Raw genomic sequence first — 72,089 nt, forward strand, 5'->3', positions numbered from 1 at the left:
AATGAAAACACCACAATCCAAAGCCTATGGGATGCAGCAAAAGCAGTTCTAAGAGGGAAGTTTATAGCTATACAAGCCTACCTCAAGAAACAAGAAAAATCTCAAATAAATAATCTAACCTTACACCTAAAGGAACTAGAGAAAGAAGAACAAACAAAACCCAAAGTTAGCAGAAGGAAAGAAATCATAAAGATCAGAGCAGAAATAAATGAAATAGAAACAAAGAAAACAATAGCAAAGATCAATAAAACTGAAAGCTAGTTCTTTGAGAAGATAAACAAAATTGATAAACCATTAGCCAAACTCATCAAGAAAAAGAGGGGGAGGACTCAAATGAATAGAATTAGAAATGAAAAAGGAGAAGTTATAACAGACACCACAGAGATCAAAGCATCCTAAGAGACTACTATAAGCAACTCTATGCCAATAAAATGGACAACCTGAAAGAAATGGACAAATTCTTAGAAAGGTAAAACCTTCCAAGACTGAACCAGGAAGAAATAGAAAATATGAACAGACCAGTCACAAGTAATGAAATTGAAACTGTGATTAAAAATCATGCAACAAACAAAAGTCCAGGACCAGATGGCTTCACAGGTGAATTCTATCAAATATTTAGAGAAGAGCTAACACCATCCTTCTCAAAGTCTTCCAAAAAACTGTGGAGGAAGGAACACTCCCAAACTCATTCTATGAGGCCACCATCACCCTGATACCAAAACCAGACAAAGATAGTACAAAAAAAGAAAATTACAGACCAATATCACTGATGAATATAGAAGCAAAAATTCTCAACAAAATACTAGCAAACAGAATCCAACAGCACATTAAAAGGATCATACACCATGATCAAGTGGGATTTATCCCAGGGATGCAAGGATTCTTTAATACACACAAATCAATGTGATACACCATATTAAGAAATTGAAGAATAAAAACCATATGATCATCTCAATAGATGCAGCAAAAACTTTTGACAAAATTCAAAACCCATTTATGATAAAAACTCTCCAGAAAGTGGGCATAGAGGGAACCTACCTCAGTGTAATAAAGGTCATATATGACAAACCCACAGCAAACATCATTCTCAATGGTGAAAAACTGAAAGCATATTCTCTAAGATCAGGAACAAGACAAGGATGTCCACTCTCACCACTATTATTCAACATAGTTTTGGAAGTCCTAGCCTTGGCAATCAGAGAAGAAAAAGAAATAAAAGGAATCCAAATCGGAAAAGAAGAAGTAAAACTGTCACTGTTTACAGATGACACGATACTATACATAGAGAATCCTAAAGATGCTACCAGAAAACTACTAGAGCTAATCAATGGATTTGGTAAAGTAGCAGGATACAAAATTAATGCACAGAAATCTCTTGTATTCCTATACACTAATGATGAAAAATCTGAAAGAGAAATTAAGAAAACACTCCCATTTACCATTGCAACAAAAGAATAAAATACCTAGGAATAAACCTACCTAGGGAGACAAAATACCTGTATGCAGAAAACTATAAGACACTGATGAAAGAAATTAAAGACAATACAAACAGATGGAGAGATATACCATGTTCTTGGATTGGAAGAATCAATATTGTGAAAATGACTATACTACCCAAAGCAATCTACAGATTCAATGCAATCCCTATCAAATTACCAATGACATTTTTTACGGAACTAGAACAAAAAAACCTTAAAATTTTTATGGAGACACAAAAGACCCCGAGTAGCCAAAGCAGTCTTGAGGGAAAAAAAACAGAGCTGGAGGAATCAGACTCCCTGACTTCAGACTATACTACAAAGCTACAGTAATAATGACAATATGGTACTGGCACAAAAACAGAAACATAGATCAATGGAACAAGATACAAAGGCCAGAGATAAACCCACACACCTATTGTCAACTAATCTATGCCAAAGAAGGCAAGGGTATACAATGGAGAAAAGACAGTCTCTTCAATAAGTGGTGCTGGGAAAACTGGACAGCTACATGTAAAAGAATGAAATTAGAACACTCCCTAACACCATACACAAAAATAAACTCAAAATGGATTAGAGACCTAAGTGTAAGACAGGACACTATAAAACTCTTAGAGGAAAACATAGGAAGAACACTCTTTGACATAAATCACAGCAAAATCTTTTTTGACCCACCTCCTAGAGAAATGGAAATAAAAACAAAAGTAAACAAATGGGACCTAATGAAACTTAAAAGCTTTTGCACAGCAAAGGAAACCATAAACAAGACGAAAAGACAACCCTCAGAATGGGAGAAAATAGTTGCAAACGAATCAATGGACAAAGGATTAATCTCCAAAATATATAAACAGCTCATGCAGCTCGATATTAAAAAAAACAAACAACCCAATCGAAAAATGGGCAGAAGACCTAAATAGACATTACTCCAAAGAAGACATACAGATGGCCAAGAAGCACGTGTTTCACTGCTCAACATCACTAATTATTAGAGAAATGCACATCAAAACTACCATGAGGCATCACCTCACACCAGTTAGAATGGGCATCATCAGAAAATCTACAAACGACAAATGCTGGAGAGGGTGTGGAGAAAAGGGAGCCCTCTTGCACTGTTGGTGGGAATGTAAACTGATACAGCCACTATGGAGAACAGTGTCGAGGTTCCTTAAAAAACTAAAAATAGAATTACCCAGCAATCCTACTACTGGGCATATACCCAGAGAAGACCACAATTCAAAAAGACACATGCACCCCAATGTTCATTGCAGCACTATTTACAATAGCCAGGTCATGGAAGCAACCTAAATGCCCATCGACAGACGAATGGATAAAGAAGATGTGGTACATATATACAATGGAATATTACTCAGCCATAAAAAGGAACAAAATTGGGTCATTTGTTGAGACGTGGATGGATCTAGAGACTGTCATACAGAGTGAAGTAAGTCAGAAAGAGAAAAACAAATATCGTATATTAACGCATATATGTGGAACCTAGAAAAATGGTACAGGTGAACCGGTTTGCAGGGCAGAAATTGAGACACAGATGCAGAGAACAAACGTATGGACACCAAGGTGGGAAAGTGGCGGGGGGGTGGGGGTGGTGGTGGGATGAATTGGGAGATTGGGATTGACACGTATACACTGATGTGTATAAAATTGATGACTAATAAGAACCTGCTGTATAAAAAATATAATAAGATACAAGGATATATTGTACAGCACAGGGAATACAGCCAATGTTCTATAAAAAAAAAAAAAGATTAAGTAAAAAACAAAAGAAATCATCGGACATATAGTAAGGACTATATGTGCTTACATAAATAATCTAGTTAATTTATTCATGACTAATCTAATTAATTAATTTTACCAGTGCCATATTTCTTCATCCATTTATTTATCTATTTCTCAGTGATGGACAGTTAGGGATTTCCAATATTTAGAATTATAAATAAGGCTGTAATAAATAACTGTATATCCCTGCCTTAAAAAAAAATCTATTTGGCATCTCCCCCAGAACTTAAGAGGCCAGTATGTTTTCTGATTCTAACTTTGATAAGAATGGGAAAGAAGCCCCAGAACAGAGCAAGTCCTCACATCTTTGGAATTCAAGGGCAGTCATTAAAGCCTAGGGCTTTTAAGGATGGAACTTCAGAGCAGTTGGGAGGAGGGGAATCACTAACGTATAGTGTTAAATATTTCGCCTCCGTTTTCTCATTGGTATAGGCGGCAAATATTATTATCTCCATTTTTCAGGCTTGGATAGTTAAAGAACACGGTTAAGATCTCACAGCTGTAAGGAGAGGAGCTGGCATTTGAAAGGACTAATAGAAAATGGAAGGAATAAAGGTCAGGAAAAAATGGGTTAACAGTTTACCTCAGAAGGGGGAATAAAAAAGGATAATCGGATGCACACGAAAGGCCTATATCTTATAAAAATCCTATTACACTTCGGTCGAGGCCCAGGCAGAATTTTACCCTCCAGATGACCATGCGCCTTGTTCAGCATCTTTGCCTCACTCTGCCCTTCGCAAAGGCCCAAATGGTGCTGGGAGCTTTGAAGGTGGTGGCAAGGGGGGAAGAACTGGGGTGGGAGAGTAGAAAAGGATATGCTACAGAGATGATTATTGAAAGTTGACAGCTGCCAAACACACTGTGTCCCTGGCAACACCTGTTGAGCCGGCCGCTGTGGTGGAGAGTCAGATGAAGAAAGACAGCTGTATACATGCCAGCAGCAGCAGGATGCTGTGCTGGGCTCGTGCTCTGCCAGCAGAAGATGTGCCAAACTTGCTGGCCCAGATTCAGATAGCTGGGTGTCCACTCGGTTTGCCAGCAAATAAGCCCGGGGGATACATTTGCATTAACACGGCTCTGCCACCTCCCCGTGCTCCCACTTCCCCAGTGCCTCCCCACCACACAGAACATAGTTCCTCTTTCCAGAATGTCATCTTCAGGCTGCTTTTCAGAACCTGTATTTCAGTGGAACATGAGGTAAGCCAGATGCTGTCCTGAATTGCCTCGAAGGAAGCCAGCATCAGCCGTCAAGAGCAAGACAAAAACAACTCCATTTCAGGTTTTTGGCAGTTGGCTAGAAAAATACCCTGGGTAATTTTAATTTTTTTTTCTGAGAAAAAAGAATAGATGGGGTTTTACATTTTATCTCATGCAAACATTATGCTCACCCAGACCCTTCCTTTATTTGAGCACCTTGAAATTAGGGGGGTTCTCAGCTAAGCTGAAAGAGTTTCACAACTGCAGTGGGATGTTATAGCAAAGTTTGGTTCTGCCCACAAAATTGCCTCCTAAGATGGAGAAGTGTCAGATATGTCTAATTTCTTATCTTTTCTCAAGACTCCAGGGATACACTTGAGGAATAAGTCTCAGATCTGGATGAGGGAGTTTTTCTCTGCACAGACCACTGCTTGTGATTTGGAGATCTATCTATCTATCTATCTATCTATTATAGCACATATCATTTCAGCCACTTCACGCCAGCATGCAGCAGAGGTGGTGAGAGAGATAAAGCCTTAAGGAAGGGAGAAGCTTTGTGGATTACTGTTTCGGATAGCCTTTCTCCCAGAGGTCTTAATGAGTAACTAGACCTCGAATGATAGAAATTACCCCGTTCTTGTTTCTGACCTTCTAACATTGCGCGCGTGCGCGCGCGCACACACGCACACACACACACACACACACACACACACCACTCCTTAATAAAAACTTTCACTTCATTTCAATGTAGGGTTTGTAAAGGAAGAGCATTAACAGTCTTGAGATTGTTAACATTCCTTTCCCTCTTAATGATGATATATCTTTCTTGAGTAGCTTTCTGTTAAAATCATTAAGTAATGTCAGAAATTCCCAGTTAAGTAACAGGTTTTGAGTCAAAAATTTATCTTATGAATTTATCTCTAACATACACTTATATATGTACATAAAGTGTATTGAATACAGAATTGTTTCAAATAATAGCAAAAGACGGAAAACTCTAAAGGCCCATCTGTAGGGCACATCTCATGGATAGTACATCCTTAAAAACAGCATTATGCAACTGTTCAGAAGCGTGAATTAGCTCCGTATGTGTAGACATGGGCTAACCTTTGAGGCAAACCACAAGGGCAAAAAATGAGGTGTAGAATAATGTGTATATTTTTCCTTCATTTGTGTAAAAACAGAAAAGAAATATACACACATGCATATATATGTTTATCTATACATAGACTATGTCTGGAGGATAAACAAGAAGCACTTAACAGTGGTTACCTCTGGGAATGGGAGACAAGTGATCTGACATTCAGATTTTACTGTGTATTGTTTTGTACTGTTTGAAGTTTTCCTATTATTTTGTACCTATGCCACGTCTTCAAAAGTATAAAAAAGTAAATTAATAAAATAAACTTATTTCTCACCAAGCTCTTAAGTTGAGTACTAGATATTTAATTTCTAGGCTCTTTTTGTTTTAAGTGTGTGAGTTTGCTGTCACACACAAGTACTTTGACCATTACTACAGATTAGTAACTTGATTAGTTGAATTCAACTTTCTAGTGACTAATTAGAAAATATGAGTCAATGTAGTCGAAAGATCTATTATGAGTTTAAATTGAGACGAGGTTCTTTTTCTTCCTCAGTCACATAAATCAGCTCAGATGAATTGTTGCTCACCACGAATGAAATAAGATTGCTTTTAAGGACTTAATTGCCATAATTCTGCAATAGCACTTGTGCCCCCAGTCTTTTGTATTGCATTTTGAAAGCATTTTGATGCCTTCAGTGTTATTATTGTATATTCATAGTCACATGACTCTATTTATAATAAATAATGGGAAAAACTAGTGAAAATTTTCATGGATCCAAGAACATACTTGAAATGTTCACCTACCTTCACATCAAAATGCTCTCTCTCTCTTTCTTCTGTAGACAATATGTGAAAGAAATACATTGAAAGAGAGGGAACTTTTGCCTATAGAGTTCATAACATATCAAAATTCTGATCCTGCCCTTGAATCAAAGAATGTCGAACTTTAAATCAGAGGTGAGTTTGTTCCCTTTGGGGAATTTGGATTCTGAAAAATCTGAGTTTCTGTCAAATGAGTCTCCTGCTTCTCCTAGTCTCAATACAATATAAAATGAGTGAAATGGTGCTCATCTTGTAGGACTGTTCAGAGAACCAAATGAGCTAGTGGGTAATGAAAGAGCACTTTGAAATTGTGATGCTCTAGTAGTTATTTTTATTGGATATCACATTCATTTTGGATAAGAATAAAGTGGATTTTGTTTCAAAGTTCTTTGCTGAATCTGATTCTGTACAGTGATTGGCATGAACATTGTCAGTATTTTCAAGTTGATTTATGCCTGCCATTTCCAAGGGCAGCTTTCCCTAAGAGGACTGATGCTGTGGCAGCATCCAAACAGAGTGAACCTAAAATGAAACCCGAGGCACACATTTAAGGCAGATAACTCTGAGACCACTGGACTCAGCCCATTCTTGTGGGTTTATGTGTGTACAAGGGCAGAACCCTGGAAAGTGCAGACACATTTTATGAGCTGACTATTTTACACTTATATAATCTTAAATTCATGCAAAGAATTTTATTTAGTGCTTCCCTGGTGGCCCAGAGCTTGAGAGTCCGCCTGCCGATGCAGGGGACACGGGTTCATGCCCTGGTCCGGGAAGATCCCACATGCCGCGGAGCAGCTGGGCCCGTGAGCCATGGCCACTGAGCCTGCGCGTCCGGAGCCTGTACTCCGCAACGGGAGAGGCCACAACAGTGAGAGGCCCGCATACCGCAAAAAAAAAGAATTTTATTTAGACACTCTGAGTAAGATTTAAGTGGGGTTCCTTGATCATGTTTCTCAGAAATGAGAAATAAAGAGTTTTGAAAGACTAAGTACTGCCCTTTAATTTCACTTATTTTGAATGCATTTTATTTGATGAACTAATTCCTTCTATGTATTTCTCTTCGTTGATAGACAGTATTTCCTATTGAGAATTTGACTCTAAAGGTAGTGGTTTTAAGTTGGAAGACAGCACTAAGGCATTATATCTCATCTTTCAGAACAGTGGTTTTAGAACATATGTGTTTTTAAAGTGACAGAACATTTTGTTCAAAAGAAGTAGTAGGCAGATTTCCAGTATGATTCAAAAAAAAAAAAAAGGGGCGGGGGGTGGGCAAAGTGGAGCTGAAGTGAAAGAAAGTGTGTGTGTGTGTGTGTGTGTGTGCGTGTTAAAGGATATGGAGCCCAACTTACTGAACTGCCTCTTCTCCAATGCTCTCGTGACAATTTCCATTAGTGGCCAGTGAAATCGAATGAGTATTCCCACCATGTGGGATCCTTATGCTGAGGCTGAATTGTAATAATGAGTTAGATCATGTTCAGCTCTGTATCTTGTACAGATACAAAAAAGAGCTGAGTGGAAGTTCAGGGACAGAAATGGTTCCCCTGGGATTTCTTTTACAGGTATCTGGTCATTATGAGTCATGCCAAGATTACAGAGTTTGGGATTTGAAGACATTTATAATAGAAAATATAAGAGAACTTGTAATGACAGGCTTGAGAGACATGCTCACAGCAAAAAAGCAAGTTGTCTGGAAAAATAGTTAATTTCTGAACTTCTGTGTACAAAGGTGAAGTGAAAGTCACTCTGTATTGAAAAGCACCAGGATATGTTCAGTTTCTTCTGGAGCTAAAATAATCTCTTTTATAGCATATATTTCAATTTTATCTCTGTGGGATTGTATAGTGACATTTTCCTTATTGGCTACGAGTCATCTAACTCCTCACCTTGGCATAGTATAATAGAATTAATAGCTATATATCCTAAAATGTATATTAAATCAAGACTTTTATGTCCATGCTCCTCTGCTCAAATAAATTCAAACGTGTATGGAATGAAAGGCAATTTATATGTGGCATTGTTAGCCTCCAATATCTAGGAAAAACATTGAAATTTTTATTTCACAAAGAGAAACCAAAAGAACTATTGACAGTCTTCTTGTTAAAGGAAAAGCAGAGTTCACTTCTTAACTCTACTGATAGAGGACCACGTATGTCTCTTGGCATATTTGACATGAAAAAAAAAAAAAACAGCAACCTTTATTTAATTTAGACTAGGTGTTGGGGATTATCTTTCATAAGCTTTTCATCCTCGGAAGGCTTCATGTAAACTCAGTTCAAAAATCGTCACTTACTAGTTATATCTTTGTTCTAATCATTTTATTCTTTGCATATCCTTAGAACGTTTGTATTTAATTATAATTTACTTCTTATCTTGTTTTTTTTGCTTTTGTTAACATGTTGCTTCAAAAATTTAAGGTGTCTTATATGTGTACATTTTATCTCTACAACGAGACCATAAATTCCATGAGGGCAGGGATTTCTTCAATGTCCTCAAAGAATAACAAGTCCAGTCTTCTGCACTAGATGATCTGTGCACTATGCACCCGCTTACTTCTCCTTAACGTGTGAACACTCCCCAACTTACTCACTTGGTTTATGCTCAGGGAAAACAAACTGATTTACTAGTCTGAATAAGCAACATTCAATAGGCAGGTAAATCTGTTGCTGCACAAATAATATAAATTGCAAATCAAAGCAAAATATAAGTGGCTTTTGTATTATCCACTCTCTGTAGTCCTTACACAGAAACCATTATCATTTGATTAACATTACGTTCATTATAAAGAAGTAATATTTTCGATAGATTCTAAACACCCATGACTTTAGAACTGTTACATGGTCTTGTCTCAGGACAAATTGGCTGGTTTGGTATACCTTTATGCATTTCTGTAAAGTGCATTCATCACTCTTTTATTTGTATTCTGATAAATCCAGAGGGTTTTTCAGTGGCTAAGTGTGATTTTCGAACAGACATTATTTGTACTGTTATTTTCAATTTATGTTTTCGTATTGTTACATTTGGCCATAATATATAAAAGTTGTACTGGGGTTTAAAATCAAGAGGAAGAATTCCACCTTCCTGTGTTGAAGTTTATCAGATCTGTGACTACCACAAGTCTTATGTAGCCTCCCTCTTTGCAGCAGGTATCAACAAGGACACACAATGGACGGCACAGTCGATCTTAGTTTGGATCCTGTGCTACCCAGCTATGTGACCATGTAAACTTGGGTAAGTTTCTTAACTTCTCTGATCCTCAATTTCCTCATCTATAAAATGAAGATAATAGAGATCATCAGGGTTAAATAAGATACTTAGTATTTTATTATGTCAAATACTTAGTAGAGTTGCGGGTCCACCTTAAGCATTTGATAAATATTAGCTGTTCTGATTAGCAGATGCTCCTCTAAGTTGTAATTTGATTCCCAGAAAGATTAGCTCTGCTCTTCAATTCCAGCCCATCTCTCTGGACACAGTCATGGAAAGGGTGCTTCACAGTCATATTGGTCATATTGGGTCAAGTCCCCAGTTCTCTCTCCCTTCATTTAGGTGGGATAACCCACACAGATCTGCAAATGAATGTAAGCCATTGTCAAAGTAGAATCTTTGGAAGTACTTGTAAATCTTACAGTAGATTGTGTTTGAATAGCAACAGCATTGTTCCAAGCCATGAGACTTTCTTAGAAGTCAGAACATTTTACACAGAGGGGTGTCAATGCCTATACCTCATAGGTGGTACCTGAAGTAGATTTTCTTCTCTGAACCCTACTTTCTACTCAGATTTCTCTACTAAGATCTACATGATATTTTCAGCTTGTCCCACACCTTGCTCACTTCCCAGTTTCAGAGAGGCTTTCATTCATTTGGCTGGGGGAATCTTTCCAGTCCTTTCCCAGGGCATCAAATGAAACCATGTAAACTGAAGCACTCACAAATATTCCTTCAAATCAACAGGGTTAAGAAACTCTATCACTGCATCTTTCGTTGAAAACCCAGATCTTTGAGATGGTGGTCACACTGTCAACTGGTTAGTGTGCAGATCTGACTACTAAGAAATGAAAATATATTAACTGATTTAGAGTAGTGCAGAGAAAGAACCTAAAAATGGAGCACAGTGTTTCTGGATCCTCCTGTCCGCCTGAGGTGTTGTTTTTTATCTTGCCTTAATTTCAAGGATAAATTTCAGATATTGGAAAAGTCTTCCTTAGTGTCTCAGGTCGCTGCTCATCTTTTATTTATTAAGTAAAATATTATTTATTTCTAAAATTTAAAAAATATTAAAGCACAAAGAAAAAAGTTTTTAATACATCCACCACCTAGAAATAACAACTGTTGACTTATTTTCTAATAATTTTCTGTGGCATATTTTATATCCATAATTTTAAGTAAGAAAAAAGTTTCACTACTTTAATAAAAATGAAACATACACATAGAAAAGAATCAGACATTGACAAATAATGCTGAATATTTTAAAATCACCTCAAATTCAATTACCCAGAAATGATATTGTAATCATTACATTAGATGAACATATTTTCAGATATCTTTCTGTGTGTACACCTACAAATACAGAGAGCAAGAGAGGGAGAGAGGGAAAGGGAGAGAGAGAAATGCTTTTATAAAATGGAGACCATACTCTAGAAATTATTTTTAATAAAACAAAAAATACATATAATTTAATGGGAAAAATGAAACTTCAGGAACTGTGGAACTTAAACTAAGTGTGTTTTCATGGTAAGAATTAACATATTCCACATGATATCTCTAAATTTTTTTTTTTTTTTTTTGCGGTACGTGGGCCTCTCACTGTTGTGGCCTCTCCCGTTGCGGAGCGCAGGCTCCAGACGCGCAAGGCTCAGCGGCCACGGCTCACGGGCCCAGCCGCTCCGCGGCATGTGGGATCTTCCCAGACCGGGGCACGAACCCGTGTTCCCTGCATCGGCAGGAGGACTCACAACCACTACGCCACCAGGGAAGCCCGGTATATCTAAATTAAAAAAAAAAAGATTATAACAAGTTTGAACTGCAGTTATGTATGTTTCAATATTAGATATCACCAAGCTGGTTCCCTTTGTTATAAAGCAGAAACTAACACACCATTGTAAAGCAATTATACTCCAATAAAGATGTTAAAAAAACAAGTAGATATTACCAATTAAGCTTTTCTGTGAAATAAGAGAATCTTTGTACTCTTACATACTCTCTCATCTCCTGTGCTCTCACTTCCCAGTTTTTATGTTATTATTTGTACAACGCCCATGTTTGTAATATTGAGATTCTGATCTTTAAAAATGTATTGTATTAATTCATTTAATACATTTAAATGACTATAATGCTCATTTCCAGTCCTTTTACAACAGCTTCCACTCTAAGTTATGAATTTTGATTAATCTCAGAATAAGATGAATTTAATTGTCAAGTAGTTTTTTCTAAAGAAGGATATATGCATGCTTTATTTCTAAGGGTTTTTTTCCCCTAGTTTGAGAATATCTACCTGTAGCTTTCATACAAGAATAACATTTGCCTCACTGGATAAGAGTTTCTTGGATCACATTTCCTTTTCTTCAGAACTCTGATCTGCATGTGTACATTTGTATAACCTAACCACCACTAGAATCAATATGTAGAACTATTCCATGACTTTATAGTCATACCTACTTTTCTTCTCCACCACCATTCTTTTTTTTTTTTTTTTTTTGGAAGTATAGTTGATTTACAATATTGTGTTAGTTTCTGGTGTGCAGCAAAGTAATTCAGTTATATATAAGTGTGTGTGTGTATATATATATATATATATATAGAGAGAGAGAGAGAGAGAGAGAGAGAGTATATATATATAGTATATATATATATATGTTCTTTTTCATGTTCTTTTCCATTATGGTTTATTACAGAATATTGACTATAGTTCCTTGTGCATATAGTAGGACCTTGTTGTTTATTTTATATATAGTAGTTTTATCTGCTAATCCCAAACCCCTAATTTATCCCTACCCCACCCCCTTTCCCCTTTGGTAACCATAAGTTTGTTTTCTATGTTTGTGAGTCTGTTTCTGTTTTGTAAGTAAGTTCATTTGTATCATATTTTAGATTCCACATATAAGTGAAATCGTATGATATTTGTCTTTGACTTACTTCACTTAGTATGATAATCTTTAGAACCATTCATGTTGCTGCAAATGGCATTATTTCATTCTTGTTTTGTGGCTAATATTCCATTATATATACATACCACATCTTTATCAATTCATCTGTCGATGGACATTTAGGTTGCTTCCATGTCTTGGCTATTGTAAATAGTGCTGCTACAAACATAGGGGTGCATGTATCTTTTCAATTAGAGTTTTCTCTGGATATATGCCCAGGAGATATATTCTCTGGATATATAACCCTTAGATATATTCCACCACCATTCTTACCCCCTAACAACCATTAATTTCTTCTCCATCTCTATAATTTTGTCATGCTGAGAATGTTATATAAATGGAATCATATGTGAGCCTTTAGACTGACTTTTTTCCTTTGAAATGCCTTTGAGATCCAGTTGGGATGTTCTCTTTATTGTACAGTGGCCATTCATTGATCGTCTTCCTCCTTCTTCTAATGAGAGCATGCTAATTTTCCTTTGGAGGATCACTCCTCCTCCATTTTTAGTACATTCACCCCCGTGCTCCCAACGGAGGTCACATAACCAAAACTTGTCCTCAAATTGCTCTCAGTGTGAGGGGGAAGGGGCAGAAATGGAGACAGGTATTATACTCTCTACAATACACTATGCTAAGTCTTTTAGTAGTGATGGTACAGAGAAACAGGTGAAAATAATAAAATTCTGGCATAAAATTTGGAAAGTCTTTTCAGAGGAGGAGATTTTGGGATTGAGTCCTGAAGGCTGAGTAATATTTTTCTAGCAGAGAAAGTAGAGAGAGTGATAAAACATCATCATTGCCAGTGAAAGATTAAGAACAGATACACACACCCATATATTAAAAGACACATAAAAAATATGAAGATTATGTGTACCATTATCTGAAAATACCGCTGCAAGGGAGAACTCAGAAAAAATTTATGAACTAAGCATATATGCTGTTATTTAATTTAGAAAGGTAATTATTTAGCTAAGATTACCTGTTATGATTAAAGGCTATTAACAAATAAAATTGTGTTTGAATTTGAAAAGAGTATTCAAATTTCATGAAACACACGTATAAAGAAGTTAAAACTATTTTAAAATAGATATCTCATTAAAACTTTTAAAAGATTTATTTGAACAAGCTGAAGTATAAAGAGAAGGATAATTGATGAATTTACCAACTCTTTTTTTCTGACCTGTTTGGTTTTTAGTCATATTCCATCCACCACACTTCTTTCCTTCCATCAGCCTTGGTATATGAATAGAAACTCTGCAGAAAAGGTTTATAACAATCACTTGGCAAACTAATAATAGAAATCTCTCCACATATTAACTGACATTCTTCTACTCAATTGCTGAAGCATATACTTTTGATTGGCCCACTCACCATTCAACCTCTTTTTTGTGTGCTTTCCTATGCTGCAGAAGCTAAAAATCTGAAAACTACAATTCCTGGACTCCCGTGCAGACTAGATGTAGACTCAAATGTAATTTGATTTCACCAGTCAGATATGTTTACCAAAGACTGAGTTAAGAAGAATTAACAGATCTACTGCTTCAGGCAGTTCCTAGAAACTCAGCCTAGAATCTGTTTCTTTGGCCATCCCACCCATAGCATAGGCCATGATGTACAGTGTAATAAATCCATTTCTACCTCAGTGAACCAGAGTAGATTCTGTTCTCTGTAACTGAACCTGCACTAATAGTGCCACCTTTGGTCAAAGTTTCTAGATTTGATGTTTTGAAAACAAAAAATAATAATCACTTAAGTATGAATTTATGTATTAAAGTAGAATTTGGTGCTGAGCACTCAAAAAAGTTTTTATTTTAAAATCAAATGGATTGCTTCTTTCTTTGTTCATAATGGAAACAGTTTTCTAGCTTTAGTTCTGATTGTAAAATGAACTTGTGCACATATTAAGTATGTTAAGCAACAGTAAAAAGAATAAGAAAAACAGCAAAAGCTTATTTACAAACATTTTATCTGAGATAATTGCCGTTCTTTTTCTGTGCTTGGACATACATAACACAGATATTTTATAAAATCAAGAACATGACATAAAGATTGCTCTGTAATATGCTTTTCACCTGATATATTGTGAACATATTTTCATATCAAATCTGCATATTAATATCAAAAACTGATATTAAATTCTTAGTAGACATTGTATATATCTTCCTTATATAAAACATACTCCTGGGCTTCCCTGGTGGTGCAGTGGTTGAGAGTCCGCCTGCCGATTCAGGGGACACGGGTTCGTGCCCCGGTCTGGGAAGATCCCACATGCCGCGGAGCGGCTGGACCCGTGAGCCATGGCTGCTGAGCCTGCGCGTCCGGAGCCTGTGCTCCGCAACGGGAGAGGCCACAACAGTGAGAGGCCCATGTACCGAAAAAAAAAAAAAATATATATATATACCCCCTATTCTGAATATTCAACTTGTCTTTAATTTTTATGAACAAAGCCAAAATAAACATTTTAAATTTCTTTTTATCTATTTCCTCAGTGTAAATTCATAGAGGAGGAATTTCTAAGTCCATTTTAAAGATTTTTTTTTAATTTATTCATTTTATTTATTTATTTATTTTGGCTGCGTTGGGTCTTCGTTGCTGAGCACAGGCTTTCTCTAGTTGCAGCAAACGGGGGCTACACTTCATTGCAGTGCGTGGGCTTCTCATTGCAGTGGCTTCTCTTGTTGCGGAGCACAGGCTCTAGGTGTGCAAGCTTCAGTAGTTGTGGCACGAGAGCTCAGTAGTTGTGGCTCGCAGGCTCTAGAGCACAGGCTCAGTAGTTGTGGCGCACAGGCTTAATCGCTCCACGGCATGTGGGATCTTCCCGGACCAGGGAACGAACCTGTGTCCCCTGCATTGGCAGGTGGATTCTTAAACACTGAGCCACCAGGGAAGTCCCCGTTTTAAAGATTTTTGACATGTATTGTCAGATTGCCCTCTACGAAGATTGTGTCACTTTCCAAGGTCACCAGCAGCTATGCTAATGCCTATTATTTTGCATGCCACCAACACTAGATGTAAATGATCTGATAGTCTAATAGGGGAAAACCTAAATCTCACTTTGTTTATTGTTTTCTTCCTCTCCTTCTCATTATAAAAGCAAAAAAACCCTATTTCTTTAGTTGTATATATATCTAAATATACATATTTATATACATATTTTTCTTTTCCCTAAAGATCACTATTTTATGTTTTTGGCTTCTTTAGTTCAGGATTATTATCCAGACATCTTCTGTATTGTGATGTTAAATGTAAATATGGATTTAAAAGCTGCAGTTTTTCTTCAAGTGTTTTGAAATACTATTTCTGAAGCTGAAACTGAATCAGATGGCACAATTTCATGTACTTTTTGACTTTGTAATTTCAGTAGTAGTCACTAGAGCAACACTCTAGGATGTAGAGGGGCCAGTGTCACAACTTTAAACATTTAGGCTCATGGAGGAGAGCTCCCTGGCACTCTGTATATGGTTCTGTGGTAGAAGTTATCAAAGCTAATTTGATTGCTACCTCTGGATACGCAGAGTCTCTCTTCAAACAGTCATGGGGCTCATTGCTATTATTAATCTGTCTCTGTTGCCAGATTCACAGCTTCAGAGTAAGAAAATATTATCTGAGCAAATATTTAAGCAGAATTCTCTACACTGTTATGCTTCATTAAAGAACAGTTTTCTTTCGGTTTGTTCTGGAGTAAAGTGAGTTTGCTCCAAATCAATACATTCTCCAGTTTTTCCCAGCATTTTTTTTTTCCACAATAGGAAAACAAGGACTTCTCAGGAAGAAAGGCTTTATGATGATGAACTCTCCTCTCTTATCCATGCCCCTTTACCAGAATTTGGTCTGTGGCAGGAAAACACTGTGACAGAAATGGATCAAATAAAGGGTGTTTGTGTGCATCCTTGTGCAAAGTGGCTACATATGAGTGAGTGACATTCTTCTCCCAGCTGCTGAAACATATATGCTTTGAATTGACTCATGTACCATTCAACCTCCTTCTTCTGTGCTTTCCCATGCTGCAAAATTTTTGAGTATTTGGCTGGATTGGAAAGCATAAACGTGTCACCTGTTCAGTATCCTGTGGTAATATGGTGCCAGCACTCCTATCCTTATACATTATAAGGTCTTTCCTTCCCTCTTCTCCTTCAGTTGTCCCCTCCTTATTCCTTGGTTGAATGTACATGCTGTAGAAAGCACCAGGGTAAAGTGACTGCAACAAAAACAAAAACCTCGATATTGTAATTATTGATCTGGATAACTAATGTTAGTTAAACTAGTATGATTTATCGGGGGAAAAAAACCAAGCCTGGAAAGCAGTGTTCCTAAAATATCTAATCACTAATATTTTGGGGGGTATTGGGAGAATGCCTTTCTGGTATGGTTCACATTGGCATATGTGATTTTTGGAAATTTTCATGGTTTCTGTTCTAAGCTGTTGTTCGAAGAGCAGTGTCTTCCAGCTGGTGGTGTTCATGTCGATAACCGCCTCTTAATGTTATTGTTGATAATAACCTTATGGGCGGAAGAAATACTGATGAGCTTTATGCGGAGTCTGGGAATGGCAAACCTTTCCAACTCCTTTTGATTCATCTTGGGTAAGGGAAATTTGGCTAGTAAACCAGACTCCTTTTCTCTTAAGAATTTTCTCCCTTATGTTTTTATATCCATGCTCACTGAAATATGCCTGTTGCTAGCTCCTTCCACCTTATTTTATATTAAAGCTTTTTGGAATGGAGTCCTGTTCTCAGTTTCCAGAAAGGCTACCCTTTCAGTGTCTTCAGGCAACTGAATCAGTTTTATTATTTAGTAACTTCAATAAAAGTTGTGGCATGTTTGTGTAACGAATTGCTTGAGAATCTGTTGGAGTTGGGTCATATGGAGGCTTTTTCAACACACATATGGAAGAAAACCCATAATTTATTATTCTGGATCACAGAATTGTATTTAGAATTACAGATAAAAATATCAAACTTTTATCTTATATCTTAAAATAGACATTTTATTATATTAAGAAAAAACATCTAGCTCTATCTTGTTATTTCTTTATCACAAAGACGAGAGAAGTGAAATCCGTATTTAAAAGGCTATGGAACATTGTGCATTTAAAGTACTCAGCAAGTTATTCCCTAAAGCACTCCATATGATATGTAAATCTTTTGATCTTTCACAAAATGCATGAATACTATAAAGAATAATGAGTACAAGCTTGGAAAATACAATATTGACTGCCAGTGTTGTGCACTTAGCCACAATTATTATTTGCATGGCTTTTGCAACATAACTGGAGGGGATACTTCTGTGAATATGTTAAGTACATGCAGTGTCTGCTAAAGATTTAATTTTATAAGAAAGACTTCTTTTTCCCTTTCCCCTTCCACTAGTTATTCTTGTTTCCAAACCATTTTCTCAAGATAGAAAGAATCTTTGAGAAAGTGTGGAATCGACTAGAATTTTAAAAAGAAAAAAAAAAGAATTTAAAAAGAGAAGCTCTGCTACCCCGTTGCTATTAATTACCATATGATGGATAAAATAACTAGGCTTTGGAAAGTATCACTCTATGATACCCTGCAGAAAGAATATTTAAGTCATGGTAAGCTGTTCTTTATAGAAATCTTTATTTAAAACTTAGTTGAGCAATTGGAATAAATTTTTTCTTCAGTTTTCTTTAGAAATTACAAATTTTGTTTCAGCTTATTCAATAGGATTAACTTGAAACAAACAAGCCACAAATTTTTTAATGGATCAGTTAAAATTTTGATATTTGAATTTACTTGATTTTAGTCAAAGTAATGAGCTACTTTGTTATTGTAGTTAGTTTTGTTTATGATGTGATAGGACCTGGTTAGTTAATCCAGTCTGAAAAATGCAGAGCTGCTAACTACAAATGGCTCACTGGTAGAAGCAATGTGTCACATGATTTGGGAGTAGTTGATGTACCAATGGGAAGAAATATTGACTTTCATGATGAGGTGAGTGACCTTAAGATGTTAGTGTATCAATTAATACAGGAACATAAATGCATAAAACTCTTCTTGGATGCATGGAACTCTATTTGGATGCATGGCTATATTAAACATTTTAAACTTCAGTTTTTAAGAGTATATGAATATATTTTGATTCTAAAATTTGTATGGAAATGCAAAGAACCTAGAATATCTAATAGGAGCTTGAAAAAGAAGTACAGGTTTGGAGGACTTTGCTTTCTGATTTTATGACTTATTATGAAGCTACAGTAATCAAAACCTGTGGTATTGACACACAGACAGATAAATAGGCAATGGAACCGAATAGAGAGCCCACACTTACTGCCATTTGATTTTTGATAAAGGTACTAAAGTAATCCAATGAGGAAGGAAAGTCTTTGCAACAAATGGTGCTGGAACAACTGGATAACCATATGGGAAAATGAAAAAAGAACCTTGATCTTACATCACATCACAGAGGAAAATCAATTCAAGATGGATCATACACTTAAATGTAAAAGCTAGAACTCTAAAGATTTTTAAAGTATAGGATAATATTTTTGCAGTTTGAGGGTAGGCAAATACTTCTTAGACAGGACACAGAATGCACAAACCATAAAAAGAAAAATCTGATAAATTAGACTTCAAATTTATAACTCTGCTCATCAAAAAACATCAATAAGAAAAGGAACAGGCAAATCACAGATGAGGAGAAAATATTTATGAAATATATATTTGACAAAGAATGTGCTTCCAAAATGTGTAAAGAACTTATACAACTAAAAATAACCCAATTTAAAATTAGAAAAATGATTTGAACAGTAAAGGGAGATATATAAATGCCTGAGTACACAAAAAAGGTGTTTAACATCATTATCCATAAAGGAAATGCAAATTTAAGCCACAACAAAATACCATTACAGCTGTACACCTGAAACTAACACAACATTGTATATCAACTACACTTCAATGTAAAAAAAACCCACCATTACACACCTACCAGAACAGTTAAAATTTAAAAGACTGATATCATCAAATATTAGTGGGGAAATGGGAATGGCTGAAACTCGCATACAGTGTTGGTGGGAATGTAAAATGGCATAACCACTTTGGAAAACAGCCTGACGATTTCTTCTAAAACTAAATATACACCTATCTTATGTCCCAACAATTCCACTCCTGTGTAATTGCCCAAGAGAAATGAAAACATATTAAAAAAAAAAAACTTTTACAAGAATAAAAGCTTTTAATTCATAACAACCCAACCTGGTAAGAGCCCTGGTGCGGGGGCGGGGCGAGGGAGAGGTCCAAGAGGGAGGGGATATATATATATATATATATATATATATATATACGACATTGTAAAGCAACTATACTCCAATAATAAAAAAAAAGAATCAACAAAAGAATGAATAAATTGTGGTAAATTTATTGACTGGTATGCTACTCAGCAACAAAAAGGAGCAAACTACTAAACCATGCAATATGTAAGAATTTCAAAAGCATCATGCAGAGTAAAAGAAGCCAGACACAAAAGAATATATACAGTATGATTCCACATACAGGAAGTTCTAGAACATGCAAAATTGATCTATGGTGCTCCTGGGGTGGAGGAGGTTGACACTTTTCTATATCTAGATAGTGGTTTAGGCTATACAGGTTGTCAAAACTAATTAAATGGTACACTTACGATCATTTAATTGTAAGAAAATTTTACCTCAAAAGTAAGAATTCATGAACAAATATTTAACTCTATTTGTAATATGCATGCTCTATTCTTTAGGAGTGTTGTGTAATGATGTCTGCATCTTACTTTGAAATGCATCCAAAAAATAAGATGGATTGGTGGATAGATAGGTAAGTGCTTTAAAGCAAGTAATGTAACATGTTAATAGTAGAATCTAGGTGGTGGGTATATAACTACTCACTGTGTAAGCCTTTCAACTTTTCTGTATGTTTGAAAATTTTCATAATAAAATAGGAAAAGTAAATGAGTAGCTTTCACTACTGTAGACTACACTTTATTTTGTACTCATTTAATATTTAGAAGAAAGATTATGCAGGTTGAGCCATTTTCTCATTTATCTCACTTAGCTGATGAATAACATTTGAAGTGTAATAACAAGAAAGACTGCCAATAATAACAATGTAAACTAGTAAATTTAAATGCATAGGAAAGGTTCAGACCTCTAAACCAATAGTTTCAAACTTGACCAAATTACCTGGATCACATGAGGGAATTTATGAAAATATAGATTCCATGGCCTCACTCAGATTATGGCATATCTGAGAGTGAGGACAGAATCTTGTAATGCTAGTAGCACCTGGATGATTCCGCTGCAGCTCAGGTGTTGGGAATCAGTTGTGGACAGTGGCTCAGATAATGGGCGTGTTTCACAGTGCATTTCCCTTGCAGTTTCTGGGGAAAGCAACTTCCAGGGTTCTGGAAATTACGGAAGGGGCATGTCTGCTTCTTGGTGTGGCATCCTGAACACTGCTAACGTGGCACGCTGTGAAAATCAAGCTGGAGGTCCAGCATCACAAAGCATCTGAAAAGGAAACACTTGAGAGTTCTTCCTTTATTCAGCGGTAAAGAACCAAGTGCTCAGAGAGGCTCTGAGCCAACCCAGTAAGTTCATGGATGAGCCAGGCCTGGAACCCAAGTGCACTTCCTCCAGTCAGTGCTCTTTCTATGCCACTTGATCTTCAAGGTTCACAGGAGAAATTACCAAAGTCTTTTATTTATTTATTTATTTTTTGCGGTATGCGGGCCTCTCACTGTTGCGGCCTCTCCCGTCGTGGAGCACAGGCTCGGGACGCGCAGGCTCAGCGGCCACGGCTCACGGTCCCAGCCGCTCCGCAGCATGTGGGGTCCTCCCGGACTGGGGCACGAACCCACGTCCCCTGCATCGTCAGGCAGACTCTCAACCACTGAGCCACCAGGGAAGCCCCCAAAGCCTTTTTTATTTCAGCCTTCTGTCCTTACAAAAGAAATATAGTGTTTTTAAATGCACCAAATGTAAATAACTGTGCTCAGGTTACCCCATTACATCCTGAATTTTTAGCTTTTTAAAAATTGAGGAGGGGCTTCCCTGGTGGCACAGTGGTTAAGAATCCACCTGCCAATGCAGGGGACACAGGTTCAATGAGGTATCACCGCACACCGGTCAGAAAGCTATCATAACAATATCTACAAACAATAAATGCTGGAGAGGGTGTGGAGAAAAGGGAACCCTCTTGCAATGTTGGTGGAAATGTAAATTGAGACAGCCACTATGGAGAACAGTATGGAGGTTCCTTAAAAAACTAAAAACAGAACTACCATATGACCCAGCAATCCCATTACTGGCATATACCCTGAGAAAACCATAATTCAAAAAGAGTCGTGTACCACAATGTTCATTGCAGCTCTATTTACAATAGTCAGGACGTGGAAGCAACCTAAGTGTCCATCAACAGATGAATGGATAAAGAAGATGTGGCACATATATACAATGGAATATTACTCAGCCATAAAATGAAATGAAATTGAGTTATTTTAGTGAGGTGGATGGACCTAGAGTCTGTCATACAGAGTGAAGTAAGTCAGAAAGAGAAAAACAAATACTGTATGCTAACACATGCATGTGGAATCTAAGGGGAAAAAAATGGTCATGAAGAACCTAGGGGCAAGACAGGAATAAAGACGCAGACCTACTAGAGAATGGACTTGACATGGGGAGGGAGAAGGGTAAGCTGGGGCAAAGTGAGAGAGTGGCATGGACATATATACACTACCAAATGTAAAATCGATAGCTAGTGGGAAGCAGCCGCATAGCACAGGGAGATCAGCTCGGTGGTTTGTGACCACCTAGAGGGGTGGGATAGGGAGGGTGGCAGGGAGGGAGATGCAAGAGAGAAGAGATATGGAGATATATATATATATATATATATATATATATATATATATATATATATATATATATATGTATAGCTGATTCACTTTGTTATAAAGCAGAAACTAACACACCATTGTAAAGCAATTATACTCCAATAAAGATGTTAAAAAAAAACAGACAAATTTGAATTAACTTTGACACAAAATATTAACTTAATGAATCAGTATTTTTGGAAATGAATACATTAATCAATAACTATAAAATGCTTAAAGCAATACCTGGTCAATATTAAGTGTGGAATAAATTATTATTAATTATTAAAAAAAATTGAGGAGGGGCTTCCCTGATGGCGCAGTGGTTAAGAATCTGCCTGCCAATGCAGGGGACATGAGTTCAAGCCCTGGTCTGGGAAGATCCCACATGCTGCGGAGCAGCTAAGCTTATGCGCCACAGCTACTGAGCCCACGTGCCACAACTACAGAAGCCCACGAGCCTAGATCCCGTGCTCTGCAACAAGAGAAGCCACCGCAACAAGAAGCCCATGCACCGCAACAAGAAGCCCATGCACCGCAACAAAGAGTAGCCCCACTTGCTGCAACTAGAGAAAGCCCACACGCAGCAATGAAGACCCAACCCAGCCAAAAATAAATAAATAAAATAAATTTATTTTTAAAAAATTTGAGGAATGATTGACATAGAATATTATATTAGTTTCAGGTATACAACATAATGATTCCACATTTGTGTATATACTGTGAAATGATCACCACAATAAGTCTAGTTAGCTGAATTTTTAACTTTCGGTATATGTTCAATTATGAAATAACCCAGATGATTATTTTATACTAGATCACACCTTCACTTACCTACTTAAGGTCTCAATTCCTTCCTTTCTCTCCTTGGTCCCCAGATTTTTGATCCCCTCATGGATCATTCATTTCCTTCAGCATCAAATATTTCATCCATTAAAAAAAAATCTCTCTCTTGTTCCCACTTTTCTCCTCTTCATGGCAAAAATTCTTGAAAGAGTTGTCTATACCGTTGTCACCAATTTCTCTCCATCTCTTTGAACCGCCTCCCATTAGGCATTTTGCTCTCACCTCTCCACTAGGACTACTTCTATCCAGGTCACCAGTGACCTCCACATTGCTAGAGCCAATGGTAAATTATCTGGTTCCACCTCACTTGGCCAATCAGTGACATTATACCTTATGGATCCACCTTCCTCCTTGAAGGAAGATGGATCACTTGACTTCTAACTCTTATGGTTTTTCAGTATCTCTCTAATCCCTCTTCTTAGAATGCTCTGCCATTTCCTTATCATCTCTCAATTGCCTACATCTCCATTTGTATATCTAATAGACCCCTTAAACTTAATGTGATTAAATAGAGCTCATTCTGGTACCCTCCAAACTCATTTCTCCAGTCTTCCCATCTCTGTTAATGACAACCACACCCTTCTGGTTGCTCAGGACTTTCTTGACTCCTTTCTTTGTCTTTCGCCCCACATTTGATCTGTCAGTAAATACTGTTATCCATACCCTAAAAAATCTATCTAGGATTCTATGGCTTCTCAACATCCTACTGTGGCCTCGTGTAAGCCATCATCATCTCTTGCCTAGATTATTGCAGTAGCAATAACTAGTCTCTCTGCTTCCACCCTTGCCCTGCTTCAGCCTGAGTGATCCTATGGAAAAACAAAGTCAGACAGATCATGTTATCGCTCTACTCAAAACCTTTCTATGGGTCTCCCATCTCATTCAGAATAATGGCTGAAATTCTTACAATTACCCAAAGCCCCCTGTATGATCTGACCCCTGTTATCTCTATGACTTCATCTCCTATTTCTCTCCCCCTTCTGCCCCAGCCACCCTGGAGTTCTCACTGTTTCTTGAAAACACCAAGCCCCTATCAGCCTCAGTGCTTTTGCACTTGCTGTCCAATCTTCCTACAGTGTTCTCCCAGGCTATATGCTGGGCTTGCTCCTTCACCTCATTTAAGTCTCTACTCAATATCATCTTCTCAGTGAGGTATTTCTGGTCACATTACATAAAATATCAACATCCCCTACATACACACATGCACACAATTCTTTTTATTTGCTTATTTTTCTAACTTAAAACTTATCAATATTTAATATATTTTTAATTTATTTAAGTTGCTTGTTATCTGTCTTTCCCACCAGAATTTAAGCTCCTTGAAAGCAGGGAGGTTTTTTTTTTTTTGTCTGTTTTGTTCACTGGTTAATCCCTAACACCCAGAAAAGTGCCTAGCATGTAGTAGACACTTAATAAATTGTTGGTGGATGAATAAGCTGCATGTACTTTGCTGAGAGCTTTGGGCTTTGCTCTGTTGGAAGCTCCTCAGGTTTCTTAAGTGGAGGACCATCGGAGAGAGAAAATTTCATATTAGAAAGATTACCCTGGTGGCAACATGAGAGTGAACTGAAGGTGAGAACCTGACAAATCAGGATCCAGGGAGTCCAGTTTGGAAACTTACAAGTGACTTGATGTGTGGAGACAGGGGCAGACAAGCAGTCATAAGGAGAAGGGACACAGCTGACACTTAAAAGATAGAATCAGCAAGATTTAGCTGAGGAGGAGATTCAGAGGTAGGGGCTGGCAGAGAAGGAAGCATGAAGACTACCTCCTAGGTTTCTGGTGTGGATAAGTAGTGGTACTATTCGTTAATAGGAAATAGAGGGGAAGGCAATTTTGAAGGGAACTTTGGAAGCTGAGTCTTGCTTATTTTGCATTTGAGATTTCTGGGGAGGAACAGCCAGAAATAACCAACTGACAATTCTCTTTGTAAGTTATAAGCATGAATAAAATCCCCCAGAGTGAGTATATACATTAATAAAAGATTAAAGGTCAGAGTTCTTAGAAACACCAATATTTAAGGCTCAGATAGATGGAAAGAGGTGTAGAAAATGGTCTGATTCTGGAGAAGCTGATTAGAAATGAGCAGTGCCACAGAAACAAGGGAGGCCATGCTCCAGCGACATCTGTGTTTGTGGCTGGATCCTTGGTGTATCTCTAGCCTCTTTCACTTGCTTCCCTTGAACCTAGGAGTGCATAGAAAACTTAAATATTAAGCTTCAAGTCAGGGGCCACAAGACTGGGGCTTAGTGGCTTGGCTTAGTCGCCATAATCAAGTAATTTCTGCTCTTTAAAATGTCTAATCACTGGACTTCCCTGGAGGTCCAGTGGTTGAGACTCCACGCTTCCAATGCAGGGGGCGCAGTTTCGATCTTTGGTTGGGGCACTAAGATCCCACATGTTGCGGGTGCAGCCAAAAAGTAAAAAAAAAAAGAAAAAGAAATGTCTGGTCACAAGATCCTGAAGCTGGATCTCATAAATGGGAGCACAGTGTCAGTGTTACACTCTAGTCTTTTTGAGTGTTTGTGAGTTTCTTTGACAGGGATCCACTTGTGTGGTTGTACCTATGTGCCATCCTGACCCCGAAATGAGAAAGAAAGAGAAATAATATGAACGATATTTATATCAAATCGCTTGAATATTTAAAAATATAAAAATGGATCTACTGCTGCAACCTCAGCATATGGGAAAGCTTTTGTGCTGATTCATTCTGTTGTTTTAAAAAAATGCCTCATTATTGCAGCAAATGCCACATCTAAGCGTTTTCTTGTGTTAGCAAGGTGCAGAACGCTTTCTTGAAGAAATACAAAGAAATCTTGTGCATTTCTATATGTCACAATGTTTCTAGGAGTCAATTTTCTTTGAGAAATGTCTTCTTGTTTTGAATGACAACTCATATAATTACACCAACAAACACTACTATTCACTGTAGCAACCAAACAGATGGATAGCCAGATACACCCACTGGAAAATCAAAAAGACCAAGATACAAATTTCTCTGTGTTTTCGTTTGGGTTTTTTTTTTTTTTTTAGTTTATTTATTATTATTATTATTATTATTAGCTGCTGTTGATGACTCTAAATTTGGAAATCCTCAGTAAAAGAGTACATTTTAAAAAACAAATTTTTGTGCTTGGGTAATTGATCCTATTTTTAACTTAGTCAATAGTTACAAAGTTGTTTAGAAATAATTACTTTTTTCAGATTCTAGTTTGAATGAGCAATGTTTGAAAAAAGGCCAGATGTTGGAAAGTTGAGAGTAAGAGTTATGATTTACACTCCATCGTCAGGGACAGGAAGAAGAATGTTCTGGGTAAATCCATGTTTTGCTAACTCAAACACAACAATTAAGGAAAAGTGATACTTTCCTTGAGGGTAGTTATGCTTTGATCTAATCTCATCTCTTCTGATATATTTGAAAAGTTCAGCCCATTTGACAATGGTATTAGTTAGGGTAGAGGTTAAGTTGCTTTAACAAAGCAACCTTAAATACAGTGGCTTAAAGAAGATAGTTCTAGGGAGAATATATTCCACATGGTCATTCAGGAACCCATCGTGTTGTTTTGTCATCCCTTAGGGCTTCGTCCTTGTCCGAATAATCAAAGCTGGCCTTGCTTAATCAAAACATGGACGTGGTCACATCCACGTCCCAGCTTTATGGGAATAGGAACGAGAAGTGCATTGGGACAAGTGGCTTGTCTTTAAAGGTGGAAGTCCCAAAAGTTGCACGCATTCCTTTGGCCTGAACTTAGTCACGTAACCACATTCCTGTGCGAAGGAGGCCAAAAATGTAGTCTCTAGCTGAGCATCCACATGCTTAGTTTAAATTCTAGTGCTATGGAAAGAGGGGAGAACAGATTTCGGAGGACAATCCGCAGTTTTCCAGTCTTTGAGAGACAATCTGATAGAAACATTGTAACACTGAGCTTGGAAGCACTAACTTCAAAAGGCAGGACTCATGGTTCAAACAATCGTTAATATGTACTAAAGAGCATATTGCAGAATAAGGGAATGCAATCTATTCCAAATGGATATCTTTGGGAGAAGCAGTAATGCAGAAAGACGGTAAAAGGCCCAGAGCTTAAATAAACACATTTGAATAGGAGGTGCTATGTGTCAAGGCAAATGAAAATCAGCTGATTTATCATGCCTCGGTCCAAACGAAAAAAAAGATCACCCCTGATTCTGAGGAGTTCATATAAGAATTCTAATTAGGATTAAGAACATTATCTCTCTCCAAATGTCTGCAAGCATAGACGATTGGTTCTGTCTCTGGCTATACCTATAATTTCGCAATACAACTTCTTTAAAAGGAGGAGACAATTTGGTAAACTGATAACTAATTTAGATAATGCTAATTGTATTGGGTGGAAGATGATTAGGAGAGTTATAAAAGAAACCTCAAGGGTGCTCTGCAAGGGATATTATTGAAAACATGAATACGTGTAAAGCTGTTATCTGTTCCACAAAAGAGCAATGATTCCTGGATGTGTTTGTATTTCACAAAATCAGAAGAGGAAGAGCTGGGGGCAGGGGTAGATGGCATAGTGATTATGCTAATTTTGGTATACTCCAGAATCCCTCTTTAATTCCTTTCTGGGAATGGTGCATGTGCACATGGACACGTGTGACCTAATTGCATAACATCCTCACCTGGCCTTCTAATTACAAACTGTACTCTGCAAGTGGATTACCAATACAAATGTACTTCCTTTTCAGTTAAATGCAGGTAGCCTTGGATATTAAGTAACCCCTCCTTATTTTAGTTATGCACACAATTTGCTGCCTCAGAACATTGTGGGACTTATATAACCCTTCCCGTGGAATAGTTGCTATCACTGAGTCAGTTTTTGGAGACTTAGTCAAATATTTGTTTCCCATTTTAAGTAAACATAGTGTGCTAATCTCCACAAGTGTTTATATAGACCCCATTTAGTGTTATTTGGAGTAATCATATTTCTTTCTTCATATCGTGTGATAACCAACAAGAATGATATGATAACTATCCCTTGAGCAGTCTATAGAGCAAAAGGTATGTCCCTTATGAGATGCAGCAAACACCCTTCCACTTCTGAAATCCAAGTCAAGCAACCCATCTGAGCTTGTTATTTTCTGTCCTTTCCCTCCCAACCTGCTGAGTGTGGCAAGATGGACCCACGGCACAAAGACCCTATCTTATATGGACTACATCTCCTGAGCTCCCTTGCTGGTGGACTTAGCTTTGATCTATTTTGGGAGATCAGAGGGTGAGAGTGAAGGTTTGGGCAGTTTCTCTGGGCTCTCTCCTTCGTTCCACGCTCTATCTCAGGCACAGCTGGTTCTCTTTATGACCACAGCTCCCACTGGGTGACTCTGCTCTGCTCTTTCGTCTCTCATTGTGTTCCAGTAACCTGATTTCTTCTTCTTGTCCCTTCAGTTTAGAGGCGATAACAGCTTCCCACTATAGCTAGTGACTGGGACTTCACCATCTGTTGTTTACTCCCGCAACCCAGCCCAAACCTCCTTAAGTAATACTTTCCTGAAAGTTTCTTCATTTAAACCAACTGGGGTGAATTCCGTTTCCTGTCACAACGATGACAGGGAAGGTAGCTGATACACCTTTGTGTTGATATACATTCAACAGGTTCTGGAGAGAGTTAACCATACCTACTCTTCTAATTTCCTTTCTTTATTTTTCTCTTGAATTCATTCCAAGTCAATGCCCCTATCACTCTACCATTAATGTTGTCACCAACAATGTTAATAATAATAATCCTATGGTCAGTTCTTAGCCCTCATCTTAATTTCTCAGCAGCAATGGGCACAGTTGACCTTTCTCTCCTCCTTGAAATTTTCTCTTCACTTGGCTTCCTGGACATCATGCTCTACTGACTTTTCTAATGCCTAGTAAGCCTGTCTTTTTCAGCCCCCTTTCCTGGTTCCTCCTTGTGGCAGAGCCGGGGTGGCTGCTTACCAAATGTGCTTTCTGTTTCTCGTGAGCATTTCTGAATCTCCCTTGCAATTTGAAGGGCCCATGGGTACCACTTCTAAGCATGGTTCCTAAAATTTTGCCATGCACCATCCTCCACATTCCTTCCTTCCTCCTTACATGACGCAGATACTCATGATGACCTCAGAATCCATGTGTTGAAGATTGAAGAGCCACAGAATGGAAGCAGAGTCACCCACCAAGCAGGACACCCATTATGGACTTTATGTGAGTGAGAAATGTACTTCTATTGAGTTTGAACCATTATTCATCTCTGGTTTTGCTGGTTACAGCAACTAGAAGTATCTGGACTAATTTGCTCCTTACCTGCCCGTACCCTCAACACTGAGTGCCCAGGGCTCAGTCCTTGGATTTCTTCTCTTTCTACCCTCTTTCCCTTGTGACCTCATCCAGTCTCACACCTTTCAATACCAACTCTATTTTTGTCAGCTTCATTCTCCCAGCTGCTCAGGCTAAAAACCATTCTTGAGCCCCACATTTATCAGCCAATAAATCCTAGTGGCTCTACCTTCAAAATATATCCAGTATCTTTCTCCTTCTCACCATCTCCATAGGCATCAGGCTAGTCAAATAATAGCCTAGTCATAATATCCTCTTACTGGTCTTCCTGTTTCTGACCTTGCCCTTTTCAGTCTGTCCTTAACCTAGTCACTAAAATGAGTCAGGATAAAAGTTAGATCATGGCACTCCTCTGCTCAAAACCTTTATAACTTTGCATCCCACTCTCTGGAGTCTTTACAATGGCTTCCAAGATCCTGCATGAGCAGCCCCTGTTACCTCTTTGACTTCATTTCCTACAACTTTCCGTCCCGACACCCTTGCCATGCTGGCCACCTTGCAGCTCCTCCTTGTATATTCCCACCTCAGAGCCTCTTTTCTTCCTGTTTTTTTTCCCCCCAGATGGTCCCAGGGCCTCCACCTGTCACCTTGACTCAAATAGCATTTCGTCAGTGAAATTTCCATGACATCCATTTAAATTTCAACCCTTCCACACACACTCACTTCTCTCCTTTCCTTTTCAGATTTTCTCCATAGAAGTTATCACCATCATGCGTAAAATTTATTTGATTTTCTGTTTTCTTTGGTCTTCCCTCCATAGGATTTAGCTCACTGCAGGCAGGGATTTTTGTTTGTTTTGTTTCCTGCTGTATTTCAGTACCTAGACCAGGGCCTGGCACACATAGTAGTGCTCAAGAAATATTTGTGGAATGAACGAACGAATGAATGCATTCTCTGCTTTCCTTTTAAGTCAGACAGGAAAAAACAAATTTTAAAATGCTTCTTAAAAAATAAACCATATGTAAGTGGAAGGAAGGAAGGAAGGAGAAGCAGAGAAAGGAAGAAGGAAAGAAAAAAAAAAGAAAAATCTGTGGCTTCACATTCTAACAAAATACACTGCACCTTTACCAGCCAGCATTTTCACAGCCCTCAAAATTGAATCCATGCCAATAACCATGCTTACAGAGCCATTCGTGGAAGACTGAGGCCCTATGACCAGCATTCCAAGAACCCATGGCAAGCAGGCACTTGAAGCTGGTGTTGTTAAAGTGAACATAACCAATATGTTAAACCAAGTGTGTCTTTATTTTATGTAATATTACTAAGTGATTATCACTTTAACATGGTTTTAAATGTATATTTCTCTTTGTAAAAAATATTACATACACAGTATACATAATTTGGAAAATATAAAAAACAATAAAGGAATAAACAATGAAATAGAATGAAAAAAACTTAGAAAGGAAGGAACACCCATAGTCACAAAGACATGTACAATTAACATATTGTCTCAGGACCTACATTCATTTCTTTACATTAAAAAAAGTCATCTTTCAATGAACTTAATAAGTTAAATACATTAGCATGAACCTCAGTGCACATAACACAAATCACTTATCAAATACTGAAGCAGAGCTGCTCTTATTTCTTGCTGCATACACTTAGCAATCAGTTCCCACGATCATAATTATCCTGTCATCGGCAGCATTTAACGACAGACAGGGCCATTCAGACATTATAAACAACCAAATGTGCAGATTTGAGTAGCCCGTTTTTCTCAATGTGAAATAACAATTCCATTTATGTAGCAGTAATGAAACATTTCTTAGTGAAAAACTGTGAGAGATTAAAAATGGTTTTGGCCTTGCCTGTGAGTAATGATGTCAAATGATGTAGTGGGGTAATTATTGTGAAGACTTAATTCCTGTGTCATCATGTATTTATAGATATACAAAGCATTCTACTGATTAAACAGCATTCAAGGTGACTAAACATTAACTGTGATTGACAGTTTACAGCTCAGACAGACTAAAAAGATTAAATAACATTAGAAAGTGACAGGTGACTTCTTTCCCCTCCGGGCATTTTGCCCTGTGAGGAAACGGTTGAGACTTCTAATAATATTGCTAACAAGTAAGTTCTGAACTGTTTGCTTGCAGCAGTCATATTCTGAGAAGGAATGCAAATCCTGTTATGCATCTGTTTCATCTTGGTGAGGTTGCAATGGCTATAAAAGTTAGATATAAGGTAAAGGAAAGTATAACTTCCCTTGAGACTTAAAATACCCCGAAACATGTCCAACTTCTAGGGGCAGATAATGTTTCAAAGCTGTTGGCCAAGATCAATTTGTTTTATATCTGATACATTCTCTCTCAGAAATAGAGCCAAGATTATCCCAAATTCAATTATTCAGAATTTTAGGTAAACAACATTACTTATCTATAAAATTTCCCCTATAGCTGAGCCTTCAGCTATATTACATGATTCCTAATTACATACCTATGAGTGCCTTACCTCAGCCTCTATCCTTTTTTCTTTCTAGACGTTTCAGAGATTCTTTTTTTAAGCAGTTTTTTTAAAATTTATTTTTGGCTGTGTTGGGTCTTCGTTGCTGTGCACGCGCTTTCTCTAGTTGTGGTGAGCGGGGACTACTCTTCTTTGCGGGGCACGGGCTTCTCATTGCAGTGGCTTCTCTTGTTGCAGAGCACAGGCTCTAGGCGCACGGGCTTCAATAGTTGTGACACGCGGGCTTAGTTGCTCCGTGGCATGTGGGATCTTCCTGGACCAGGGATCGAACCCATGTCCCCTGCACTGGCAGGCAATTTTTTTTTAAACCCATCATCTATATTGTAGAATTAATACTTAGAAATTAAAGAATTATAAAATTAATTGTCCAGTTTGTTTGAAGGTAAGATTTTTATAAATCTAACTTAAAACTTTTATCAACAGGGCTTCCCTGGTGGCGCGGTGGTTGAGAGTCCGCCTGCCGATGCAGGGGACACGGGTTCGTGCCCCGGTCCGGGAAGATCCCACATGCCGCGGAGCGGCTGGGCCCGTGAGTCATGGTCGCTGAGCCTGCGCGTCCGGAACCTGTGCTCCGTAATGGGAGGGGCCACAACAGTGAGAGGCCCACGTACCGCAAAAAAAAAAAAAAAAAAAAAAAGAATCCGCCTGCCAATGCAGGGGACACAGGCTCAAGTCCTGGTCCTGGAAGATCCCACATGCCGCAGAGCAACCAAGCCTGTGTGCCACAACTACTGAGCCTGGCAGGCAATTCTTAACCACTGCGCCACCAGAGAAGTCCCCAGAGGAGATTTTTTACCATCTTCTCTTTAAACAGATAGTACTAATTCCTATAAAATCATCATCATCAAACCCGATATGCTTGTCGTTCTTTGAACTTTCTGAAATGTTTCTTTTTTTCCTCTTTTATCTCATGGTAATAATAATACATGTGCACAGGGTTATGACGAGAGCTAGATGAAAGAACGCATGTGAAGTGCTTAGCACAGTGCTGACCCATAGCATTTGCCAAATAATTGTAAACCATTTAAATGAACTAATTGACTATATCCCATCCTTACAGTAGCTTCATAAAGTAGACAGAGTTAAGCAGTATTCTTTTTGTTTCATGAGTGCCTTTGAATCCAAGGCACAAAGGTTGAATGGCTTTCCTAAAGTCAAGAAACTTTTGGGTGATCTGAATCAACATTAGAATCCATACCTCCTGGTTTCCAACCTCAAGTGTGCTGCCTAGGGTCTTCTAAACCACATCATCGCTCTGGGGTGAGAAATGGCCCAAGACTTCTCCATGTGTCATCCCTTAAGGCATCATAACTATCAGTAATGCTCCCAGCTATGCTCTCATCAGCTCCTTTAGTCCCCATCCCATGCCTCTTTTATTAAGACTGAATTTTGTGCTCGTTAAGAGCACAAGCTTTGCTCTCTGACAGATCTGTGTTTGAATCCTGATTCTGGCTCTTAAAAGCTATGTGTAAAGTGCACATAGATTTGTAAAGAAAGTGAGATATTGCCCGTGTAGTACCTGGCACATGGAAAGCACTCAGTAGGTTATTTCCATTGTTATTATTATTATTCCTAGATAAACTCCAGAGCTGCACTGCTGTACCTGCTACCATAGCCACATCTCCACACCAGCTGCCTCCTTGGGCTCCAGCCAATCTACCAAACTACTGTTCTCCCTGTCAGTGAATCCTCCTGACCACTCCAGGACCTCTCCTGCTTTGGGTACTGTGGACTCCCTCCTCTCCACTGGATGCTTTTTGGTTTTGACATCAGGGCACCCACCCTCGTGGTTTTCCTCATACATGACTCCTTCCCCTTCCAATGGCGCCACTCCCCACCCTTTATCCCACCCTTCAGAGCTCTGCCTGTCCCTGCAGACAGAGTCTTCAACGTACTATTCTCCTCTTCTACTGTGCTCTGCATGGATCATGGTTTTATTTACCCCTCCATATTCACCACATTACATTCACCATATCTGCTTCTAGACCAACTAATTGGTTTATCCTCAAATTACATAAACATATGTGTGTGTATATATATATATGATATATATACATACATATATAATTTTTTCCCTAAGGTCTTGGTGGGAACAGTTGAAGGAATGTGATTAACATTGTTGGCAGGAAGCGAACTGGAAAATGCCTAAGCATCATCTGCAGGTTTTAACCACCCTTTACAAACCTTCAGAGGTAAGTCATGGAACCTCCGTGGGTCTCATCCCTTCAGTGAAGGCATCCAGCAGCAAGATAAGGGAGTAATTCACCCACTATCTCCTGTCCCTGCAAGGTCTTAGCAATCCTTTAAAAGATTAGAAACTTATGAATAAACAAGGCACAACTCCACCACTGGTGTCCCATTTGGAGTCTCATTAAGGTGGCAATAAATTCAAACTTATATAAATACTCTGGCCCTGCTGGGCACCTCAGAGCAAGTGAAGCTCGGGCATCCTGTCTGAATAACCACTTCTGCTGCCACTATCTCAACACACGGGAAATTGTTATTATAACTTGCTGTTCACAATCATATAGTGCTGAAAACCCCTCTAAAATCTCAAAAAACCCTCCCATTCTTGTCTCCTTCACCCCCATGTGCCATGGTGTATCTCATTCTACAACTGTCACTGCTCTACCATGGGTCATTGATTAAGGTGTTGTGTTGGCCCCAGGCATCCTGAACACCTTGTTACAAAGGCACAGATACAGCAAAACTATGGCCATTGACACAAAGTGCTTCTAACAAGGAAGACATTTGGGAGTAAAGGGTGGGAACACTGGAGCCTCTTTCTCCTTCTCCAGTTTGGTGCCTGGAGAGGCCCCAAGTATGGTATAGACATGCATGTCAGTGCCCTTTTACATAAAAAATAGGAAATGAATTCCAAACAATACTGGAAACAGCTGACCCTTTTAGCACAATGCTTAAATATGCTAGTACTGAGCCAAGGCAGCATGTGCAGAGTAAATATTTTAATCCCTAATTAATCACTTTGGTTAGATTGGTAAAACACAAGTCTAATGAAAATAATTTGAAATTTCCTTCATGAATAATTGCCTTGTTCGGGGAATTGTGGGAAGAGTCAACTGACTGACCTTCCATTCTTACTCAGCTGTACTGCTCTGAGACTTAATTTGTGTCCTTCAACCTCTTCCAGTCACCGTCATGAGATTAGAAATACCTTTTGTGCAGTTCAGCAGCAAATATGCAATATGACAGTTAAGTCAGCAGAGAGGTAAAGAACCAAGCAACTCCTGGCTTTCTCACTGCGGAGCCATACAGGACCCTGTAGAGGGGAGGGTATCTTCACAACCCTGCATTCTTTTATTAGGTTGTGAGCATGATGGATTGCTCCAGGTTATTGAACTGTTCCTGTTCCTTTTTAATTAAAAACCTGAATAATAAGGTGCCCAGGGTTTGGACATTTACAAAGGGGAGAGAAAGAATTTTCCAGCTCTGAGTGCTGATGAATGCTATCCTGATTAGCACTGTGCCACCAGATTTAATTACTTCTTTGAGTAAATCAAATCTTTCTTACAGGGCAATGTTCCTGGGTGTGCAGAGACCAAAGGTTAAGCCACCTTACTAGTTACCTGTTCAGACATGTTGGAACCTCTTAGATGTGGGTTGTGAGTGTGCTCTATGCCATCCCTGTTCCATCCTGCTTGCCTGCCCATTCTCCTTAACTTCCTCCCGGGTGCCCCTCAACCCCCTTCCTTCAATGAATGTATTGCTTATCTGGTTGGAATGTCACTAGGAGTAATGCCTGGCAATGTGCCATATGGCTGGTGCACTCTGGCTCACACTGCAATCATTGCTAAAAATTGCCTGGTCCACCAGTCAGTTTGGCCAGTTCTATGGACTGTCAAGGTCCACCTGGTGGACCATCTGCCACCTCCCCCTGGAGGTTCCTCCTCTCTTTTGTTTTCCAGTCTGGTCCTCCTCCTAAACCTTGCTCTTTTATTTGGAAGATACAAATATTTGGGGGAATTTTGCTTTTGCTTCTCAACATTCAGGAGGACGTGATGTTCTGGGGTTGCTGAGATGCATTGGGATAACAGCACATTAACTCTTTGTTGTTCTGCAGTTGCCTTGCACGGCGGCCAATAAATGGCTTAAGAAGCTTCGTTATAGGGTGGCAAAATACCATTCAAATGGAGAAGGATAGAGGCAGGCAACTAGTAACCCAGGTGGTAACTGAACCAAATTTTGGAGCAGATTTGGTGTCTCTATTCACAAATGGAATTAAATACATCTCATGCCAAAAGGATCACGGAAACCCTCCCATTTTATAGGGTCAGAGGCATAGAGAATTAGAAGCCAACCCATTGTGGGTGTGTGGAAGGATAACTATGCATCCAATAGCATGATACATGGTTAAGCATAACTGGTTGATCATACTGTTGTCCTAATGATCACCTTTAAAAACAGCTCTAGGATTTCCCTGGTGGCACAGTGGTTAAGAATCTGCCTGCCAATGCAGGGGACACGGGTTCTAGCCCTGGTCCGGGAAGATCCCATATGCCGTGGAGCAAATAAGCTTGTGTGCCACAACTACTGAGGCTGCGAGCCACAACTACTGAGCCCACATGCCGCAGCTACTGAAGCCTGCACGCCTAGAGCCCATGCTCCGCAACAAGAGAAGCCACTGCAATGAGAAGCCCGGGCACCGCAACGAAGAGTAGCCCCCACTTGCCGCAACTAGAGAAAGCCCACGCACAGCAACGAAGACCCAATGCAGCCTAAACAAACAAACAAATAAATACACTAGCTCTAAAGGATTCCTCCCCAGAGCTCCTGAGGCCAGATCTCTGAATCAAAGAGTTGCCAGCAGCAAGTCTAATTCCAGGGAAGAGGGCAGCAAGAGGGCACTGGGCTGCAGAAGGCAAACATTGACTGTTTGATTATCATTGTGCCCAGGTTGGGTCCTGCTGCTGGCATCTAACGAGTGCTTGCCCTCCCTCGCCGGGGAATGTGTGCTAGAAAGGAGCAAAGTGATTGCTCATTCTTCCAGAGCTCAGCTCTGCAGTTTGACTGCCTTTGATTCCAGCCACACCAACCTGTGTGGGAGCTCTCCACAAAGCAGACCAGGAACTGGTTTTGAAATTGTCTGTCTGCACTCTTGCTTTTCCCAATTTTCCTGATATAAATAAGTCAGGTCAGAACACTCACAGACCCCATGGTATGAATACAAAAATGTCCCTTGCGGTTGTGTGACTCTGTATTTCTAGAGTCGTCAGATAGGATTTGAACTCTGGTAGTGCCCCGCTCACAACTTAACCCTACACTGGAGCGTGTTCATCCATTACCTGAGAGTCTTTGTCTATAAGTGTTTCATTCATTCAATATTAACTAAGCACCCACTAGACACCAAGTGTCGTGCTGGGAACTGCCCTAATCAAATGTAGCCCCTCCCCTATTTAAGCTTTTCTCAACATTGCAATCTAATTCTGTCTTCCTGCTTTTTCAGTTGTTTTAAGATCTACCATTGAGTTACCATGCATTTGGCCATTCATACATTTTTGCCTTCCCTCCAACATTGCTTACTTTAGTCTTAAATCCCTCTTATGGCTGAACCTAGAAACACAGTAATACTGAAACTACATTGGACCATTTTGCAGAGAGATGGATATGGATATATGAATAGATGGATGGATAGATAGGTGGTAGATAGATAGATAGACGGATGGATAAACAGATAGGTAGTTGATAATAGAGATATCTTTTGGTATGAGCTGTTATGTGGCACAGAAGCATTAAATTGGAAGAAATGTAAGACGTTCTGTGAGAGTCCTTTCCTCATAGAGGTTCACAGGTCTGAGTGACTTGCTTAAGGTCACAGCTAACTGTTTTACAGTTGAGACTAGAGAACTGGCTTCTGACTCTTGGTCATTACTGTTTCCAACACACAGTGATCCTTAACCCGTATAATTCAGGCTCTATGCTTTGATTCTTCTGCTATCTAATCAGTAAGAAATGGGTGAAATATCAAAAAGATTCACACATTTTAATAATAATAATAATGTGTGTATGAAGCCTGCTTATTTCAGCATGCCCAAAATACATTCACAAAATGTTGGAACTTTCACCTGCTGGTTTTTGGGATAGCTATTCCAGGCAGCAGCCCAGAACTTGGCTGTCATCAACAGTGGAGAGATTTCAGAACTTCCTGTGCCTTCTCCTATCCTGTTTTAATTACTTTCGTGGTGCTTCTTCATCAGCTGAGTTTCTACATTAAGGCTGAATACCTGGCCCAGCTCCAGAGCTGCCTCCTGGACGAGGTAAACTCTAGGTCTGAGTTTGGAGGTCAAGATGTGAGTCCCTCTTGTTGTCTCCTCAGCCTTTCACAATTTAGTTCCAGAAATTACATACACCCTTTTTTCCTTTGATAAAGATGCCTAGTTTCCAGAAATCAGCTCATCAAACCTCAAACAAACTAGACTCATTTTGGGGGGCAGACATGTCATTCACAGAAGCTTCCTTTTCTTTATTCAGATCTTAAAGGCAATTTCTTATTGATTTGTTGCTTGTTTATATCACAGTGGCTAATATTTTTTAAAAATATAGCCATGAGTTCCCAAAAGAATCACATAGTGAAAACCTCAAAGAGTTTGAGTCTGTGAAAGCAGGTTGCCATTAACAAAGTGAAGCGCACGGCCAAGGCATTTGAGGCTCACACTTCGCTTTTTTTTTTTTGTTTTTGTGAGTCATTGTCAGAAGCCAGGATTGGGGTAGCTGAGGTCAAGAGGTGGCTATGTTATAAAGGCCACGGAAATTTAGAGTGTAGCTTGGGGAATGAAGGCAGAGCAGATGTCAGGTGGCTTGGGGAGACTGAAGACAATTCCCAGAGTTAGTTTCCCTAGCTATGTCAGTGCTGTGGAAAATGGTGGAACTTAGTGGTTTTTATCCTCACAGCTGCTGCTGGTGGAGCTGGCCTCATAGGCTTTCAAATTCTGGGCCCATATGCGTCCCCTCTGGTCCATGACAGTGCTCTTGAGAATATCATTTTATTTGGAAAGTTCTGAGGAGAGAGGGGAAAGCAGTGCCCTGTATCTGTCTCACCCTGAATGCAAATTGGACTTATGCGGAGGCAGGTTTGCACTCAGTATGAAGAAGAACATTGTAACAAGCAGGGAAGATCAGTCAGCTGAGATGTACAATGAGCTCTCTGGCATTGGAAGTAAGAGGCTTAAAGACTATCTTTCAAGGATTCGGAAAGGGGGTTCCTGTTTTGGATGAAAAGTTGGATAGATGACTTTTAAGATTCATATAACCAAAAGGATTGTGATTCCCTGAATATCGTTAACATAAATCTATGTCATAAGTTTATGAATATTATTGAATTCTGTTTCCAAATTGGCTCATTAGTGTACATGAAGGCCAATAGCAAGTTCAGAATAGGCAACTGCTCCTAAGATTGGGTTTCAAGGAACTCAGGAAGGCTCCACGGATTAGAAACAGACACAATTACAGCCTCACTCTTTTACTTAAGGCTGTGTCCCCTAGCCAGTGCAACCTATCTGGGAAAAGCAATGCACTAAGTGTTACCAGTCATCTTGTCCCGGTGCACTGAGGGATAATGATTGCAGAGTCATGTGTTTAAGAGAACCAGCTTTGCAATGAGACTTCCTGGGTTGGAATCTCTGTGTGAATTTCAGCAAATCCCTAGCCTCATCTGTAAAATGGGGATGAGAATAATGCCTATCTTATAGGGATGCTGGGAGAATTAAATGAAATACACGTCAAATGCTTAGACCGATGCCTGGGAGAAAGTGAGAGATCAGGAAATACCAGCTGTTATTTACTCCTTGGTTTGAAGGGTTTGATCAGACTCTTTCTTGAGGTAAGTTTGGCTTTGTGTAGGTGAGGGGCAAGGAGGGATTTTTGCTTTAGGGAAGGTGGTTCTCTGAACGGCTGGAGATGGGAACCAAGGGGGAGGAAGCTAAAGAAAGCAGAACACAGTGCAGGGTACAACAGCTTCTATTTTGAAATGTTGCCCAAGGAAGTCCCATCCTGCCTGGTTTCCTGAGTTTTATTTGATGAGTAAACCCCAGATAAAAAGTCTTGAGGATTCAGCTGCCTATCAACTCATCAGACTTAAAATGCATAGGAGACCCACCAGTTTTTCAGTCTTTCAGCTTTTCCCCTCTCCAGTAAAACAAGTCGAGAGAATCGAAACCCCCAAACAGAATGTGTTTACTATAAGGGCCTAATCAACTTCCTGGAAAATTGTCCGCAGATTTTAATTAAGTTCTAAAGACCAGTGAACCTAGAGGGCTCAACACAAAGAGGGAGAAGCAGCCTGCCAGGGGTGTGCCTTTCAGCAGCTTCTCAGAGAAGATAAGGTGAGCATTCCCAACTTTTGTCTTTCTCATGACTGGGCCCAGCTTTATCACAACGTAAAGAAAATTCATGTCATGTTATGAAGGGAGTCTTTGAAGCCTCCTCAGTAGTTGTTTTAACAACTCAGGACAGCTGCCTTGCTGTTAGTTATTCCCCCCGCCCTGCCCCACCCCACCCTCTGCTTACGTGCAGTTTAAAAATTAATTTAGAATACATGAGATCAGCGAAACAAGGGCATTAGATGGTGTCCCCCAGAAATGGACTTCTTGTACTCCGAAAATGTTCTTAGAAACACATGTGAGTTTCTTTGCTCTCAAATTAAGGAGGATTAAAGCCGCCAGACAGTTGTTGCTCAGTTCCTTCGGATCATGTGGCCAAGGCTGAAAAGCCTTAAGTTGCTGGCATGAGCCTAAGTCAGTTGCCTGATCTCCAAATTAATTTTTGAATTAAATGATTGTCCCCCCTCCCTTTTTTTCTTCTAATTGAGACTTCCATTGAAAAATGCTTAGCAAACAGATGGAAAAAGCCAGAACAAAAGACTATTGTGGAATAATGAAATGGGGGTCATTTGAAACAGTTTTAGATTAGTACTAAAGGTGCAATTAAATCTTTCTTTTAATTATATTTTTATTAACTATAAAGGTATTTAAAATAAATTATAAACATTTATAATTATAAGCATACAGGTAGAACCTAAAGAATGACTGAAAGAGCTTAGATCATTTCATAGTTCACTTGCATGAGCTTCTTCCTGGTGACACAGAACAAAGACTTCCAGGCAGAATAGCTTCATGTTTAATTTTGAAATAACAATGACTTATCTTATAGATCTTAAGGAATGTTTAATGACCTGAACACTTGTAAAATGTTTCTATAAGATGAAATAAAAAGAGAGATAATTTTTAAATCCCTGAATAAGAAAAAGCCACATACTTAATAGTGAGGACAGACAAGTATTTGAATAAGGAAGTGATATTCAGAAAGTAAAGGTTTATTTGAAAAAAAAAAAAGACAAAATGTTAACATTAAGAATGTGCAAAAATTTCAATTGTGCTGAGGGCTTAGATTCAATATGTTCAGTAAAAAACTTCATGCTGAAAAAACTGCAGTATTGTGTAGTTATATGCATATTTCAAAATCTTAAAAAGTCAACTTCATCAATAAAAACAGTCTAAAAGCCAATAATTATTGGCTGTGAAATGAACAGTGAAATAAACAGTTTGCCCAATCAAATTTATTTCGACCAGCCATCATTTAGTCACCAGATTCATGGCAAGACTCCGTGTGTGAAGAGTGCAAGTTTTCTCAGTTTTATCAGCCTAAAGACCTCTTTGTGGATTGAAAAAAGGTAAAGGAATAGTTGTGAACAAATACTATTTCTTTTTATGTATAATCATCATATTTATTTATCACCATTATGACATTTCTGACTAACTTTTTAGCATTTATAAATTTATAGGTTCTTAGAACAAATATTATTTCTGACTTAGGTACTGGAAAGGTGTCCTGTGGCTCAATGAGTTAAAAGGAAATTCTCAGAGCTCTTAGGATATGGTTGTTATACCCACGTAGGGTTAAGTCAGAGCAACTTTATTAAAGGAGTATCATGGGTGTGTGAGGGGAAGGGACAAGTCCTTGGAGCAGCAATTAAATATCAGAACTGCTAACTAGACCTGGACCTTTCAAGATTTTTTTAACCTTGAGTTTTAAAATGTTGACTACAGACCGTTTGTGAGCAATTTGTACACAAACTCTAATAGATCCTTAATGGCTTACTTTTCTTTGTCTTGCCATGTTGAGGTTCTCTCTTTGCTGGTCCAGCTGCAGGGATGATTCTTTACCTGCTCTCCCTGCTTGCAGAAGATGACACTAACGAGAACCTGAGATGGGTGAAGAGATGATGGGAGTAGCCAGTTGCTCTAAATGAGTTTGTCAGCGGCCTGACTTTCATTCATTCACTCAAAAAATATTTATTGCATACCTGGCACTGTTCTAGAGGCTGGGAGTACATTAGTGAACAAACCAGATGAAAAGCTGGCATACTGGAATTTACATTCTCGGGGGAGTTAGAAGTACAGACAATAAGCAAATAACTATGTCAGGTGAAAAGTGCTATGGAGAAGAGTAAAGCAGAGATGGGGAGGAGGGAATGCTACAGAGAGAGATGGTGATTGCAGTTTAGAACAGGAAAGTCAGAAAGGGCTCACTGAGAAGTGAATCTTCAGCAAAGGAGTGTAGAGGGCATCCCCGTAGACATCTGGGGCGTGAGTTCTCCGCTCAGAAGGAACAACAAGGGCTTTCCAGCTGGCACAGTGGTTGAGAATCCGCCTGCTAATGCAGGTGACACGAGTTCGATCCCTGGTGCGGGAAGATCCCACATGCCACGGAGCAACTAAACCCGTGCACCACAACTACTGAGCCTGTGCTCTAGAGCCCATGAGCCACAACTTCTGAGCCTGCGTACCACAACTACCGAAGCCCGCGCGCCTAGAGCCCGTGCTATGCAACAAGAGAAGCCACCGCAATAAGAAGCCCGTGCACTGCAACGAAGAGTAGCCCCTGCTCACCGCAACTAGAGAAAGCCCAAGCGCAACAACGAAGACCCAAATCAGACAAAAATAAATAAATAAGTGTATAAAAAAAAAAAGAGGGAACAAGTGCAAAGATCCTGTGGTGGGGTGTGCTTAGCTTGTCCTAGGAATTAGTGAGAAAGAGAATCAAAATCTAAACATATTTCAATGGACCAACCCAAACAAGATGGAATTTAACAGGCAGGAATGAGGGCAGAGGGATGGTAGATGAGGTTAGAGAAGTAAGAGGGGCCCATTTGCGAAGGGTCTTATAGGCCATTGTGGGGACATTTTAGGTCCCCCTGAGGGAAAGAGCAAAGAAGATTGATCAACCACTGTTGACTATCTAACAGATAAAACAGAAAATGGGAAAGAAATGAAAAGGCTAAAGATGGGAAGTGTCTGGTGTTTAGAAGGTGGAAGTAGTTGGATATGGCAAATTATAGACCAGGGGTTGGCTGTTAAAGTAAAGGATCAGGGAGTTCCCTGGTGGTCTAGTGGTTAGGATTCAGCGTTTTCATGGCCCGGGTTCAATCCCTTGTTAGGGAAAAGAGATCCTACAAGCCATGCTGCATGGCCAAAATTTTAAATAAAAGGAATAGTTAAAGTAAAGGATCACATGGTAAATGTGTGAGGTGTTGAGGGCCTCTGGTCTTTGTCACAACAACTCAACTCTGCCTTTAAGGCACGAAAGCAACCATAGAGAGTACATAAATGAACGAGCATGGCTATGTTCAGTAAAACTTTATTTACAATAACAGATGATGAGCTGGATTTGGTCTGTAGGCTGTAGTTTGCTAACTTATGCATATAGACCAATAATTTGTGAGGACTTGGTTGAGAAAGCAAGAGATCACCAAAAATAAGTTATGGCAGAATCATCTTATTTCTTCATTTAATGGGACCATCAGTGTATTAGGATAAGTCAAATGGAGTCAAGATTATGGATCTGGACTTCAGCGGGACACTTAAGAAACTCTGTTTTTTTTTTAATAAATTAATTTTATTTATTTATTTATTTTCATCTGCATTGGGTCTTCGTCACTGCACACAGGCTTTCTCTAGTTGCGGCGAGCGGGGGGCCGCTCTTCGCTGTGGTGCGCAGGCTTCTCATTGCAGTGGCTTCTCTTGTTGAGGAGCACTGGCTATAGAGCGCAGGCTCAGGAGTTGTGGCGCACGGGCTTAGTTGCTTCGTGGCATGTGAGATCTTCCGGGACCACAGCTCGAACCTGTGTCTCCCGCACTGGCAGGTGGATTCTTTTTTTTTTTTTAATTTAATTTTATTTACTTTTTTATACAGCAGATTCTTATTAGTCATCAATTTTATACACATCAGTGTATACATGTCAATCCCAATCGCCCAATTCAGCACACCACCATCTCCACCCCCCACAGCTTTTCCCCCTTGATGTCCGTACGTTTGTTCTCTACATCTGTGTCTCAACTTCTGCCCTGCAAACCAGTTCATCTGTACCATTTTTCTAGGTTCCACATACATGTGTTAATATACGATATTTGTTTTCCTCTTTCTGACTTACTTTACTCTGTATAACAGTCTCTAGATCCATCCACGTCTCAACAAATGACTCAATTTCGTTAGCAGGCGGATTCTTAACCACTGCACCACCAGGGAAGCCCCCCAGACACTGATACTGTTTGAATGTGTTTTTGTTATATAAAGTTTTCTAAAGGATAACTTTCATTGATTAGAGAAGTAGTATAAAATCACATAATTATATTTAGGATAATTCAAAAAAATATATCCTCATAGTGGTCATTAATTTAAGAGGTGCTCCTGTAGTGTATCTCTAGGGTGACTTTGGGAGAGAATAAGAGCTATTAGATGGCTTTTAGAGACTGAGCCAAACGAATCTGTTCTGTCGCCCTTTCTGCTTCATAAATTTGCCTGTGTCAAGTATATGTGGCCTACACGTGGTCAGCATAAAAGAGCTGAAGTAGAAACCACTAGATGTTTGTAGTCAGGACAGAGAGTGTCTGGTGAAAGATGAAGGATCTTCGTTTCCATAAGAGAAACTCTTTTCTTATTTTCTTGTGAGCAAGATGGAGAAACTGTCTTAGATTCAAGAGTGCTTCTCTGCTCTGTGTCGCAGAGGCTGACCTAGCCAGCTGTGTTGCCTAAGCTTCTGCGTCAGCTGGTTTCCAGCTCGGTTAGGCCAAAGGTAGGAAGGGAGGATTGGCGTATTTTGCCTCCTGCTTCTGTGCCTTGGGTGGCAGCTCCAGCAGTGGCTGCATCTCCTCCTTGGCTCCACTTTTCACTGCTACGTAGGTTCTACTACCCCTGCCCCCATGCGTACTCCAGTCTACGACTGACAATGGCTTCCTGTTGTTGCTACTCTTGGTTGCCTAACTGTTCCTTGGTTGACTTCTCAGATCTTCTAGCGCCTGGGAAACAACTCCCATGTATTAAATCCTCTCTGTTTTAAATACTCAGGGTGGTTTCTGTTTTCCTGTTTGGACCCTGACTGATACAGGGGCTAACTTATGTCACCCAAGAGGGAGGTTTAGACCCCAGTATTGCCAAGCTCTCTTCTCTGCTCTCACCATTTTTAACAATAATTTGGATGATGATGTAGTTACTGCGTATGCTAATCACACTTGCAAATGGCAGAATCAGAATCTAAAAATATCTCAATGGGCCAACTCTAACAAAAAGGAATGTAATAAGAAAATAATATGAACTCCTGCACTTGGGTCCAAAAATCAAGTATGGAATGGGGAAATCGTGACAACAGCACATGAGAGCTTCAGGTTTTTGGACTGACATTGCAACGTGGCCATAGTTTACCAAAAAATTAAAAAGCCACAGGGAGTACTGGTTGCACTAATCCTTTAGTACAGAGAAAAAGGGAGTTAAGTGGACTCTTCTCTATTAGTCAGACCACTCGGGGTACTACACTTAGTCTGGGGCACAACATTTAAAAATACTATTGATAAAGTAGCTTGAGACACAGGAGAATGATGGACTAGTAAAAGGCAGTGTAAGTTATTGAAAGAAACTAGAAAGAAGCACTCAGAGCAATGGGTAGGAATCAGACATTTCCACGTCTAAAGGGATACCAGGCCAGCAGTGGTTGTCTAGAACGACACATTGTCTGGCGCCTCTTTTCTGAACGGGCAGAGGGTGTCCCTTCTCCCTTCTCGGCATACTCTACTAGCTTACATTTTCATATTAGGGAAGTTGTCCTTATGTCTATCCCCAAATTTTCGCGCTCTAGTGAAAGTCCCGATGCAGTCATTGTTGACATGAGAACTCGATTTTTCATGTAATCAATGACTCAGGAATCAGACTTATTCTAATTCTAGGCACTGATCCCTTCTGTGACCCTGGATAACTAACTCACTCTTTAATTGCCTCCATTTTCTCACCAAAAAAACCTGCTCTGGATCACACTTAGCATATACTGGACTTCCAAATCTTAGTAAAGATTTTTTTTTTTTTCCTGCTTCTTACTGTTTACATGTTTTACAGAAATCAGAAGCACCAACATCCTGGGGTTTTTATGCAGATGTGATGAAAAGAAATGAGTAAGACTGTAACTAGGACAAAATAAGGAGCGGCTGCCTTGATATTCTGTACAGCCTCATTAGAAAGGCTTTACTGTCAGGTTGCAATACATCTATCACATGTTTTCTTCTTTTCTTGGTTGGTAAGACTTTTTTGTAAACTTAATATCTAGTCTGCATTGTGCTTTAATAGAAACCTCATGTAATTCTGCAGCCCAAGCTGTTTTTTTCTTTGCACTCTGATTCTTAACTGTGGGATGCATTCGGTCTGGCCTCTACCTGGTGACGACTTCCTTCTCTTGATTCTTTGAGAAAAGAATAAGAAATTGACTGACACATTTTCTGCATGTACAGAATCAACCTGCAGAACTTAGAGTCAGGAATTACTGTTTCCTTATGTTGCCTAACAATGCTAAACTCATTAGCACTTACACTGGATATCTTGGTGTGTTTATCATAGGCAGGTTAAAAGAAAAACAATTTAATAATGCTTAACCTAGTATTTTGTGCTATTTTGATGGATTTAGGAAAAACTGTGGGTGTTGCTGCTCTAATAGGTAATATGAATTACTACTAAATTTTCTTTGTGATACAGTTGTCATGCTTGACAAATTCTAAAATAATCAATGTAGCTCTACAATAGAACACTAGGTTTATATAACATATGCCATCACTAGCTTTAAGTGTTTTATAACCAGAAGTGATCTTAGTGATAATGAAATTTCTGTTACAGGTAAGGAAACTGAGGCCCAGAGAGGTGAGATGAGTCCCCTAAGTTTGCCGGTAAGAGTGAGAATTGGAGTTAGAATCCCAAGCCCTTTCCACTATACCAGCCCGAGGAAGCTCTGCTGTTTCCCTCTCCGTGATCTCACATGTAAACTGTAAAATGCAGATCGGATGTTAACTGGACTATCATGGCAATCATTTTGCAATATATACGAATATCAAGTCATTGTGTTGTACCTCTTAAACTAATATAATGTTATATGTCAATGATAGCTCAATGAAAAAAATTTAGTGCAGGTCAGGAATAGTATTATAACACCATAGAATAACACTTCTATCAGCTTAGACTTGGGACTTGTGATAATCCTATTCTGTCAGTAGAAAATGCATGTGGATTTGTAGACACCACCTATTTCGTTTGCACTAAGGTGCCCTTGGTTGTAAATTGCATAATTATGAAATTTTATTTTATATTTACTAATAGAACTCTTTAAGCCTTATTTAGATTACTCATTTCTATGAGGTCTTACTCTTGTGTATAAGTAAAAAGAAGATATAAACAAGTCTAATGATATATCTAAAACTTCCTTATATGCAGTGTTCAATTCTTCTGAATCATTTTTGGACTTGCAGTTGCTGCCACACATGTTTTTTCACCCAGTGTTCTTCGTACCATCAAGAATATCAGTGATGCAGTACTTCTGGAAAGAGTGCTCTATTAGAGTCCTGGGATTTTTTTCCCAAGCCATGGACACCAATTCTGCAAGTTTTGATGCACGTGTCCAGGTAAAGACAACTATGTCTCAACTGCCACCTGGTAACAGCAAACTTAAGATACATTCTGATTTCAGAGGTGTTAAAATGCTGAAAATTTTAAAGAGAAAAAGAAAGGAAAGAAGGAAAAAGAAGGAAGAAAGGGAAAACGGAAAGGGTCTTGGTGAAAAGTATGGCATGTCATTTTGCGTTTGTTCCTAGCATTCCTTCTCTGTTTAATGTACACACACACACTGTATACACACACACTGTATATGTGTGTATGTGCTTGGGAACTGCTGGCAGCCATCTTCCCCAGGCCCTTTGAGGAAGGACATTTGCAAAACAAGAGAATTAATGAGGCCCACATTTAGTGGAAGGCAAATCTGTGAGACAGAGAAAGTTTGGATGACATTTGCCCCTGGATTCTGCCATACTGGAAGCTCGTTTCGTACTTCTCATTTGAGTGAGCCAATCAAATACCTTTTAAGGCTTAAAGTAGCTTGATCTGGTTTTCTTTTACTAGCAACCCCAAAGAATCTTGACTAATACATGGGGCACCCCAATGCATAGTCAAAGAATATTCTATAGATTTAAACATTTACAGGGCAGTAAAAAGAAAAAAAAATTGTCTGAATGCAATGTCAGATAATTTTCTTCACGAGCATGGACCAAAAAGAATACTGAGGAAACAGAAAAAGAAAGAACCAAGACAAATGACAGAGTTTATTAAATAAAGCTGAAGTTTTGAAATTTCGTCTGTAAAGTATACTCAGAAACCAAAATCGTGTTTTCAAGTAGAACTAATCCAGAGCTGCTTCTGCAAATGCTGCTGACATTGTGGGCCGGTTGTGGCTCTCTGTGCAACTGAGCATGGGCAAAGCTCACAGTTCCACAGGACACTCCCACAGACACTGTCGCTTGCTGGGACGACACACCTCCGAAACCTGTTTCCCATCCCTGGCTGACACAGGAAGGAGGCAACTAATAAATGCAAGCTTGCTTTCTATTTCTCACTCTAATCATGGCACGTGACTTAAGAGGAAAGTTTAGAATGTAGTTGTTCATCCCTTCCCTTTCACAGAAACTTATTATATGCCCTGCCAGGGTTGCTTTCCTTTTAAGGAAAGCTCTGGACTTTGGCTGATGATAATGTATGTATGTGAGTGTGTGTGTGTGTGTGTGTGTGTGTGTGTGTATGTGTGTACTTACCCAACAGCTAGGATAACTATATAATTTATCCTTTAAAATGGGACATTTTTGAGACTGAAAGGGGTCACTAGTAATAAACACTCAGGAACAAGTGCATGGACACCTGTTAATAGCACTAACTGGGATAGTGCTTTTTTATTCAACTTCATTCCCTTAGTCAAACTTGCTGTCATCTACTAAACTGTGAGCCCTGTGAGGACAAGGTGCAGATCTTCATGTTCCTAGTGCAGTAGAGCAAGGCAGGCACTCAGTGAATGTTGAGAGTCACAGAAAACAGCAGGAGCAAAGCAACAGTCATAACAAACATGCACGAAAACGATGGGCCTTTTCATTTTTTTCAGGTGGTGCGTGGCCACCCATGCTTCCTGAGCAGAGCACTCAGAAGACTGAGCAGATACGCAGTTAGAGCCATAATCCAGAGCAAATGTCTTAACAAGTCATCTGATGCTTACGTGTGTACCTAGTCGTAACTGTCCTGCCCGTTGTCAAACAGGGTCACATCCAGCAGAAGGAGGGGAAATAAAGCGGGAGTTTCTCTGAGACTTCTGCAGGGACCTACACCCAGATCCTGGTGTGGACGGGGGACGGGGTGCCTGACACCCCGTTGTTACTAGTAGGGACAGGGAAGCGTCTAAGTTTTCAGACCAGCTGCTGCCTCCCCTCCTCTCCTTCTCTGTGAGGTGTCCTTCTTCAGGGAAGGAAAGCAGCCCCTCCGAATCAGGTATCCCAGACATCACAGCCACCACACAAGGAGGAACGAGAAGCCTGGCTGACCCATCCCTATCACGTCTCTGGCAGGGAGGGACTTGGGTGCTGGAGTATCCCCTCCTCTCCCCTCTTTTCTTCAAAGTTCCTCACTTTAGTCTATGGGCCTCTGAGTTACTTTCTACTCTAGCAGGATTGACTTATTTTTATATTGTCTCTTTTTTCCTCTTGACTTCCCGTCCCTAACCAGGTGAAGAGGGGAGGTAGAAAGGAGCAGGGGCAGGAAGTGTGGCAGAGGTTTTGGGGAGGACATGCCCTGACCCAACCCCGCTGCCAGAGTGCTGGTGTGGGTAGGGGCGACAGGAAGAGTGAGCCCTCATGAACAGTGTTCACGCTAAAGCGCTGCTGCCTCATTCTTGCCAGGGGTGCCTGAGCTGGAGTGTAGTGGGGAGGACTCCCCATGCCAGAAGGAGAGCATGAGAGGTGAGTGAGACCGTGAGCCCTAGAAGGCCAGCCGGGGGCCAGGTGGGAGACTTGCTATCTGAGGCTCCTGGGAGACCCTGAACTGAAAGGTGAGCCCAGCAGTGCTGGCAGAGGACCAGTGAGGGGCTGGAGAGAGGGAGGGTGGACACGGACATCACGGGACCATTTCGGAGCCAGTGAAAATGGGATTGAGGCACTACCAAGAGGCAGACAGGGTTGAGGGGCGGGTCTGGGTCTTGGACCCCAGCTGCTGTGTGCTCTTTCTCCACAGGCCAGGAGGATGGCTTGGCTCGTTTTCTAGGCCAGCATTGAACAGACAGTGGTGAGAAGGACGGGAGTGGGAAGGAGAAGGAAGCCCCACTTAGAAGTGATGTTCTTGCTTGAAGCCTTCACCTCCACGGATTCAGAGATCCCTTTAGCAGGCGTCCACGTATCCATTACCATAAGCAAAAATGCTTCCAAGTCCTACTTAGACCTGCCCTTCTAGGAGGGGGTCTTGCTCAAAGCTCATCTCTCAGGCCCATCTCTCCTTCCTCCTCTTCCTTCAGTCAATGTCATGTGCAGGTGGTGAAAGTGTATTTAAGTTAGTTCGTTTACTGTTCAGTATTTTAAACTTTTTAACATCTAGCTCTCAAAATGATAGTATCTGGGGCTTCCCTGGTGGCGCAGTGGTTGAGAGTCCGCCTGCCGATGCAGGGGACGCAGGTTTGTGTCGCGGTCCGGGAAGATCCCACATGCCGCGGAGCGGCTGGGCCCGTGAGCCATGGCCGCTGAGCCTGCGCGTCCAGAGCCTGTGCTCTGCAACGGGAGAGGCCACAACAGTGAGAGGCCCGCGTACTTCAAAAAAATAAAAATAAAAAATAAAAAAAGATATCTGAAACATAAAGGCAGTTGGTACTGAAAAATATGAGTATTGGAGACCAGTCGACCTGGGTTCAAATCCCCATTCCTGCTGTATGGACCTGGGCACATTATCTAACTTCCCAGCGTCTGCATCTGTACACCTGGGAAACATGTCCATTTCCCTCAGGATTGTATATAAACTGCTTAGCCAGTGCCTGGATGCCGAGTAGATGCTAAGTAATTATCCTTCCCTTTACTCCTTTCAAATTCCTCAAAATCATAGATCAGTATTCCCCGTTTAATGATTGGTAGGTAGTTGTTTTCATTTGGCCAGAGTCCACTGAAAGGAATGAGGTCAAGTAATCTTAAACATCAGATTAATTTTTAAAATTAGCTTATTGTCAATTCTGCTTCAGATTATATTATTTTGATTATTTGGAGTAAAGCAACAGTTAATATGTAGACTTTTACTTATAAAATGAAATATGAATATTTTATGTGTTTCTAATCATTTTAAATAGTAAAAACAGTAATTAACTATGCCTCATCATTACAAAAGGGCCATCTGGCTGCTCTGTAGCAAAAGCAACCAAGAAAATGAGGACAGAGTGGATTTTTATGACGTTATTCTTTAGAGAAAGGAAGAAGATCATGAAGAGTTGTGGTTCACAGTTTAAGGCATTTAGAAAGTTAAAGGAAGGAATAAAGAGAGTTGGGTAAAGGTAGTCAAAAGGTACAAACTTCCAGTTATAATATAAATAAGTGCTAGAGATGTAATTACAACACGAAGACTACACTTACATGGCAGTATGGTATATTTGAAAGTTGCTGAGAGAGTAAACCCTAGGAGTTCTCATCGCAAGGGAAAATTTTTTTTTCTTTTATTTTGTATCTATAGGAGATGGTGGATGTTAACTAAACTTACTGTGGTAATCATTTCACAATATATGTAAGTCAATTCATTAAACTTAGCGCTGTATGTCAACTATATCTCAATAAAACCAGAAAAGAGAGATTTTAAGCTATTTATTTATAAATGGAAAATCAAAAATCTTCAGGCACATGGTAGCAAACATAGGCCTATGCGATCTGAACCTACAGGCCAAGAGCATCTTTCTTGAAGAGTCTGGCAGAACTTGATTTTTTTGGTGTTCTTTCTGTAAAGACTCCACATCAATAGGTGTATAAATTCATTGCAGTCATGAAAGCGGGGGTTAGTAACCATTGCCCTAGAGAATCGTTCAGTAGTTGATTTCTTTCTTTCTTTATTTTTAGTTCATATCTGAGAGATGAGGGAATACAAGGAAAGAAAGGGTATGGAAATGGTTCTAGAAGGTTGTGAGGGAGAAGCCCTTCCTCTTGCCTTTCTGCCCGCAGCCCTCCCGAGATGAGGAGCAGAGAAAAGCCAATTCAGTGACAAGGAGATGTTTAATGAACTTCTCAGAATAGCCCACCACTGCCTGAATTAACCAAATGTGCACCAAGCTGATAATAGAAAAACTAACCGGGTTTGGCTTTGAGAGGCCTTGGTTCTTGCCCCCCTCATGTAAAACTTTTCCTTTTTCCCGTAAAACAGTTTCTTTCCTGAGAATGTTTTCAGTGGGAGATACTGCACAGAAAGTGTACAATACCACTGGTTGTCAAAGAAGCGAAGCCGAAGCCGGGTCTCTTCTAGTGGGTGGTAGGTAAGAATTACTAATCCAATCTGCTTGAGTTAATTCAAAACAAGGATTAGTGTAAAGTTCCAGAATATGTTAATCTTCCTTTATAGAAGTAAACTTCAGCACTGCCACCAACCCCATGGTTTATAGTTCCTGGGAACAATGAGCCAATTAAACTTGAGAGGGAAAAGGATCTTGCCCAAGTTTACTGATTGTTACCTAATACTTTGAGTTGCTTTGATTCTTGATTATTTGGCTTTGTGTCTCAGACACAGGAAATAAAACATCATTTATTATTCATTAGAATGTCTCTAAGTACAGTATACCTCCTAATTAAACACATACTATTGTGAGCTGGTATTTTTCATCTCCTGCCTTATTAAAGAGGCTGTTTAAAATGGCTTTTGTGTATAGCTGATATTGCTTTGCCAAATACGTCCGTCAATAATAATATACTTTTTTTCAAAAACATATTTAGAGCTTACATGATTAACGAATGGAACAAACTGTAAGTTATTTGTATTCAGACCTACTTGGTAGAGATTTTCAAATAGACTCTTACTTTCAGATTAAAAACATCATATGAAAGACTAGAGAAATATCACCCCTTCTCCCTGCCAATCTGGCACTGTTATGTGGGGAGAATTTTTGCATAGAACCTAAAATTGTTGACATTAACTTAATTTTAAGAAGGTTTTGATATCTGAAAACATTTTGAAGTTATTTATTTATTACTATTTTTTTGTTTTCTATCAGTAAAGATTGGCTTATTTTATTGAAATATAGGATCAGGAACAGAAGCTGTAATAGATCAATTACTTTGATCATTAGCAGTCAGATATTTATCTAGAAACTACTCCAATAACTAAGTAACAACAACCAACATTTGCTAGACAACAGCTAAGTTCAAAGCACTTTACGTATGTGTTTCCTTATTTACGTGATTTATATCAATTTTACAGTTTAAAATTACTATGGAATTTGAACTGTACAAAAGTAACAGGAATGTACTCACGTAACATCTCAAGTGATCCTCAGTTAGAGTATGTGTTAATATACTTTTATGAGAATTAAAAAAAGCTTAAAACTAATTTCTTCGTTAATGAAATTTGCAAGCAGATAAATAATTTTAGAATTCTGTACCTTTCAAAAGATATTTTCATTATGAATCTAACTTTTAGGTGTCAGAATCATTTAAAACTCATTGTATTTAAACCGATTTATATTATTCAGGTTAAATAATGACTTGATATCAGTACAGGAATTTTGTTTTCTATAACCAGCTTTCTTGTTTTGTTTTGTTTTGATTTTCAGCATCAGAAAGTTGAGAAATAAAACTCGAAAAAATCCTTTAAGTTAAAAAAAAAATCTTGATTCTCTTTTCTCATCAGTGCCCATGTGTGAACTCCCTACACATCAACGGCAGCAAAGTCTCCCACAAATAGGCTGACATGAATGTGTGTCCAGAACTTGGGCTTTGTGGTTCAGACAGCCAAACAATATTCTCAAAGAACTGGAAACTGTTTACATTTCAAGTACGTGAAAACGTGTGTGTGTGTGTGTATGTGTGCATTTTAAATTTTTGGATTTTATTTGCAGTATCAATATGCAAATTTATTTATTATAAATTGAATGTCATTGAAATGAAAATGAAAAGGCAATACTACTTCTTTAACATGGTTCACTAACCCTGTTCACACCGAGTACTGACGCTCAGTAGGAGTTTGCCAACAGCAGTTCTACTCAACCCTTGATGATTATGGAGGATTTAATTATAACTGAAAATGTAAAAAAAAAAAAAAAAAAAAAGGACAAAATCTAATCCAAAAATCAATTTCGCATAGAATTTAATAACAGATAAAAGCTCAAAATTCTATAACTAACAAATGAAAAATATCAGCACTAGGAAATAAGACTTTCGTTCCCAGCATCAATCCCACACCTGTGTAGATGCTTCCTGACCTGGCTTCTTTCAACCACTTCATGACAAAGGAATTGGTCTCACACTGAGGCATGGCAAATACATTATGAAATAAAGGCAGGCATTATAAACAATATAAACCATGTGAGATAAAGGGAAAAACAGGGCTGCAAACAGACACAGTTTCTTCCTCTCTTGCATTAAAGCAGAGATTTCCCACATCTGCAGTCTCTAGCTTTTAGATTCCTCGTCTTAGGCCTGCTGTGAAATGTATGGGACATAGCCTTCAGTGGTCACCCACAAAGTTAAAATAGCTCAGTAATGGTCTATCTCTCAGTTGGTTCTTCTGTATCTGCCATCACACCAACAGAAAAATCTCAGGACAGAGTAAGTGAAGTTTCCTTGTTTGGCCTGAATCCCTGTAGGAGGGGTTCATGAGGGTGGGCCTGCTCTCTGTTTTATGCATAACATAAACCTCTTGATTCACTACAGTAAAAAGTTAGCATATATTATGTAAAGTGTGGTGTATGTTTCTATTTTCTTGATGCAATAATTCATTATCTGAGAAAGTTGGTTGTTTTTTAAAAAATGGACAGTGGGAGTTTGGGATTAGCAGATGCAAACTGGTATATATAGAATGGATAAACAACAAGGTCCTACTGTATAGCACAGGGAACTAGATTCAATATCCTGTGATAACCATAATGGCAAAGAATATGAAAAAGAATGCATATGTATGTATAGCTGAGTCACTTCACTGTACAGCAGAAATTCATACAACATTGAAATTCAACTTTACTTCAATTTAAAAAAAATTAAATGGACAGTGATAAAATATGGAGGTTTATGAAATGGTGTCCACTTAAAGAAAAAAGCCACTGCCAAAATTTGAAAGGAAGGATTTCCAAATTACAGGTGTGTCCTACATATTGAACCCAGTTTTCCCATTAGGACTCCATTAGGATTTTGTTGGGAAGGAACAACTTGATGGTTACCCAGCCAGGCCCCCTCACTAGGTTCTACTGTAAATAAATAAACAGCCCCCTCCCCAGTGTCCTGCTGTCCCCCCGGGAGGGGCCGGGACCCATGTGCCTGGGCAGCTGACTCATCACTTGGGGTTATACTAGTAATAATGTAACTGTATTATGGTGCTGGACTGAGGGGAGCAGCAGATCATTTGCTTGAAAACATGACCTTTTAATTTAAACAAAAGGCTTGGAAAAATAAAAGTGGGTCTTAAATGTAGTTTAATCAGTCAGGCGAGAGATGTCTAATGAAGCTGCCAGACAGATTTGTAGCCAGGCTGTCACTTCGACCATCATGTTTACAGCTACGGGAGTGAGCTTAGCTCCGTGTGAAGGCGCAAATTTGGTCAAAATTTCTCATGTCTGGGATGGCTGTAAATTTTAAGAATTTGACAAATTATTTTGTTGCTGTGATGACGGTTTAGAAAACCTCACATGTGAGAATTTAGTTCCTTGAGAGCTCCCTTCTTTCCACTGGACCTGCATTATATCAATGCAACAAAGGTAGCAACCTTTGTAAAAGAAATAGATAGATAGATAGATAGATAAAATCTCTCTCTATATAGAGAGAGAATATGTGTGTGCATATATCTATATATCTATAGCTATATATACCGAAACATTGGTAAATGGATTTTCACATTTTCTTCATATGTTATTTCATCCAATACTTTCAAGGAAAAATTGCCATTTTGGCCTGTTCTTCAGCTAAAAGTTCTTTCCAAAGATTTTTCAATTGAGGAAAAAGTCTCTCGTGCCAGTGTGACCATATCATGTCATAGTTATTAATTAGTTCATCTACAATTTGAATTTCCATTGCATTGTGACTTTTGCCATCAGGGAAGATTTGAGTATAAGTTTCGAACTATGTCTGTTGGACATATTTGCTAAATACTGGGGAATTTCAGTAAGTCAGTATTCTGCTGCACTGGTATTCTTTCTTAGCACTGTTAGACATGCCAAATCTTAATTCTCTTTTGAAATAAATCTTCACTGAGAGTTTAGTTGAAGACATGCAATATAAACTTTTTATTATTGTTTTTCAGTGATTTTTTTTAATGGAAAATTACAGGAAAGGTAATTATCACCCTGGAAAAAAATAATGGTTGAGTTTTTAAAAAATCGTTGTATTTATTTGCTGAAAACAGCATGCAGTTGTGCATAAACACTAGTATTATCCACTTTGTTTCCCGTTAATAATCTAGGGAAGCCTCAGCTTAATCTCTCACTCATTTCATGCCAAAAGCACAAATGTATTGCTTTGGTTTTACTGCATGCTTCATTCCATCTCTTGGAAGCCTAGTAAGTCAATATTTATCACATTTATAAATTATAATTGTGACTAGGGGGAAAAAACACATGGGGGAAAAAACATGCGCATCATTTTTTTCTTGACTGTTTTAAAGTTTTAAAGTGTTGTCTCTGTGATGTTAATTTATCTCTGTTGAGCTAAAATAATGCCACTTGCATGATTTTTCATTAAAAAAATTTTTTAACTACATGTTTTTCATTTTCCCTCAACCTCTCTATAATTTTCTTGTCATGATTATCATTTTCCTTTCACTGTTGCTTTCTATGGAAGCCCCAGGAAAGAGTTCCTAAAAATTAAATTTCATGCTTGCATGTGTTTCTGTGATCTGCAGCGTGTATGATCTCTGAGTGGAAAACTTCTCTAAAAATAAATGGATTACCCTTTTTACTACACTGTCTGATGTCTCTTCAACAGATAGCACTGCTTCCTGTGATCTCTAACCCACCACAATTGAAATGACAAGCGTTGAAATGGGAGCCTCACGGTGGCGCCCTCTACCTTTGCCGGCCTCTTCAGCAGGGAGTGAGTGGTTCACGCAGCAGAGCTCCGGTTCTCAAACTTGAATAATGCCAGGACCCCTTTTAAAAGCATAGAATTATCTTCACACACCCCACAATACATCAGCGGAGTCCACTTTGGGAAACACTGACTTAAAAATGAGGATCTTTTTCTACATCAATGTCTTTCAATTGAGAATTATAACTGCAAAGAAAGGTTCTGTCTTTTTATAATTTATGTTAACCCTCTTATTTATTTATTTATTTATTGGCTGCGTTGGGTCTTCCTTGCAGCTTCTCTCGTTGCGGAGCATGGACGCTAGGTGTGCAGGCTTCAGTAGTTGTGGCATGCTGGTTCAGTAGTTGTGGCTCACAGGCTCAGTAATTGTGGCTCATGGGCTTAGTTGCTCCATGGCATGTGGGATCTTCCTGGCCCAGGGCTTGAACCTGTGTCCCCTGCATTGGCAGGTGGATTCTTAACCACTGCACTGCCAGGGAAGCCCGAAAAGTTCTGTCTTGATAACTGCTAAAAGGTTGATTTTTTAAATCTTTATTCTGTTATTGAGATGCAATGATTAAAAATATTTTCAACATCCTAAAAGTCACAGATTCCTGAAAACATGTCCATGGGCCACCATTTGAAAACCTACTTTTCCTTTTACAAGGTCATGCATCACTTGCTGGCAGAAGACGGGCATTTGACCTTTTATAAACTGCTCTGTAAATATCATCACTGCTTAGTTTGTGCAAGACTAATGTGTTTCCACTAACAAAACTGTCTTTCCAGGGTTGCTGCTTCTTAGAGTAATGCTTGTTTTCCTAGTGTGCTTTCTATTGCTGGTGTTTTTTTAAAGGCAACTAAATTTGTCTAAGGGATTGCACTTTGAGGCAATCCAAGGAACTTTAATAAAGAACCAATGAGAAAGCCAAAGTACCTAATGGGGCAAAAAAAAAAAAAAGTGATAAAATAGCTTGGTCAGTATCAAAATTTTTGATACTTGGTCAGTATCAAAAAAATACTGACCAAGTAGATTTTTTGATATTTTAACTAGAGAATCAACTCTATTTGTTTCTAAAACATTTTAAAGCAAAAGTTAAAAATAAGTTAAGTATTTTTTATGGGATAACAGCTCCTATATTAAGTAATATCAACAATCAATAGTTGGCTTTTCTCTCCTCCTAGCAATCAACAAGTTGGACTTTCTTACACCAGAATAAATGATGCCACTAAAGGATCTATTCTCTCAAAAAGGGTGAATTATAAGGGAATGGTGAAGAGATGAAGATTAGAACATTGACATCCCCATAACCTAACTCATCTGTTCTTGTTTGTAACAGAGGAAGGAGACAAACCAACTAATAGTCCTACTAATAAATGAACTTTGAACCAAAGTCTTTATCTAGGAAAATTGGGCCATATTGCTCAAAGGTATTAGGGTCTCCTTGGGTCCTTTACAGTTCTTGGAATTCTAATTCACCGCAGGTGAGGCTAGCACTGTTGTCTACCTCTGAGCCAATTCAGACACCTCAAAAACAAATACATATTGTGACTCATGTGCCACCGTGGGAATGTACCATGAAACCAACAGAAAGAAAAATAATAAACATGTCATACAGTAAGCACACGCTAGGATGTGTAGCTTCAGGTTTTCAATAGCTGAGCTTTATTACAATAACCACAACACGAACAGCTTTGGGAAACAGAACAATAAGGTCAACATGGAGGCCAAAAGAATCCATCACTCAAATGGTCTTCTTTTCAAAACATAACTATCTGTGTGGGGCTAGAGTTAAGAACTTGGCACCGGAAGACTGTTCATCTTAGTAGCTTCAAAGATAAAAATTACGCTGTTCAGTCTGGATTGAAACTCATTTTGATAGGTCAAAGAAGAAGTAAATTCTTTGTTATAAATCCTAGGAAGATCATATTTTAATTAACCTGGTATTTAATCAGGCTGTATGTTATAGAGGACCACAAGTAATCTGTCATAAAAGCCTAAAACTTAGGAGCCGCATTTCTAAGAGGCTCAATATGCCCCTTAAGTAAGAATAGGTAGTGCTTCATTTTTTTTTTTTTTTTTTTTTTTTTTTTTTTTTTGCGGTACGCGGGCATCTCACTGTTGCGGCCTCTCCCATCGCAGAGCACAGGCTCCGGACGTTCAGACCCAGCGGCCATGGCTCACAGGCCCAGCCGCTCCGCAGCATGTGGGATCTTCTCAGACCGGGGCACGAACCCGTGTCCCCTGCATCGGCAGGCGGACTCTCAACCACTGCGTCACCAGGGAATCCCAGGTAGTGCTTCTTTTATGTGATTATTATTTGCTGTACTTAAAATACTGCATCAAAAAATATTTTAAAGTTTTTATATAAAATTACAATTATCTCTTCAATTTACCACCGTGTTATTCCTAATTTTAAATATTCAGCAATTCTCAAAAAAAAAAAAAAATTAACCCCTTAGCCATTTCTTTTAGTTTAAAAATATAATGCCATTGGGCTACTAGTATTTTATTAAACCAGAATGTGTTAGCTGAAGATAGATATTTTGTTTTGTCTTATCATGTATCCTCAGCACCTAGATCAGCACCTGACATATAGTAGGTGCTCCAGAAATATTTGTTGAATGAATGAGTGAATTCTATGCTAAGCTGATAAAAGGCATATATTTTAGTCGTATCATTGTGTGAAGGCTATAATTATGGTTATCACAGTAAAAACAGAGCTTGCCTTTTGATGTTTGTATTCCCCTAAATATGATCAGGGAGTCCCTAGCCCTTTTTAATATTGTTGCATGTAACAGAAAAACGGATTCTTCTGTGCCTTGGAAAACTTTGTGCTTCCAAAAAGGATCTTACTGAAATGAATGGTCATCAGGGAAATGTCTATTTTTAAGTAAATCTTAAGGAATCCATTTAGTTTTTATGATTGTTGCTTTGGATCCTTCCCATAATATATATGTTTGCATGTGAAATTGGGAACATGGGTCTACCTATGATCTACAGAAATAAAGTGCTGTACGTATGTGATGTGACAGAACTCCAGCTTGGATGTGATGTATTATCTACATAACATTAGCCTTTAGGTATATGTGGCAGTGTGCTGGCAAAAAGTAAAGGCTCTAGAAGACTTCTAGGGTAGAATCATCTTAATTCTTTTAGAAATTCATTCTATTACAAAATCTTAGCCCTCAAGTATTTCTAATTTTCCATTTTCCTGTCAAGTAGAAAAGCGCATAAACGAGGGGCAAAAGAATTATTGTCAGTGCTTAAAATATTTGACAGTGCAGTCCAGGCAGAGGAGAGATACTTCACTGACAACTATTTTTAGGCATCCACTGTGCCCAGACCTGTGCAAGCACTTTGGGAATTCAAAACAGACGAAAATAAAGGATCTGACTTAAGGGACCTGTAGTCAATTGAAGAAGTGAAGCACACGTGCATGTGTGTGTGCACGCACAGACACACACACAAATTAATAAGAGAATAATTAAAAACAACACATGAATAATAATAATTGCAAGATGGCAAGATTAAAAGCTTATATAGAAATCCATGAGTACAAAGTGCCTTCTGAGAGTGGGATTCGTCAGGAAAAGCCCTCTGAAGTAGTGGGATTTGAGCAGAGCTTGTTAAATGAAGTATTTTATGTTGCCTTTTATTCAACAAACGTTTGTGAAGTAAGTGTCTCTGTGGGCTGGGTCCTGGGTCTGTGAACATCTTGGATGGCAGGATGAATGAGACAAGGTCATATTCCCAAGGCTTAATGTTCATTCTGACCTCACTTCGTACCATGTTCTATACCATATTAGAATTTTTTCTTGACGGTTTCTAGATCTAGGGACTGATGTTGACTTTCTGGTCACTGCAAGAGCAGGGAGAATTAAACAAGTAATAAAGTCTGTTACCTAAGGTGTATCATCAGAGCTAATGTAGAAAGGACACCCCAAAATTCTGTACCAAAAGGAGCACAATGAATGTCTCAAGCCCATGTGGACTTCTTAAAATCATCCAGCAGTTTGGCCTGTTCTGTCGAAAAGTATTCAGGTTAGCTGTTTGCCATTTTGCTTACAAAAGAGTTGCTTTATTGAACTTTTCATTTAGCAGGGTTGTTACTACAGAGACACAAATTTAAAGGTTCCCTTCAAATTTCCACTGATGTTTTCAATCTCTTATACTTATGATACTGTCTTAAAAGATTAAAATTTTTCTTTTTCATGGAGGAAGGTTTCTTACAGCTTTTCTAACTGCCACATGTTTAAAATGAAAATTTTAAAATGAAAATTGACTATGAAACTGGCCTCTCCGCCTTTGTGAATCCCCGTGTTCTAGCTGCCACACCGTCTCTGAGCCTCCCTCTCTATATTTTCTGGCTCCTTTCCCCCACACCCTCCCTAACTGCTGCCCCCTCACCCTTCTGGTCTTTATTGACTCCAAATTTTGAGTCCAAATGTTGAGTCCAAATGTTGCCATCTCCTAAAGGTCTTTGCCTAGTTCTCCTGGTACATCTATCTTGTATTTCCAAAAACCCACACTTCGTCGTTCCACATCTCAAAATCAGCATAGCCAGTGTGCAATTTATCATCTTCTCTCCCGAACGTGGTTCCTTTCCTGCTCATCCCATCTTTGTCAGTGTTCTCTTTCCCAACCTCCCAGCAGAAGGGCACCACGCTTTCCTGGTTTTACTCCCGCTTTTCCGACACTTCTTTCTCAGTCTCTTTTGTGGCTTCCCTTCTGCCACTTACTCCCTGAACGTGAGTGTTTGCCAGGGTTCTGTCCGGTTTCTCCTCCGTTGTCACCCCACAGTGTTTCCCTCGATGAGCTCTACCAAACCTATATCTCCAGCCCAGACCCACAACTCAAAGTGTGCAGAATTATATCCATCACTTCTCCCCAGTGCAACCCTCTCCTCACACACCACACGTAACTTCTGTGTTCAGTGAGTGTGACCCCACCCACCTGGCCGTCCATGACTGAAATCTGGGGCTCACCCTCGACTCTTTCCACACTCAGTCAATCCTCTTTATTCGACCTCCTTAACATCTCAGGAGCATTTCCCCTTATTTCCACCCCTATTTTACCTTCTTGCCGACCTTCATCAGTTCTCATCTGGATTTCTAACATACCATCTTAGTTAATACTCATAACATTCCCCTTTTCCAGAAGAAAAAACTGAAGCTTAGTTATATTAAGTAACTGGTGCTTGTGATGACAACTGTTGGTACCAGGATTTGAACCACAAATTACATTTTGCTACTCAAAGTGTAGTCTATTCTCTTGCTACCCAAAGTGTGGTCCAGAGAACCACAGCATTGCATCACCTGGGACCTTGCTAGAATGCCAAATCTCAGAGCCAAAGATTCTGCATCAGAATCCGCATTTAACTACATGCCTGGGTGATCCATGGAAGCCCTGCTTATGAAGCCCTACTGGAGGCCAGCTTCTGAGAGTGATGTGTAGGTGCGGATAATTAAACGCAATGCTTACCTTCACGTCCCTATTCTATAATTCCCTCTCAAATGGACTTATCTGTTGTTTGAGGCGAGAATTTTTCTTTTAAGACAGAAGCACTTCTAACCAATGGCAATGCATCTTTCTAACACAGCTCAAGAAGGTTTGGGGACACATGAAAAGAGAAGTGGGGACCTGGCGTCACAGCTGTGTGACCTGGAGAATATCTGCTCGCTCTAGGACGCCAGCTCCATGCCTGGCACAGTCTTCTACATATTTGAATAGGAAAAGGTATGCATCAAGGTATTTCTGAGAGCCTCACTAATGTGGAGGGAAAATATTGTCCCTCCCGTCTTTTTTTTTGTGCTCCCTGATAGCTGAGTCATACTCATTTATAGTCATGAAAAACAGAGGTGGAGAATAACGAAAGCTCCAGTGCGCAGAGAGTAGATGTAATCACAAGACCCAAGAATTCCTAGCTCTTATTCCCTGGCTCTAGCAATGGGACCACACACGTGAAATCATCTTTTGTACTGATTATTGAGTCCTCCTTTACAAAAACCTTGCCCTGGGAACCCTTGTCTCCATTTCTGAGGCTGTGCACATGGAAGTCATGAATGCCACCTCGTCTGCTCGTGGAGGGGAGATTTGCTTTCTGTATTTGCACTGACATCTATAGCCTGTGTTACTCTTCTTTGATGCCTCGGAACTATATCCAAAGACGGCTATTGTCTTACTGCTTATATAAGAAAATCCTTATCTTGGCTTTAGAATCAACACAGAGTGCTAAATGGCAATATTGATGAGTCTGGGGAGAGAACCAGAGTCTGGGGAAAATGTGAATGAATTTCTTTTTTTAAAAGGCAGACTTAGTGGACATTTATAGCACTGAATCCAATCCCATTAAAACAGGTTGTAAAAAAAATAAAGTTTCCATGCTGCTAAGCTGCTTTTATGTGGCAGTGGCATCTCGGCAGGCAGCGTATCTGTTTGTGATGCTTCGGTTCCAAATCCAGCTGGTGCAAAGGTAGTCCTCAGATCTGCTGTCTTCACTTAGGAGTCTTCCGAGAGAAACACCCGCCAACTCAATCTCTCTCTGACTAAGAGACACTGGAGCCCTCAGATGGGGAGAAAGGAAAAGTTTAATCAAGCACAGTTTCATAAATACCTGTGACTCATTGTGAGCCCACATTGCAGAAAACTGACAGCAGAAACACATGATGCTGACCTAGTTTGCCAGAACAAAGACAGGATTTACTTTTTTGGTTGTTGTGAATTTCTCTTCTTTATTAAGGGAGAGGAATTTAATAGACATTAGCTCTTAAGGAAACCAGAGGCAGATAAGGGAGGGATGAGCTGGGTCTCCTTTATCCTCTGTCTTCCTTGCCTGGCCCGGCCACCAGGCCTCAGCCGCAACCTTCAGAACCCTTCTCTGTCCACTGAAGTGGCAGACTTCTTTAACCTTTGACCTAAATTGTGTTTGAACCTTCATCTTGAGGAAGCAAAGATTTGAACATTAAGCCACTGAAGACTTCAAAAGCCCCTGGATTTATGTCCTGTTCTTTAGCAAGAATCCCAATACCCTTGTCTCTGACCAGCAAATAAGGTGGAACCTGCTCATCCCGGTTCTAGTAGTGATATGCTTGGTGAAGAATTATCATCAGGAGGGGGTATTTATTTTCCTTCTTTGTTCGTTTTGTTTCTAATTTCTGGTCACAGAATAAATGTGAACTTAGCTTAAGCAGGACTTTCATTTCTGCCTCCCTGAAAGAACCGATAGGCACTTAAACATTGTCGTGTTAGTATTTTAGGATCCAGATTTAGAAAGTCCAGAAGTTAAAATATTACACAGTCTCTTTAGAACAGGTTGCATTTAAAATGACAATGGCTGTTTTAATGGACTGCCCTCTGTATTCCCCACGAAATTCATGGGAGATTTGCACTTAAACATAAGCACACCCAGATGAAGATATGTCTCTAACAGAATATGAGAAGGGCAAAGTAAGTCTGAGAGGATTAACAGCAGAATAAAACCCAGATTAAATCAAATAACCAAAGAAAAATTAGTAGAAGAACAAGAAAAGTTTTAACGTTTGTAACAGGGAAATGCCAACCTCAGTGCATTGAAAAAGGAGGGATATCCAGCTGACTTAAACCAAAGTCCAAAACTAACTCTGATTTATATTTGTAACTCTTCTGACTTGCTCTTTAAAAAAATAATTTACATTAGTTTTATTTGTCCTGTCAGTTAAAGTAACTGAGGCTGCCAAAACACTGTCATTTCTTATAACTGATTACTCCCCCCTTCCCGTGGCTGTCATATGTGTCTCAAGTGCATTTGTCTTTGGAATGTTGTTCCTTTATTGCCTTTTGTGGGACCTGTCTTACTTTGGCATTTTTACTGTGGTAGACACATTGCTATATTACAGTAGGCCAAAGGTCATCTACACAGCCATCAATTCTAAGAATGATTTTTTGGTTAATAAAACTAATTTTCTTAGCTGAGGGCCACTTGCTGTGAGAAGGATTTATATCTGCCAGATCATATTTTGTAGAATGTGGTAGAATGCCAATCATTAAACTATTATTTATGATGTTCTAATAGTTTGTCAAAAACCAAATTTTCTTTTTTTTAAGATGTGGATTTTAAGTACAATTTGAAATTTGAGGTTATGTGTGAAGTGACATGATGAAGCAAATATGTGCACTGGAAGAATGTTTAACAAGTATTGTTTTCCTTCTGGCTCAGAAAGTACCTAGGCACAGAGAACAGAGGTGAAGTGCTAATTAAGAAAGTACCAGGATTTGGAGCCACAGAAATGTAGAATAGAAAACTGTCTTAGCCATAGGCACTGATCTTAGACAAGTTAATTAACTTCTCTCAGCCGAGGTGTTTTCATCTGTAAAATGGGCATGACAATAGTACCTACCTCCTAAATTTATTTAGAGGATGAAACAGAATATGCACAAAAAGTGCTTGACCCTGTAAATTGTATCAGTCCAGCTAGGCTGCTTATACTGCATAACAAACAGCCCCATGTTCTCACGGGCTTGAAACAACTAAGTTTTTCTAATTTATGCTACATGCCCACTGTTGGTTGGCAAGGTGGGGGCTCTGCTCATGATAGCCATTCAGGGGTCCAGGTGATGAAGCAGCCACCATCTTGGACTTTGCTGGTCACATGCAGAGGGCAAAAGAGCTCTAAGGGTTTCATGGCAGCATTAAAAGACTCAGTCTAGAAGTGAGACACCTCTCATCAAATTCCTTGGTCAGTATCAGTCATATGACCTCACCTTCTCACAAAGGGGCCAGGAAGGAATATGCTCAGGAGGCAGAGAGCTGGAAATATTTGGAGAACAGCACTAATGGCTCCCACAAAATGTTTTACATACATACGCACACATATGTGTGTACACAAAAGTATATATGTATTGTGTGTGTGTGTGTGTGTGTGCATGTGTGTAGAGAGAGAGTGAGCACCCAATTCTCTTTTTCTACAGGTGAAGCAGGGAGAGTTACTCCAGGAGATCAGTATCCAATTAAGGCACCATAATCATATCCGGGGTCACCAGACAAGCCACAGGTGAGAGGGTCCACCCTACGGAACACCCCAGGCAATCTAAGGAAAGGAGTGGGATCAAAAGGGCACAATGCATCTGGGCCCATTTTCAAGGAGAGTTTCCCTAATTCTACAGAGAAGATGCCCTTCCACCATTTCTGCTAGATATTTGGAGGAACAGTTTTATGTGAAACAACCTTTTCTCTCGGTAAGTCTATGCAGCACACATAAAATAACTGGCAAGAAAGAGAAGAATTTATATGGGTGACCTTATCCATCGGCCAAAAGGCCCCTACCGTGGCAGCTGTTGGGTAATGGGACACTCAACTGCAGTCAGGGGGCTGAGGCAAAACCCCCTTGCCTGGTGTGACACTGGGCAAGTCACTTCAGCTCTTAGATCCTCTGCGTCCTCACATGAGAAGCAAGGATAAGTCCTGCTCAGCAGGAAGTTAGAGTCATAGAGCGCAGATGAGCTGACAGTGAGAACTTCGGAAGCGCATTGTAGAGCCACAGACACACAGGAGACATCAATGGTCTTCCTCCATTCATTCATTCATTCGTTCATTCAATTTATCCCTCAGGGATCCCAGATCCTTCCTCTCTGTGCTCTTTAGAAAATAAACATTCCTCTCAGTTCTATTCATAAAATCATTTTCAGAAGCAGAGTTTCACAAATGCGCTCTGCCCTGGTTGGTGGTGATATGCACAATGGGGTAAAATGCCAAGGGCCTCACCAGCAGGCTCTGGGGAGAAGCTATCCGAGTATTCCTGGGCTCTTCCCCATGGGTCAGAGTTGCATTCCTGACACAGCCGGTGGGACAGAACCTGTCAGGGAGGCCTTGGCTAAGTGGCAAGTCTCCAACCTAAGAACCTGCTGCGCTGCCCTTCCTGGGTCTGAGCCGCTCCCAGCACAGCCACTTCCCCCCTGAGGCCCATGGGCCTCCTAGAACTGGGCACTTGGCAGAAAGAACCTTGGGCTGGCAGTTGGCAAGACCTGGGTTCTGGTCCTGCCTCGGCTGCTGAGAGACCTTGTTCAACCCACTTAACCTCCCTGGCCCTCAGTTTCTTTTTGCACAAAATGTGGGATCTGTATTCTGTTGGTGGTATTCAAATTTGTTTCCCTCATCTTCAGAGCCAAGGGAAATTATCTAGTCCTCAAGATAAAGCAAATATCAGCAGAGCTGCTCATTCTGACTTTATACATGTTCTCACTCTTCAAACCTTCCTCAGCTCCCTGTGTCCTTCCCATTGGCTTCTGGTGCCTGAAAGCCTGAGAACACCCCTCTCTCTTTTTTTTGAGGTACGCGGGCCTCTCACCGTTGTGGCTTCTCCCGTTGCAGAGCACAGGCTCCGGACGCGCAGGATCAGCGGCCACGGCTCATGGGCTCAGCCACTCCGCGGCATGTGGGATCCTCCCGGAACGGGGCACGAACCCGCGTCCCCTGCATCGGCAGGCGGACTCTCAACCACTTGCGCCACCAGGGAAGCCCCACCCACCTCTTTATGTAGAGACTTATGAGCCTTTATTAGGATGTGAGAGGGCTCACACATTAATCCATTGTTCCTTTTTTGGGAATTAATCAGTCAGCTTGCCTTCAGTCACCTCTGTAGAACTTGGGAACAGAATATAGACAGAAAAGATCAGATTAGGGAGAAACAATTGCCCCCGGCTGCTCGTTGGAGATCCGGTTCAGGGTCAGAATGAGAAGAGATTCCCCCAGAGTCTCAATGTGTCAGGATCATGTGAAGAAGGCCTCAAGGACCAGAGAGTTATGAGAGGGGAGGCCCCCGGTGATGTCCACTCACCACAATTTTACCTGAAGCCAAACCTTCCCTCACCAATAGCCCTACAGCAGTTATTTTAGGTCCCTAAATATAACTCCTAATAAGGTAGGAGGAAAGCAAAAGAAATGTTGCCTAATTTGTAGCAGGGAGCAGGTGGCATCAGTAAATACCAAATGTGGGGTCTTCTGAGCAGGAACTGTTACCTCCTCTCCCTGCTGCAATGTCCCTTCTTTGCTTTCCTCCGGAAAGCAGCCTCTGGAGGTGACACTCAGATAGGAGCCACACGGAACAGCTGATGTTCTTGAACTCTTACTATGGACAGCCCTGTGCTTGGCAATTGGCACACATTATTTTAGTTAAACGTTAGCAACCCTCTGAGCAGGCGACTGGCTGTTACTCTTTCCTCAGCCTAACATCTCTAGACCAGGACACAGAAATGATGAATTGAGACAGTTAGAAATGATGAATTAAGACAGTTCACACAGAGCCAATATTGAAACCTCATATATGTCCGACTCTATTTCCTGTACTTAAAAAAAAAAAATCATTATCCTCTTTTCTTTCCCTTTCGCCCTCTGTCTATCTTTCCAATTTAATCACTGTTAGGGAAAAAATTAACTTAAGGAAAAGAGCATAGAGAAAAATACGGAATCTCTGCTTTATCACCGGTTTGCCATATATACCTGCTTGCATGTTTTCTCTACGTAAACCCATCTTTGGCTTTCTAATGCCTGTAGAGAAAAATCCAACCTCCTTAGTCTCATTTTTCAAGATCTTTACAGTCTGATGCCACATCCTTTCCAGGTTTATTTGACCTCCACCACATCATCAAGTGCAGTACCAGCTAATCTAACTTCTTGCTATTTCCCAAACATGACAGGTACCATCATGCCTCTGTGCCTTTGCTCCTACTGTTCCTTTTGCCTGGAATTCCCTTCCCTCATTCATTTGTTTGTTGATCCCACATATATTGAGCTCCTACTATGTGCCAGGCTCTGGGGCTATAAAGGTGAATAAATCCAGGTCTCTAACCTCAACTGGCTAACAGTCTGGTGGGACACACAGAGAGATGACAGGAAATTATAACACAGTGGGGCGGGCACATTACAGCAGTTCTCGGGGGGAGATCTGACCCAGGTTTTGAGGCTGGGGAGGGAGGTGCAGGGAATGATTCATGTCAAGGGGCTTTTCAAAGGAAGTGATGCGTAAGTTAGGACTTGAAGAATGGCAGAAGGAGGAGGTTTTCCTAGATAAGCAGGAAGGAATGAGAGAACAAGTGAATATACGAAACTGACTTAAATCTTGCAAAAGTGGATTAAGTGAGAACAGGTGGGAAGAATGACAGATGAGGCTGGGAGGGGCTATGGGGTGACATAGAAGAGTTCAGACTTTTACCTTGAGAAAATGGAAAGCTAACGAAGGATTTCTCTACTTAGTAGGGAAATGACCTAATCATATTAGCAATTTTGGTTAAATCAATTTGGAAATAGTTTAGGGAAAACATCACAAACTTAAATATTTACAAACCTTTGAGCAAAGCTGGTCAAAGGTAAGAGAACACATAGGAAAATTCTTCACATCCTTAAAGAAATGTATTTCTGGGACTTCCAGTGGTCCTAACCAGTGGTTAGGACTCCGCGCTTCCACTACACGGGGCATGGGTTGGATCCCTGGTTGGAGAACTAAGATCCTGCATGCCACAAGGCACGGCCAAATATATATATATATCTATTTCCTCTCATTTTCTTGGAGACATGTAGCCCTATTAAACTGTCTTTAATTTTTCCATTTTTAGTAGATACAATAAATGAATAAAAGAAACATTTACTTTTCTCTTAGCTATAAGAGTTACTAACAGTAAATACTTGGACGTGTGACAATGCTTTGACTACTCCACTGAGCACGTGGGGTGAGGGCTGCAGTGAACTCTGGTGAGCAGATCAGGCCCCATCTAAAGGGTGAGATCCCTACTCATCTCCAGGAGATTGTTCCCAGGCAAGCCTGTAGGCCAGATTGAGACCTCTGCTTTTCCAAAGAAATCTTAAGATTTCAAATGTTAACATAAAAATATGCTGATTTTAAATACTGACAAAAAAGAAAGCAAGCAGGTCAAACTAGAATTGCCAGAGTTAGCAAATAAAAGTACAGGACACCTGGTTAAATTTGAATTTCAGATAAGCAATGAATAATTTTTAGTACAAGTAGAACCCAAATATTGCATGAGGCATACTTATATTAAAATATGACATGTTGTTTATCTGAAATCAAATTTAACTAGGAGTCAAACAGACACACACATGGATCACATCAGGAGTGTGAGCTATCAGATGGTGCCCTGTGGTCCAGATCACAGAGGTTCTAGACTCTCTGGGGAGTGCCACCCTTTTGTAGCAAATAGTTCATGTCATCATGCTTATTGTGCTAAAATAAACTTCGTAGATGATACAACCTATCACACGTAATGTATTTTTAATTAACATAAGGCCTTAATTATAAGATTAAGAGGAAATAAAAAGAAAATTATTTCAATAGGCAATTGCTTTGGTAGCACTAGTGACTGTCTGGTGAGACGTTTGAGAGTTGTATGGGACATGTGGCTGCCCATGTATTGCGGGGTGTCTAGCTTCCTTGTGTGACTGTCCCACAATCTTTGTGACAACAAAAATACCCCCTCCACATTTCTAAAATGCCCCTTGGTGGGATGCTGCCCCAAGAGATAAACACAAGTTAGAGACAGGATTGGCAGTAGGAGAGGGAAAGGCAGAGAAAGGCATATGAAGTTGGGAGGCTGATTAGGAAGTGACTGCTTTCATCTCAAGGATGAATGTCTGGGGAACCAGCAGGAAGCGGGGGAAAGGAAAGGAGGAAGTAAGTGGGACCATTCAAATAGGCAGGGAGTACGGGGTAGGAGTTTACTGTGGAATTAATGAATTCCATTTATTGAGGTTAAGATTTCTGTGGGAGGCCTAAGAGGAGCTGTCTTCTAGGTTGTAGAATCTGTGAGTGTGGTACCCAGAGGTCTGGGCTGGAGGTAGAAATGTAGGAATGAGCAGCGCAGCATCTATGCGTTCTGAAAGCCTTGGGACTGTATGAGATCCCTCACAGGCAGACTGTAGAATAAGAGGTTATGTGGTCCGTAGACACCGCCCTGGAGGGCACTAACCTTTAGGAGATGTCCAGCCTCCACTGTGGAGGTATGAAGGAGTTTCCAGAAGGAAAGTGGGCAATCCAGGAGAAAATGGCATAATAGAGGCCATGGGAGGAGAAGTAAGAGGGGCCAACTCTGCAGAGAAAAGACTAATTCTATAGAGAGAAGTTCTACAGAGGGACAAACAAGATAAGAGTTGAACAATATCCAATTAGCAGATCCCTGGTGACCTGAGTGACATGCAGTTTCAGGCAGTGCTAGGTGTGGAAGCCTATTTAGAGGTGATAAGGAAATGCAGATAAGACATGCAGACCACTCTTGTAAGTGTCAAGGTTATGAAAGAGTATGAGAGCCTATTCAGCTTTTAAGGCCCTTCTCATTTGAGGTCTCTGAAGTTTCCCTTACCTTCTGCAGTCCTTAGGATGCTTTTGCTGGTAAATAATAGAAAACCGAACTCAAACTTGCTTAAAATGTAAAATCCAATGGTGGCTTTAGGCTACTGAAAAAATTCCAGTGTGGACTTTAGGCATGGTTCAATCAGGGCTTTGGGTCCAATT

The sequence above is a fragment of the Delphinus delphis genome, chromosome 2 (genome assembly GCF_949987515.2).
Source record: "Delphinus delphis chromosome 2, mDelDel1.2, whole genome shotgun sequence".
NCBI lineage: Eukaryota > Metazoa > Chordata > Mammalia > Artiodactyla > Delphinidae > Delphinus > Delphinus delphis.